Source organism: Mytilus galloprovincialis, chromosome 10 (assembly GCF_965363235.1).
Source record: "Mytilus galloprovincialis chromosome 10, xbMytGall1.hap1.1, whole genome shotgun sequence".
Classification (NCBI taxonomy): Eukaryota; Metazoa; Mollusca; class Bivalvia; order Mytilida; family Mytilidae; genus Mytilus; species Mytilus galloprovincialis.
The window spans coordinates 40,720,964-40,787,577 of record NC_134847.1 but is presented as its reverse complement, the minus strand read 5'-3'; the positions used below and the strand labels follow the sequence as shown (position 1 = coordinate 40,787,577).

At 31.6% G+C, this 66,614-nt stretch overlaps 2 protein-coding genes across 8 annotated transcripts; one reads left to right on the top strand and one right to left on the bottom strand.

Annotated features, from left to right (window-relative positions):
* Positions 1-7,130: 7,130 nt before the first annotated feature.
* Positions 7,131-27,893, top strand: LOC143047567 (solute carrier family 35 member F2-like). 5 transcript variants are annotated; one of them, XM_076220656.1, is made up of 10 exons: positions 7,131-7,483; positions 9,959-9,999; positions 17,307-17,477; positions 18,360-18,466; positions 19,837-20,030; positions 20,974-21,139; positions 22,414-22,570; positions 23,501-23,556; positions 24,020-24,174; positions 26,249-27,893. In XM_076220656.1, the coding sequence occupies exons 2-10, from the start codon at positions 9,986-9,988 to the stop codon at positions 26,372-26,374; spliced, it is 1,146 nt and encodes a 381-aa protein (XP_076076771.1). In that variant the 5' UTR covers positions 7,131-7,483; positions 9,959-9,985; the 3' UTR covers positions 26,375-27,893. The 5 variants fall into 5 exon arrangements, with proteins under 5 accessions (XP_076076771.1, XP_076076770.1, XP_076076772.1 ...); XM_076220655.1 differs by having other exon boundaries at positions 9,930-9,999; XM_076220657.1 differs by lacking the exon at positions 9,959-9,999 and having other exon boundaries at positions 7,133-7,483.
* A 14,058-nt stretch (positions 27,894-41,951) lies between these two features.
* Positions 41,952-63,729, bottom strand: LOC143047571 (uncharacterized). 3 transcript variants are annotated; one of them, XM_076220665.1, is made up of 15 exons: positions 63,623-63,729; positions 60,690-60,779; positions 59,597-59,722; positions 57,416-57,586; positions 55,209-55,318; positions 52,521-52,808; positions 51,688-51,843; positions 51,245-51,412; positions 50,415-50,478; positions 49,764-49,896; positions 49,258-49,390; positions 46,490-46,558; positions 44,327-45,401; positions 43,112-43,228; positions 41,952-42,182 (listed from the first exon to the last, which is right to left on the bottom strand). In XM_076220665.1, the coding sequence occupies exons 1-15, from the start codon at positions 63,644-63,646 to the stop codon at positions 42,072-42,074; spliced, it is 2,835 nt and encodes a 944-aa protein (XP_076076780.1). In that variant the 5' UTR covers positions 63,647-63,729; the 3' UTR covers positions 41,952-42,071. The 3 variants fall into 3 exon arrangements, with proteins under 3 accessions (XP_076076780.1, XP_076076779.1, XP_076076781.1); XM_076220664.1 differs by having other exon boundaries at positions 63,429-63,706; XM_076220666.1 differs by lacking the exons at positions 59,597-59,722; positions 60,690-60,779; positions 63,623-63,729 and adding an exon at positions 58,449-58,555 and having other exon boundaries at positions 41,953-42,182.
* Between the last annotated feature and the right edge of the window lie 2,885 nt (positions 63,730-66,614).

Genomic DNA, 66,614 nt, shown 5'->3' with positions numbered 1-66,614 from the left:
CAATGCACAACACCGGTTCAACTACTTTTGCAAGGCGAAAAAGAAAGTCGAATCGTGAAGCCAATAAACAATATTTTTTTAATCTGAGCATGCAAATTGAAGATTACGTTATATATTTTACATTAAATATATTTGCGGAATAAAAACTTTGGGTATGAGAGTCCCAGACAATATATCAATTGACTGTTTTCCCACTAATTCCACGTGTTTTAAGTAGTAGTTTACTCGTAGTAGCCCACAATGCATTGTAGTTCATTGTGTCGATTGGTTAGTTTTTCAAGGCCATATTGGCCTTGTGTTTTGGAAATTACTATGCAAATATATTCTGACGTCAGAAAATCTAGAGTTCTCGACCTGGTCAAGATCTGTCTGCCCTGAAATTTTAAGACGAATAAGACAAGACGCTTTTGGGTTGCTGCCCCTGAATTGGTATTTTAAAGGAAATTTTGCAGTTTTTGGTTATTATCTTGAATATTATTATAAATAGAGATAAACTTAAACAGCAATATTGTTTAGCAAAGTAAGATCTTCAAATAAGTCAAACATGACCAAAATGTTCAATTGACCCCATAAGCTTAAAGGGGTACTAGCTACGAGATATATAAAAAATCTAAAGTTTGATTTTTTTCTGTTCAATCAATAATGAAAGTGAAATAGTGAAATAACAATTCGCTCTTTGCAGCCAAAAAGGTTCAATTTTGCCCAATTACGCTAAGAAAACATTGATGATTAGTAATTCACTTGCAAGTGAATGAGTCGACCTCTTTAAATCTGTATTCATGTGAACTTCAATTTAACCCCTAGCTAGAGATTGACAACGCATGCATTGAACGTGTACTGGTTATTTAAAGAGAAAGAATGTCAACAATGAAAGTGAAATTACGGTAAATCATTTGATTACTAATTCGAAAAATACAATTACCCATCAGACTAACTTACTACTAGTTAGTGTAAAGTTAGCCGTCGATAATAGCCGGTGCTAATATTCATTGGGTTCAGCAACTTTTGTATAGCAGGTAGCTATAGATAGTTAAAGAAAAATTAGGATTCTTTGAGTTTTGTGTTCGTAAAAAGGCGAAGACTTAGAGTTTGTTAAAGATATAACGAGATTACTAAACTTTCTAAGATTTCACAAAATTATTTTATGATATTGTACCTTCTTTTATGATTAAAAAGTAGTTTAAATCGAGGAAAAGAATGTGTTTATCTCTTTGTCTTAAACAACAAGCAATCAGGGCAATTATAGCCGATTATACGGTATGGGTATTTCTCATTGTTGAAGGCATTACAGTTGCCTATCACTACTTACATCCACTTCATTTGAGCTTCAATGGGCAATCATAACACATCTCCTTATTTTTGTATACAACAGATATAGGAAGATGTGGTGTGAGTGCCAATGAGACAACTCCCCATCCAAATAACAATTTATAAAAGTAAACCATTATAGGTTAATGTACGGCCTTCAACACAGAGCCTCGGCTCACACCGAACATAAAGCTATAAAGGGCCCCATAATTACTAGTGTAAAACCATTCAAACAGGAAAACATCTTTGAGAAAGTTCGATTTTCCATTATGAAATATATTTAAAAACGTCTGTAGAATACCAACTTGGTAGTTCATTTTGAGAATTTAAAAGGTACAGAAGATGCACAAAACCTTTATCATCCTTCATATTTCATCTAAAGTACACAAGACCTTTTTTAATTCTTGTTTGGCAGAGTTAACAACATCTATAGGTGTAATTGATTTTTGACATATTTCTGTATTTGGGACTTTCAAACTAGTAATTTTGTTCTGAAGGTAGTGAAGCAGCAACTGTAGTTTTAATAATATCTGAGAACGAGGTAGTAGACATTTTGAAGATTTTGGATGTATCAAAAGCATCGGGACCAGATCGTATAAGCCCACGACTTCTAAAGGAAGCATATGGAATTATGAAATACCCTTTGTGCAGGTTATTTAACCTATCTTTATCAGTTGGCAAATTTACTTCCGACTGGAAATGTGCTAATGTTACCCCTGTATTTAAGAAGGACACTCCAAGTGACTATAGAAACTATAGACCGATCTCATTGATAAGCGTTATCGGAAAAGTCATGGAAAGATGTGTTTTTAAGCATATTCGTAATTATTTAATAGCTAACCAGATAATCACACCCAACCAATCAGGAGTCACACAAAGAGACTCAGCCATTAATCAATTGCTGAATATTACAAATGAGTTTGGGAAGGCATTATATGAAGGGAAAGAAATTAGAGTAATTTTTTGTGATATAAGTAAGGCATTTGACAGAGTTTGACATAAGGGGTTGTTACGGAAATTAGAAGCTATTGGCATTAAAGGTTCTGTTTTGGCATGGGTAAAAAATTATCTATCTGACAGAAAGCAAAGGGTTGTAATTAATAGTGTATCATCCGAGTGGGGCAATATAAGGGCTGGAGTACCCCAGGGGTCGATCCTGGGTCCTCTTTTATTTTTGATATTTATTAACGATATCATATCTGATATACAGTCTACTATTAAATTGTTTGCTGATGATACAAGTTTATATTTGATAGTAGATGACCCCCGAGAATCAGCAAACAATCTGAATAGTGATCTGGCAAAAAACCATAGATGGTCTTCAGATTGGCTAGTGACCTTTAACCCTCAGAAAACCGAGACCATGACAATTTCACGGAAACTTCACAAGTCTGATCACCCAAAACTTAACATGGACAACGTAACTGTAACTGAGGTATCAACACATAAACACCTTGGATTACATCTTTCAAACGATGGCACTTGGCATAAACATATTGATGTAATAACCGAAAAGGCATACAAACGACTGAATGTTCTACGGAAATTTAAATTTATCCTTGACAGACGAACACTCGAGACAATATACCTAACATATATAAGACCATTATTAGAATATGCTGATGTCATCTGGGACAACCACACACATCTATTGATTGATAAGATGGAAAAAGTACAAACAGAGGCTGCCAGGATCGTAACTGGGGGTACTAGGTTGGTGTCCCTAGAGAGATTATATCTCGAAACGGGTTGGGAAAAGCTTAAAGATCGAAGGGAGGCCCACAGATTAATTTATTTTTACAAGATGAAAAATAATATTACCCCGGAATATTTATCAACCTTAATTAGTTCCAGAATCCCATGCAACCATACATAATCATAATACGAGAAACTCGTCCCTAATCCCCCCTGTTCGAACAAGAACAGCTCTGTATTCAAGTTATTTTTTACCGGCAACTGTACTGTACGTTCATGGAATTCCCTCCCTGAGAATGCTAAGACCAGTACTTCGGTGGGGGCATTCAGGAATTGTGTCCAGTCTCGGGCGATTAAACCTCCAAATTATTTTTACATTGGTAAGCGATTAGGTCAAATTTATCACTCAAGACTTCGTATGCAATCCAGTTCTCTAAATCATCATCTTTTTGTTAAAAATATAGTGGCTTCGCCACTTTGTTTATGTGGTGCTATAGAAACGACAGCGCACTACTTGTCAGTTGCACTGCCCCCGTTTTCACATTTTGCGTGAACAGCATTTTCATAATATCAATATAATACATTTGTTGTCGGAAGAAATCTTGCTACACGGTTCAATGGATTTCAGCTACGAACAAAACATCGAAATATTCTTGGCAGTTCAAACATTTATACTCAGTAGCAAACGATTTGTCATATGATAACACACATTTTGTTCAACAAGTATAATACTTATATCTTAAATAATTGTGTCCGTTCAGAAACATACACTTTATTATTGAATTTCCGATGTATATTTTTTTTCTTCTTTCTTGTGTGTCACAACCTTATAAGTTTTTTTCTCTTCTTTCCATCTAGTGTAACATTGTTATATTTTTTTTTAACATTTAACATACTTGAGTATTACAATATGAAATGTTCTTTTTAGGAAACGGATTAATATAAGCGAACAGCTTGTTTCTGGATCCTATTAATTATTTCACATGTATTATTATGTAAATGCCTATTTGTGTACATTACTGAATTTAATTAATAAAATATGTTTACACTAACTGTAGTTTCATTTTGTTTTTCGTCTTTGCAAACTTTCGATTTTTTTTTAATAGTGACATTGGATTTTTTTAACGGACTTGTACATTTACCAACCTTATTTAAACCATTAATGATGTTATCCATTTTATGTGTGACAAGACGGTAGCATTGGGCAATTCATCTAAAATTTCACTGTTTCACGCCGTGAAATAATTTCACAAGGACAATGCATCAGTGGCGTAGCCAGGGTTAAAATGATGTGGATGCCTTTGCCGAGCGGAGCGAGGCGAAATTTTTTTTTGACTATTTTATGCAGAAAATTATATTTTTTTTCAGACATTAATTGTTCCATAGAATCCGACACTGGTTAGATTTTTGTTTAATTTCAAAATACCCACCAATTCATATAATTATATTTCAAACAAAATTTTAATGTTTTCTCGAAATTCTCCAAATTGAATGTAATTCATAATTTATTTATTTGATGTAAAAGTTTCCCACCAATCTTATATTTGACATCTCATAAACGGCCTCATCACAGCGGCACTTCTGTATAAAGGAACTGAAGTGATCCCCTTTCCGAGCATTTCTCAAAAAACGGCCCCATCACAGCGGCACTTCGGAATATAGGAACTGAAGTGATCCCATTAACGCGTCGCAGGGTACATCATCGAAATACCTGGTGTCCGTCCATCCGGTCTTGTTTGCACTCTCATGTGTACAATTCTTGCCAGATTTTTATATCATCAGCAATGACAATTTCGAAAATAAGTCCTAAGCTTTGACCTTTTGAAATATAAATTATAACGTAAATCCCATTGCATTCAGTTCTCTAAAGCTTTTATTTCTCCATTAAAAATAAAAAGGAAAAGGAAAAACATTATTTTTTATTAGTTATTGCCCTTGTTCCTTGGTTACATAAAATATGTGCAATGCAGGGGACATATGAATTTTGTTCTTTTATTGAAAATAAAATTAATATGTGGACCTAGATAGAAACTGGAATTTACTGATAAGCCTAGGAATGATCAGGTTTTTTTTTCACGTCGTCTTTCATGTCACCGGAAACGATATCAGGATATGGTGGTTTAGTTGTCAGTTATGTTGTTAGTCAGTTGTAGAAGCAATTGCGCGCTCCGCTAGGCTCAATTTCAGATGAAACATGTCCGAGGATCTGTGCATCGTCCTCTGCACTTGCTGTAGCCGACGACGCAATCTTTTTACGAAAAAAAATCGAGAACACTTTTCTGCGATTTATCCATCTTGTTTTATTACATGTACTAAAATTACGGAGTGGCTATTTGTCCGGCTAGCCGGACGAATAGTGCCAGGGCTATTTGTCCGGCCATTACAATGCGCATGTCATATGATGTGCGTTCGGAAGTGCGTGTAATATTATCTTCAGCAACACCAGGGGGTCGCGTGTAATTCGATCACTGATTACCAATTTCAAGATCATGGCTGGAAATGGCGATATCAATATTTGTGATAAATTTTGCAGTTTTTGATATTTGCAAATGGAACAGGATAGTATATGTTCTTCATAAAATGACATAATCTTGTAAAAGGGACTAAAAAAAATTAAATCACAAACTGAAAGAAAATGGGAAATAAAGATAATTGATCGGAGAACTATAGTTTTACAAAGTTATTCGACTCCGTCGCTATAGCTGTGTAAATGGTGGAAAATATGTTCAAAGCAACTTCGAGAAGAGTAGTTGAGAAAGGCTTTTACAATTGCATGTCTAACTGAATAAAATTTAGCTTACTTATATTCCGAAAATGCCGGAATCTTGAAAGTAGCCCTCGAAGTGATATATAGGGGGGGATTGAGGTTACAACTGACTTGAAGTGCATGGGGATATTGGATATAGGATTATAAAAAGTGGGGAAATGAAATACACGGGACAATAAAGATGGGATCAGAAGAAAAAAAAAGAAAAGAGGAATTTGGGAAAAGGAGCACACCGTGTCACCCCGACCCCCTCACGTAAATAAAATAAAATCCCACCCAGAATTTCTGAATAAGATTTTAACAGTGTCGTTTACTTTTTGGGGGATTGGGGTGGGGGCATTATAGAAAAAATATCCCACCTCTCACTCAAAATATGGATAACTAGATATGTCAAGGGATCTATAATTCTCTTTGATAGCTACCGAGACAAAATAATTTTGTAACTTTTTCAGCTAGACAAAATCCTTTACGTGAACTTAAAATGCACGAGTCAAACACGTCCCAAGTTTGTTTTACAAACGATTTCTTCTCTCTTCTTATGTAATTTTTTTTTCTTATATTATTTTATTATTCGTTATCCACATTGGACTATATACAGTATGAATAAAACAACAATTAACAATTTCAATTACCAGTATCAAGATTAGGCCAATACAATATAAAGATTACAAACATTTGCTACCCCCTGGTGCTGCTGAAGATAATATTACACGCACACACAAATAGTGACATGCGCATTGCATTGGCCGGACAAATAGTCCTGGTACTATTCGTCCGGCTAGCCGGACAAATAGCAACTGCCACTAAATTATCCTTAATAAAAGACCACGCATACTTCATCGGAAATAATTGGATGTTATCCTCATATCCTAACCCTTGTTACATACGGATACCTCCGAGTTTAACTGCTGCGAACATATCTTTATTTATAATTTTTTTCCTGTCAAAATGATGTGGATGCTTGAGCATCTGAGCATACATGCAAGCTACGCCACTGTGCATAACAATGGAAAAAACCTGTTCAACTACTTTTTAAACATGACGAAAAAGAAAGTCGAATCGTGAAGCCCGTAAACAATTTTTTTTTTAATCTGAGCATACAAATTGAAGATTATGTTATATATTTTACAATAAACATATTCGCAGAACAAAAACATTTATCTTGAGAGTCCCAGACACTGTATTATAGTTGACAGTTTTCTCACTAATTTCACGTGTTTTCAAGAAAAGTAAACTCGTAGTAGCCCACAGTGCATTGTAGTTCATTGAGTCGATTGGCCAGTTTTTCAAGGCCGTATTGGTCTTGTGTTTGGGAAATTAATATGCATATGACGTCAGTAAATCTGGAGTTCTCGACCTGTCAAACTTCCGAGCAAAACAGACATCAATTATCGTTCACGGGATTGATTTCCGTTCTTTTTCACTATGTATAGTGATAATTCCTTGAACAAAGTTTAATTTGAATAATTAAGAATTTGAAAATCTAATTCCCCATCCAGACCCTCTTGCAGCAGCACAGGCACGTGCATGTTTCTGAAACTGGTGTGAGTCGTATTCTGGATTTATATTCACGGAATGTTGCCCGTCACCGAAGTGTTTTTAAAAAAATTAAAGAAAGGGAAAGAGAAAGTAGGAAAACTAGGTCATAGCCACATCAAGTCAGAGAAAATGATCAGTTGGAAAAGAACGTGGTATTTTTAATCACTGATAGAGGTACTGTATTTAAGATTGATTAAACTCTCTCATTACTATGTATCCTGCGCATAAAATCCATCATTGTACACAAATATTTTGTGTAAGGATATTTTCAGAGGGCCTGGAATTGGGAATAAAATGTAAACAATTGAGAATTGACAAAAAAAAAAAAAAAAAAAGAAAATGAGCAAAACAATGACAATGAAAGAAAAGACTGCTTGAAAATAAACACGAAAACTTCTTCTTCTTCTTGGTATAAGCCTCCTTTAATTAGGAGCACCTCCAAATATATATGGAGTTTTCCATTAACTTTAAAAAATTTTAAATGTTAAAAGGAAATTTCCAACATATGTACAGCACATATAAATATTAAACAATAAACGATAGAAATGTCATGCAAGGCATATTTACATGGACCTTTTTATTACAAATTAATCTGCCATACAAGTATAATCACTTAAGTATGCATATGTGACTTAGTTTTATTTATATTTAAAATTATGTTTCATTTGAATTTGATTTTTAATATGCATAAAATGTTCATTAAAAGGAGGTTTCATTTAATAAGATATATGCATTAAAATAATAGGTTAAGATGTAAGAGGTTAATAAAATCTAAAAAGGCAGATTTTCTCAGTGGAATGTAATAATGTGTACTTCATGATCAATGTATAAAAAATCTTTAAAAAGCTATAAAAACTTGTTTTGTCACCATCAATAAATTTAAAAAGGTTATATAAATGATAATTAGCACCATATAATAAATGTATAAGCCATTTAAGGATAGGAGTGATCATTAAATATTTAAGCTTCTTACAAACTATTAAATGACAGACTTAGCTGTGTTGGAAACTGGGTAAATTTTTAAATAATGAATACATACCTGCCAACTGTCACTATTTGCGGGGGATTTCCCCCATGGAGGCTCCCAAATGGAAATTTTGAAAGAGCAATTTTGTCCACAATTTAAATTAAACAATAACCTCTACAATGGCTATAGGCTTGTAAAAGTATGAAGAATCCAAAAAACAACATTAAAGTGTATTTGAAGGCCCCCATGCAGGTTTTGTAGAACTATAAGAGCAATCTTGCACCTAAAACTCCCATGGACATTTTGAAAAGTTGGCAGGTATGTCAGAATAAACATGTTCTTTTATGAATACAGAAATAAAGACACAATCCAGATTTAAACAAAGAAAATGAGAAGTTTTTGTTTAATAACAATAACTGACTTTATACTTGTTTAATATCAGCAGAGAAGTATAATATACATATATGTAGGACTCAAATCTATGGTGGGCTCCAAATCTATAGCAAATGTGACGTTAAAAACGCCAAACAACTCAAATCTATGGCAGATCTTTAAATTGCGTCACAATAGAATATATAGAGCAATATTACATTTTCGCTGCCACAATTGACTGTGCAGCTCATAGATTTGAATGTGATTGCAGATGGAGGTTTTTCACTCGACAACAATTTGCGGATGGTTTAAAGGAAGATGTGACATACATATTATTAAGAAGTGGGGTGTAATGTGCTGTACCGGCCAAAACCTGCAATGAACAAGCTAGGGCATGGCTTTTTTCAGTACCGCATATTCAAGTGTCTATCGCTGTCAAAGTTTATTAAGGATGTACTTAGGTGATCTAAGGTAAAATTCAATAAATCAAGAATTCAAAATTGATACTTTAAGCTGGTAGAGTATTAGTTAAGGATCAAATTAAGCTAAAAATATTGATAGGTCATGGAGCTCCTTTTCGAGATATTTGATTTATAAAATATGGCGGGAAAAGGCTGACTCGGACTTTGACTTTATATTTGCATTGGTATTATTTAGGTCTCAAATCAAAAGAAAAAAAATCAAGAATCTGCTTAAATTTTGTCAAATGACCTTTTATACGCTATTAAGTCTAAATAGGTATTATGGGGCAAAATATTTTACCTTGTATCGTATGGAAAAACACCAAGGAGTCCGATCATTTGACACTTATTCCAAAACCTCACCTAAGTACATCCTTAAAGTGAAAGAAAAAAATCAACTGATACCTTTTTCATTTAAATTGTCACCAAATAAAAAGATGTATTTTTAGCGATGAAATAATGCGCTATGCACAATACCGAGCTGATGTGGGATGTCATGACGTCACATTTGCCATAGATAAGGAATCTGCCATAGATTTGGAACCTACCATAGATTTGAGTCCTACATATATGTCTCTTTTATCAACCAGAAATAGCTTCCTACAATACATTTGCCATAGATTTGGAACCTACCATAGATTTGAGTCCTACATATATATATGTCTCTGTTATCAACCAGAAATAGCTATCTGCAATCTTGTAGGAAGGATGGTAATATATTACTGTTTGAATTCTTTCATGTTTTACACAAGGATTTGTATAGTAAAGTTGGTGATGATCTTCAAAGGGTATAATATATAAACCTATGTATATTTTACAGTGATGAAAATATAAACTTTGGATTTCCAGATATTTAAGTACTGTCATTGCACATACATGTGTATATTCAGGTAAATATGACAACATTTGGTCCTAAGACATCAGACTGAAATATTGATCTGATCAAGTCGTTTTTAAATGTTTAATAGTCTTTTCCTTATGTGCGGCAGTGCCTGTCCCTAGCCAAATTCTGTGAAAGATATATTGGTGGTACTTTCATAACCAATAATGGTAAAAGTTCTTGCCAAATGACGTTAATGGTAATTTTTGGTGCATGACTATAAAAAAATCAACTGATTTTGTCTAATCACATTAATTTTTTTCCTACCTCTTCAATGATGAATCTCAATATTTTAAGAATATTTTGACAAAACAGTAAAATTTTAACCAATTTGATGCCAATGGAAGCAGGAAATATACTGTTTGATGCCCGACGGTCAAGGGCATTACTACCCTCTTAACATGCCATGCTATGGTCAACTAATATATATCGTGTTTTTCATTATTCAATTTACAAATACATTAATACTCAACATCTGTACATGTAGTTTAGATGATAAATGCTAATTGATCTATTTTACCAAATGACATAACCTAATCTATCTAAAAAAGTATAAGTAATCACTTTTGTATATAGCACTTCTCTAATCCTTAATTCTATATTGTCATTTAATCCTCGGGGGATTACATAATAATTTACTTTACACAGATTGTTAAGATTTATATTAATTATTTATCAAATTAATTTAAATATTTCTAAAGCTTATATTAATGCTAAATATCTTTACTTAATACTGAAATAAAAGAATTATAAGAATTACACATTTTTACATTCTGGCATTGGAAATATACTAGTCATAGGCATTAAGTGATATCTTTGAGCTTTTGTCTTTCTCACTTCTGTCGTCTGTCTTTCCATCTTTCCCTCAAACCCAATAACTTTTGAAAAGAGGAGACTTTCATGTCCTCAGACATATATTTATTGTATTTTTTATAGCCTCTAAAAGTTTTGATTTGTGTCAATTTGTAATTTTAGCTCACAGGGGCCATGTGAGCTTATGTCATCACTTGGTGTCCGTCGTCTGTTGTCATAAACTATTTCAAAAATCTTCTCCTCTGAAACTTCATAGCCAAATAACTTCAAACTTTAACTAAATGTTCTTTAAGGTATCTAGTTTATAGATTATATCCGAAGTTTTAATCCATCGACAAATAAGGCCGTCATTGCTAAAAATAGAACATAGGGGTAAAATGCAGCTTTTGGTTTATATCTCAAAAACTAAAGCTATTAGAGCAAATCTTACAGGTGTAGAATTGTTTAAATGGTCAAGATCTATCAGCCCTGAAATTTTCAGATGAATGGTACAACCCATTGTACGGTTGCTGCCACTAAATTGGAAATTTTAAGGAAATTTTGCAGTTTTTTGTTAATATCTTGAATTTTATTATAGATAGATATGAACTGTAAACAGCAGTAATGTTCAGTAAAGATCTACAAAAAAGTTAATATGACCAAAATTGTCATTTGACCCCTTAAGGTGGCACGGTAGTATTTCCTGGCCCATAGGGATAATGATAGCCTTTTTAGAATTTTCACCACTTTCTAACACTGCAAAAAAATCTACATTCACACTTAACTGAAGTACTTTCATTTTACTATTCAGAAATGAATTTGAATATGTATCATGACCGTTTACTTTTTTTGCTATTTTTAGAAACCTAAGGCCACTAGTAATTTTAGGTCTTTTATGGTGCAGTGAATACAAAATTTAAAAAAATTCTCAAAAATTCATTTTCATCTGTATGTAAAATTATTTCATATTTTTCTACACCTGATTCATCCCTCAGTTTGGGAAAGTATGTTCAGTTGATACTGTATTTTTTGTCCAATCACACTGTTTAGATACATTTACCTAAGTAGGGTACACAAAAGAGCAACCTAAATTTTGGAATGCAAATACTACCGTGCCACCTTAACCAAGACATAACAAACTTGAAACCAGTCATGACACCTATGATGCATAGACTTCTTACTTTGGAACATATTACAATAAAGAATACTAGTCTGCACTCATTTCTTATTAAAAAAAAATGAAACATTACATCCCTACCCCATCTGGCAGATTTTCACTTTTTTTCATCTTACCATTTTTACTTAAGAAGTGAACAAAACCCAAATATATGATGTTTCAAATCAACACAGAAGTCAAACATGGTGATTTAGGAGGAATTATTGGATTGCCAACTCTGTTTATGGTTAATCTGAGTAAAAGAAACAGTTTAATCACCAAATCATGAAAACTGATATTAAAGTCCATTCCACATTTTACAGCATGCCTTACATTACTTTAAACATTTTCAGATTATGAGGGCAATACAACAAGAGTATTTAGATTGCAGTTAACTATTATTCCGTAACCTGTTTGACAATACATGTACTAGAATACATCTCTAAGTTGACTGTTTGTCTATTTCTCATGTATGCATTAAGTTAAATTATGTCCCCTTACATAATCAATTTGCATTTATTGTGCTTTTCACTGTCAGAAAATCTTAACAACTAATGGTATTTGCATGGAAAATGAATAAACCATTTAATCTTGCTGATATAGCATCATAAATACATTCTTTGTCAAAAATAATGTCTATTCAATGTACAGAAACCCCTATTTCTATCTCTATTTCATACCAATATGAGAGCTAAATGAATAAGTAAGGACCCCTTAACCACTTATTGGTTCCCCAAAAGCTCCTACTGGTGTCATGTAACATCAGAACTACTAATTAAACCTTAAGAAAGCTAGTATAGCTGTACTTATGTTGAAAAAAATAAGAAATTATGCAATTTATTTATTTCGGTGAAAATAATAGGATGAACATGCAACTGTAGAATGTCGCGTCTCAAATTTCAGTGGTTGCACATGTGTCAGACACTGCGAAAAGTTAAAGCGAGCATTTATAATTAAAAATGTATTGCAAGTTACATAAAAATAATGAAGTTCTACTTTCTATGAAAATTTTTACATTATTACCTACAGATCAGGCAAAATTTGCTGAATCAGCAATTTTTACTCTCAGGGGTGGAATTTAAGGCTTGTTTTATCATAGTTGCACTTAATCAACTTTTTATTGATAAACTTACAAATTGCATAGGTAAAAAAAGTTCCTTCATTGATTTAGTGTAAAAATATATATCCCCCTTAAGGTGGCACGGTAGTATTTCCTGGCCCATAGGGATAATGATAGCCTTTTTAGAATTTTCACCACTTTCTAACACTGCAAAAAAATCTACATTCACACTTAACTGAAGTACTTTCATTTTACTATTCAGAAATGAATTTGAATATGTATCATGACCGTTTACTTTTTTTGCTATTTTTAGAAACCTAAGGCCACTAGTAATTTTAGGTCTTTTATGGTGCAGTGAATACAAAATTTAAAAAAATTCTCAAAAATTCATTTTCATCTGTATGTAAAATTATTTCATATTTTTCTACACCTGATTCATCCCTCAGTTTGGGAAAGTATGTTCAGTTGATACTGTATTTTTTGTCCAATCACACTGTTTAGATACATTTACCTAAGTAGGGTACACAAAAGAGCAACCTAAATTTTGGAATGCAAATACTACCGTGCCACCTTAAAGACCAAACAGCCTATTCATTTCTACCAGTGATTTTTCCTTAAAATTTTGTGTGAAGGTATTTCATGATTTGAGGAACAAAATATGATGAAAAAAATTGGGGGTTACCGACTTACTTTTGTCGCTATAGCAACCTCAGTTTCATGTTTTCACGAATATTAACATAATATTTGCTTGTTATATAAACTCTCAAAAAAATACTTTATATCAAACCTACAAGCATAATTCTTGTTTCATGTTAAACAGTAGATTTGTATTTATAAAATACAGGTTCAAGAGTTTAAGACTCATATTGTTTTGATCTTTAAAAATATGATTTATTTCATTCCCGCCAAAAATAAAACGTAAAAATGAAAAACGTTTTTAGTATTAAAAAATATCTACCAGTGATTTCTTCATAATAATTTCAAGAAGGAAAGTGCCATGTGCACTCTTCAAAATAAAGCAAAAAAAATTGTATGTCACCGACCTTTCAAAAAAGTTATGAGTAATTTTCATGTATTTTTCTCGTTCGTTTTGAAGAAAAGAGTTGTCTTTCATCAGAACATTGCATCTGACGTCATAGTAGAAAACTTTGCTTGCTGGCGCACTATTTGAAAAAAAATCGCAAATTGGATGTTTGAAACCCACATTTAAATTTCCAAGAATAACAACTATATTCACTACTTTATTATCCGGTAATACAAGAGATTAAATGCATGTGTCAGTATTAGATCTTATGATGTTGTTGCCGCACAATATTAACCTTCAGAAACATGCATCATCCGTCGGAATGGAATATTGTTTGAAATAACCTTTCACGCCGCTTTTGTTAGGAAAGTCTGTTTTTGTCCTCTGCTCCTCATTAACAATAATTATTGAAAATAAAAAAAAAAGAAATGAAAAATTGCACTTGCTAACTACAGAGTATTTGACTATATCAGACCAGATGTGTGTGGGTTTTTTTTCGCGTCAATTTCAGAAGTTTGCCGTAACGAACTCATTTGCTACTGTTGACAGACGGACATACAAAAGCATGGACGGACATCTTTATACCATTATATATTTTCCTGACTAAGATGAACGTAAAGAAATTATTCCATCTATTTTGTGAATTCATTATTTCTGAATATTTATCTTTCGTCCCCTTATTAGATATAAGGAAATTGAAATTATAGGTGTAATATATGAATTAAACGGTTTTTGATTCTAAAACGTTTATACATCTATCATAAAATACAATCCCTGTTATTACTACCTCACATGTTTTGAATAAACGAGACAGTAAATATAAAATACAAAAAGTTTTTAATTCAAAAATTAATTTAGAAATAATTTTTCTGTTGAAAACTACAAAGTAAGATTTCTCCAACAGGATAAAAAATTATCAATCTAAATTGCTAATTTTGGAAATTAAAACAAAGACAAGGTTGTTACCGGCATTGAAAATCGAAATGTTTGCTAAATGAAAGGGAGAGATTTTATGTTGGATATTATTTTTGGAGCAATTGTTTTTGTCATAAGTTAAATTTACAACAATTAAGTTTTAAACACCGAACATTTTGATTTTAATTCATATTCGCTGAGTATTAATTTGATTAATATGTTTTGCTTTACATCTAATTTTCTAATGCATGTAGGGTAAAACTTTGGTTGACTTCCTTGCTTTGTTTGTATAAATGTTTATTCAAGCTTTGTAATTAAGATTGACATCTTCATATATAGGTATGTAAACCTGTATATATGATATTTAAATTCAATTGGACATTATCAAAATATAATTATACAAAATATACATACAAAGCAAGCAAGCTAACCAAAGTGTTGATCTTCATAAATTAGGAAATTAGCTGTAAGTTTCAGTCAGATCAGCCGACATGTTTATCATTTCTTCTTAAGACAATTTGAAATGAAACAAATGACAAACGGCAATGACCCTATGTCATAATTTTATTTTTATTATGAGATTTTGTCAAACAAGCAGTATAAATAAATTTTAACTTCATTGCAAGATCGGACATTATTTTACGAGAATCATCCAGATATCAGTTACATGCATACGTTGCAAGTATGTCAAAACTTCTAAGAATAATTTTTTATCGGCCTGACCTTCTGAATACTCAATTTTTGAAAGTTTTGAAAAAAAGACATTAAAAAAAGAAGGATCAAATCATACGGAACATGTGTACTAAGTTTTTAAGTTGACAGGACTTCAACTTCATCAAAAACTACCTTGACCAAAAACTTTAACCTGAAGCTGGACGGACGGACGAACTAACGGACAAACAAACGCACAGACCAGAAAACATAAATTGGACATAAAAATAACTCTCACCATTCTAATAACCCCGGTAACCTGTACACAATCGGCTCAAATGAAAGACAAAATCTACCCAAGTGAAAGAATGAAAACAAATGAAATGCAGATCGGCGCAAATATAAGACAAAATCTATACGCATGTGAAAGAATAAATAAATGAGATGCAAAAAGTCGTGATCAAAATTCATATTTTATTATTTTTATTAGAACGAAGGTTAAATATAGTGTAGTATCTTTTGTGACCATTTGTATTAAATTTCCACAAGATATCAGCGCAACGTTTAATTCCTCTTTTCTTGGGAGACGTATTTTTAAGCGTTTCCATGTTGGAATTCGTGAAAAACGCGAAATAGGACGTTATAATTTGACGTTTTTTCATTGCTAGAAACAACGTCATGAATAGAGCTTTTATGTCACTACCAAGTTGCGTTAGTTGATGCGCATAAACAATAGGCTGTTTGGTCTTTAAGGAGTTATTGTCCTTTAAAGACAATTTTACGCAATTTGCTCATAAAGTTTGTTAACATTTAAAAATCTTCTCTTTTGAAATAGAGGTGAGCGATTCAGGCTCTTGAGAGCCTCTTGTCATTGAACACTTAAAAACACTGATTAACAAAAATTTCCCCAAGAAAACAAAATTATTGGAGGCTTGCAAATAGTCAGTTTTTTGAAAATAACAGACAAATTGGAATTTCCTTTTTCATAATATTGCACTTCATTTGATTGTAAAGGCAACTTTACACTTTAATAGAACAATTATTGAAGACAATTCAAGAATTAAGAAAAAGAACTATTACTTTCCTACTTTTATCCTGTAGTATGCAAAAACAAGCATAGATGACTAAGGGAGATAACTCTGTCACAAAATTTAGTTTCAAGACTATCTAAAAATATGTTTTAGTGTGGCTTGTACAAGTCTATTCTATTAGTTACTGTATTATTTTTTTTTATATAGATTGGCAGTGATTGATGTAGGGGTACTCACTTAGGCCTTTTATAATTAAAACATTTGAATATATTTGATATATGAATGTACATACAGGCATGACCGGGACACACAAAATATTATTTAACTAACTTTCCTTTGAACATGTTCAATAAAAGCAAAGTATAATATTGGAGGAGGTAACTTAATTTAAAAAAAAATCATGTGTTATGATGTGTAAAGTATTGAATAAGCCTGTCTAAAGAACACATTTTTGAACAAAATCCTCCATTGTCCTTATGGCCTAAAAATATTTCTGAATATTAAATGTGCTTTTCTGTCATATTTCTGAAAATTACATAAAAAAAATAATGCTTTCCTGTAATATTTCTGAAAATTTCATAAAAGAAAAAATATGCTTTCCTGTCATATATTTTTGAAGATTACATAAAAAATTATGCTTTCCTGTCATATTTCTGAAAATTACATGTGCTTTCCTGTCTTATTTCAGAATGTCCAGTGATGTTCAGGAAACAGATACAGAACCTCTCCTTCCTCATCATGAGCTCACAATCAGTGCTTCAGAAATATCAATAAATGATCCCGACTCCAAGAAGCAAAATCTGTGTTCACAAGTTTATACCTTTGTCTGCATAAAGTTAAAAAGCATTCTGTCAACAAAGTATGTATTGTTAGTGAATTCAATGTAAAAATAAGAAGAAGTGGTACAATTGCCATTGAGACAATTTGACACTAAAAACCAATAAAGTAGGAGTTAGAAACTATAGGCATGATAGGTAATGGTGCAGCCTTCAACAATGAACAAAACCTCTAACACATAGCAATTTAAGGAAAGGTAGATATGCATGAGTTATCTCCCTGTATATGTTATACAGATAATTTGTCCTGATTATCTTTCATGTCTATAGAATTTCTATAACAAATGGCAAGAACATATTTATTGCATACAGGCCACTTTCCATCCATAGATTCAATAGAGACTAGCTAGGATCAACATCCAACACCAAGTTCTCCAATAATGATGGATTTACTGTAAATTCAGAAATTATTGCATGCATTTATTATTGCAATTTTGTCATTTTTGACTTCAACATGTTCAATGCGACTTTAATTTTTACGATTTTGAAAAAAATCATGTTTAATTCCTATAAAATATTTTAAATGCGAGTTGAAATTATTATGTTTATAACTCTGTCGCATTTTTCGCAAAAATAAAAACCTCGCAATAATTTCTGAATTTACAGTAAGTGAATTATGTAAGGCTGCGAAGGTTGTTCCCAAATGTATCATCATTCATGTATAGCCTACCAGATACATCAGTATCATTTATTTCACAAAATTGTTAATATTTTCCTAAAAAAACAGTTCTCTTTGTCTTATATATCACAGAAATCAACAGTTTTTTTTTTTTAAACTACCATGTTGAATAATAAAATAGAGCCGACATGATTTAAAACTATATCAAAGTATCTACATTTGTGTTTCTTAACAACCATATTTGTAAAAATTATACAGAACTAATTTGTAATATTTAATTTTTCAGATATTTTTGGAAATGTTTATTACTTGGACAGTTTATTTCCTTATTATTATGTGGAACAGCTGTGACTAGTGGACTATTGTCTCGTAAAGGGGTCCACACTCCTACAGGTTAGTCAGGATGTTTTTATCTTCCATTTATGGGCATTATGTTTTCTGGTCTGTGCGTCAGTCTGTTCCGTCGTCCGTTTGTCTGTCTGTCTCGCTTCAGGTTAAAGTTTTTGGTCGAGGTAGTTTTTGATGAAGTTAAAGTCCAATCAACTTGAAACTTAGTACACATGTTCCCTAAGATATGATCTTTCTAATTTTAATGCCAAATTAGAGATTTTACCCCATTTTACGGTCCACTGAACATAGAAAATGATAGTGTGGATTGGGCATCCGTGTACTGGGGACACATTCTTGTTCTTCTATAAAGGAGTATTTAAGGAGGTAGACCTAGGTTAAGGGAAATGACTCTTAAAATCATCAGTACGTTTGTGTCAACCATTTTCAAAAATATATTCTAAGCTTCTAGCTAAATAAGTTACATAGATTATTTCCAATCTATTTCAGGTAAATGCTTAAAATACATTGATGAAACTTTACTTTTACAAACGCATAACTGATGTAAAGAGTTATCTCCCTGAACCAAGGTCTACCACCCTTAAATGCTGTATAATTTAAACGAGCCTCATTAATGGTAATTGAATCTAAAGAATTAGTGTAAACCACATGAATTCTACAGAGTCATCTAATCTTGGTCAAGGTATTTAATTTCATGTCAATTAATTGTCCTATTAAATAGATACAACAACTATTGAACTCTGTGTAGTAAATTTACTGGGACTTATAAATTTCTTCTACAAAATATCTATCCCTCATTGCTTAATACCTGAAGCAAAAATTATCTTTTAAGTATATGAAAATGCATTAAAGCAATTCACAAGAATAAAAAACTAAACAGAGAACAATAGCTATGTTATTTATTCAATGGGACAATTGAACAGACAAAAGTTTAAAGGAGATGGCTCTGTGGAAGAGTTTCATTTGGTTTGCAATTAATGGTCATGACAGTAAAATATTTTTTGCTTCTGAAAAGTAAAAAAAATCACAAATGAAATGGTGTTTAATAGAGTGAAAAACAAATTATGGGAAAACTTATAAACTTGTGTGCTCATTGAAAGAAATGAGCATTTGAAAAATAAATTATAATTAGATTTTTCTAAATTTAGAATTGGCAAAATATAAAATGAATGGAAAGTACTGTTCTAAAAATGAAATAAACTGTATAAGAAATATTAAAAAATCAAAATCATTTACTAATTCAGTATAAATGCAATTAACCCTCTTAAAATATCCTTTCAAACAAAATAAAATCACAATAGATATGACAAGTGAAAAAATATACTTATAATGTCTTGATTTTCTTCCTTTGGATCAGAAAATTATAAAAAAATCAGAGTGACCTTAATTAAAACTGTTTATATATCTATTTTCAGCCCAGTCATTTCTGAATTATGTTTTATTATGCCTGATATTTACTGTAAGTCTTGCCTGTCGCCGTGGAGATAGATCTTTAGGATACATTTTGAAGACCTCTGGATGGAAGTATTTCATCATTTCATTGGCTGATGTTGAAGCAAATTATCTAGTCGTTAAAGCATACTCTTATACAACTGTCACTAGTGTTCAGGTAATGTAATATACTGTAAATTAAGAAATTATTGCGATGTTATTATAATTGTGAAAAATGCTATAGGGAAATAATCGCAATAATTTTTTCTCAATATCACAAAAAATAAAATTGCATTTTAGTCTAAAATGACAGAATTGCATTGCAATATTAAATGCATGCAATAATTAATGAATTTACAGTATTCATATGTCATTTTATGTTATGTAGGATTTTAAATTTCCTCTGCAGCATAACCAATAAGTATACCTCTAGTATGAATTATTGTTTAGGGGCCAAGTAAAGTACATCTCTCTTTTGCAATTTTATTTTTTATTTGGGTGTAAAAGCATTGAACGAAACACAATTTATCTGAAGCACAGATATCTTAATTTTAAAAATGTACAATCAACACCCTGTAAGATTATGAAAAGAAGCGTTAAATTCTTATAATTACATTACTTTTGAGATATACAAAAAAAATGCATTGACGATAACATTCTATACACCATATCAATTAACATTTCCAGAAATTATCAATGAAATATATGCTCAGATATTCAAGTTACAAAATAATGCTATATTTGTCAAGAAAATTACATCACTTTTGTAAGGTGCAGGAATTGTGTCATTGTTAAGGGAGCTTCTCAGTTTCAAATAATTAACTTTTCAAAACACTACTTTATATTGATAGGGGATAAATAAAGGAATCAAAATAGCAAAAAAAAATATATAGGTCAATGTGCTTGTTTGCGAGATATTAGCCATTCAAATTTTGGGGGGAAAATATTCTCTCTTGAGTTTTTAATTGGCGCAATACTGGGGAAGGGCTCGGTAGAACCCCGCCCTTTCCCAGTTTCTCAGCCTCATACTAAAAAGTTTATATTTTTCTGACATTGACCTAATATTGTTAATTTAAAAAGATAAGAGATAAACTCTGTACTCTTTCTTATATATTTTTCAGTTGTTGGACTGTTTTAGTATTGTTACTGTACTGTTGTTGTCGTATTTTGTGTTACGTGTGAGATACCACTTTGTGAATGGCGTAGGTGTAGTGACGTGTTTCCTAGGACTGATAGCGCTTGTTTTGACAGATTCATTAACAGGGAATAACAAAGATAATGATGGAGGTATAATACTGGTAAAATGTATAGCTGATGAATAAAATAAATAAAAGAATTATTTAATAATAATTTTGCCTGGATCTTATTCATGAGAGAAATAGTCATCAATCTGATTACAATAAGAAAATCAGTGTTTCCATGCATAACAAAGATCTTACATAGCTGCCTTTTACATTCTATTCTGGGCAGAAGACAATCAAATCTTGATATTATTCAAACAGAAACTAGAGCAGAATTAAGTCAAATATAGATTGTAAGCAAGGTGTAGACAAAAGACCTGCATTTGAATATTGTTTTATAATTATGAACCGCCATGCAAGGTATGGCCATTTTTTTTTTTTTTTTTCAAGAAAAAAAAAGAGGTTTTTTTTATATACTGTAGATTCATTTATTTTTGTGGGTACCAATTTTCGTCGATATGTAAGTTCATTCTTTTGATAACGTCTGCATACATTCTTATGAAAAATTTGTAATTAATTGAATATTTAAATTTGTGGTTCTTCTGTACCTACTAAATTAACTTTATTGGTATCCAAAGAATAACAATGAATTCACAGTATATTTAAACACGATTTTGTCATTAAGTTTGTTTTAGATTACTGCAAAAAATTGTTGTCCTACCTTGGATAATATACATTTTATTGACTGTTTAAAAAACTCATCAAAGATAAAAAAAAAAAAAAAAAAAAAAAAGCTTATATTTTATACCACCTTTCTCTTTGAAATACTCATCAGTGACACTCAAATCAAAAAATGAAAAAAGGCCAAATAAATTGGTACATAATTGATATCAGAGCATTGCGGATCAAAGATTTGGTTATGCCAAATACAGCTCAGGTTAATCAATTCTTATAGTTGACATTTCTTGTTATTTGAACCTCCTTGCATGTTATTATATAAAAACTTGCTTATAAAATAGATGTAGTGAATATTTGTAAATTTGTAAATAAAGGGAGATAAAATGAATCGTTTTTTCTTAAAGGGAGATAATTCTTTAACTTCCAAACAAGAATTACACAAAGGGAGATAATTTTTAAATTACATTTTGTATTACATTTCTCAATTATCCTAACTAGAAATAAAAAAAAGTAACTTTGTCTCGAATAAAGTGCAGAAATAAAGCTAAAAAATGGTCACATGATATTTTGTGCCAATATTTGATATTTTAGTTTTTAAAAAATAATGAAAAGTAACGTAAAATAAGAAAACATGGAATTTGAACAAAAGCCAAATTATTTGATTTAAAATTTTAATATTACAATTTTAATTTGTAATTTCAGCTTCCAACAAAGTTCTTGGTGATATTTTTTGTGCGGGTGGTGCTTTTTTATATGGTGTGTCAAATGTGGCAGAAGAATTTGTTGTGAAGAACTTTGATAGAACAGAGTTTCTGGCTATGCTTGGATTGTTTGGAAGTCTTATAAATGGAGTCCAGTTGTAAGTTCACATCACAAAATAAAATTAGGGTAGTAATGGGGGTACCTTCATGTCGAATAAATGTAAAAATTCTTGCCAAATGACTTAAACAGTAATTTTTGGTGCACGACGATAAAATAAAATTGGGAAAGGAAATGGGGAATGTGTCAAAGCGACAACAACCCGACCATAGAGCAAACAACAGCCGAAGGCCACCAATGGGTCTTCAATGTACACTTTCTTTTAAATGATAAAAAATCGACTGATTATGACGCATCACGTTAAATTTTTCCTAAAAATGTTGCTAACAGTAATTATTTGTGACATCTGACTTATCACAAAAAGGATATTTTGATGAATCATGGTAAAATTTCAACCAGTTAACTGAAATTAACTGTTTGACGTCTGATGATAAAGGGCATTACTACCCTTTTAAATACATATCACTGAATTTGAGTAAACAAAAAATATTCAGGAAAAATAAAATTAGAATAGAAGAATTTTTAATCATCTCATGCAAGAACTGAAGATTAATTTTATTTTCAATATTCAAAAATTCTAACTGTTTCTGTGTCCTACACTGTTTTCTCTTAAAACAAGAGTAAAATTCATAGGATTTTGCTATATGCTTGTGGAAATTTTCAAAAATGGTAAGTCAAAAGGAACTGACAATGCCATGGCAAAAAAGAAAAGAAAAAAAGACAAGATGAAAAAACATTTCTTGTACATGTAAATCTACTGACCATACAAAACAAACCAAAAACCTTTCAGCAGTTATTCAAAATGTATATCTTCACATACAGCATGAGGCCATAAAAAAGAATAGGTTTGTTTGCCCAAACACTACCTACCCAGAAAAAAGCTACCTGTATAACACAACATAATTTGATTATTAGACGAATTATTCTAATATCTCATGTGCCAAATTATGACTTTCATTTGATATTGTAGTGCAGTATTTGAAAGGCATGAAGTTGAAAATGTGAATTTTTATTCAGCAGAAATTGGTAATTATTTATATTTTATTTATCGATATTTAAAAATCAATCTCAAAACCAGGATATATTGTTCCTTCAGAACTTTGTTCAAGAATAGATATTTACAAGCCATTCAACAAGAATGAATAGGTTGAGCTCTCAATCATCTGATTTCTAAAAATAACGCAAACAAAAAATTTGAAAGATCTACCATCTTTAAAAGAGTGTGAAAGATATCAGAGGGACATTCAAATTCATAGATCCAAAATAAATTGACATCATGGCTAAAAAAGAAAAAGACAAACAGACAAATCATAGTACACAAAACACAGCATAGAAAACTAAAATCTAAGCAACACAAACCCACCAAAAACTGAGGGTGATCTCATGTGCTCGGGAAGTGTAAGCAAATCCTGCTCTACAATTGTGTTTCCAGTTTATAATTAATTATGTTTTGCCAGATTTTACTGTAAATTCTTTTTGTATCTTTCAGTTATATGTTTTGTTGGTTTTACTATATGTCAGTTTGCTTTGTATACATGTATGACTATCGTTATACAACAGACCAGTGCCACAACCGTCAACATTTCACTCCTAACAGCTGATTTTTATACATTGCTCTTAGGACTGTTCCTTTTTAAATATCAGGTAAGGACGTACGGTCAGTGGTTCAGGGAGACATAATATAAACATGTTTACAGTAGTTGTCTTTTGTTTTTGTAGTTCATACATGTTTCTTGTTTTTCGTTTTAAGCTCACCTGACCTGAAAGGTAAAGTTAGCTTTTCTCATCACTTGGCGTCCGGCGTCTGGCGTCCGTAAACTTTTACAAAAATCTTCTCCTCTGAAACTAATGGGCCAAATTTAACCAAACTCGGCCACAATCATCATTGGGGTATCTAGTTAAAAAAAATGTGTCCGGTGACCTGGCCAACTAACCAACATGGCCGCCATGGCTAAAATAGAACATAGGGGTAAAATGTAGATTTTGGCTTATATCTCTTAAACCAAAGCATTTAGAGCAAATCTGACATGGGGTAAAATTGTTAATCAGGTCAAGATATATCTGCCCTGAAATTTTCAGATTAATCGGACAACCCGTTGTTGGGTTGCTGCCCAACAATTGGTAATTTTAAGGAAATTTTGCCGTTTTCGGTTATTATCTTGCATATTATTATAGATACAGATAAACTGTAAACAGCAATAATGTTCAGCAAAGTAATTTCTACAAATAAGTCAAAATTGTCAGTTGACTCCTTAGGGAGTCATTGTCCTTTATAGTCAATTTTTAACAATTTTTAATCTTTTACAAAAATCTTCTCCTCTGAAACTACTGGAAGTTTGAAAAATGTGTTCGATAACCCCCCTGTCAACCAAGATGGCTGCCATGGCTTAAATTTGAACATAGGGTAAAATGCAGTTTTCTCTAAAACTAAAGCATTTAGAGCAAATATGGCAGGGAGTGAAATTGTTAATCAGATTTTAAGATATTTCTGCCCACAAATTGTCAGACAAATCCAACAACCTGTTGTTGGGTTTCTGCCTCTGAATTGGTAATTTTAAACAAATTTTGCAGTTCTTGGTTATTATCTTGAATATTATAACAGATAGAGATAAACTGTAAACAACAATAATGTTCAGCAAAGTAAGATCTACAAATAAGTCAACATTACCAAAATTGTCAGTCGACCCTGTAAGGAGTTATTGCCTTTTATAGTCAATTTTTAACCATTTATTTACAATTTTGTAATCTTTTAAAAAAAATCTTTTCCTCTGAAACTACTGCGCCAAATTTAATCAAACTTAGCCACAATCATCATTGGGGTATCTAGTTTTGAAAATGTTTCTGGTGACCTAGCCAATCAAGCAAGATGGCTGCCATGGCTAAAAATAGAACATAGGGGTAAAATGTAGATTTTGGCGTGTATCTCTGAAACCAAAGCATTTAGAGCAAATCTGACAGGAGGTAAAAATGAAAATCAGATGAAGATCTATCTGCCCACAATTTTTAGGACAAATTCTACAACCCTTTGTTGGGTTTCTGTCCCTGAATTGGTAAATTTTAAAGAAATTTTTAGTTATTATCTTAGATATCATTATAGTATCTGATAATATCTAATATCTAATACTATTAATTATGTTTTGACCTTATTTCACATGATTTACAAAGCACCAGTAATAGGTGAGCAACACAGGCTCTTAAAAGCCTCTAGTTATATAAATTAGATCGTTGGTTTTCCTGTTTGAATGGTTTTACATTACTAATTTTTGGGGCCCTTTATAGCTTGCTGTTCAGTGTGCGCCAAGGCTCTGTGTTGAAGGCCATACCTTTATTATAAATTGTTATTCGGATGGAGAGTTGTCTCATTGGCACTCACACCACATCTTCCTTTATCTAATTAAGCTAATAAATTGAAATGTACAGTTAAATCATCTTGCAACAGCCATTAGATAATACATTTACATGTAAAATATGTTTCATTGCTTTTTGTAATCCTGTTGCTCTGAAAATTTATTGTTTTTTAAAGGTTTATTTATTCTCAACATTTTATAACCTTGAACTTGAAAAGATTTATTGATAACGCAATTTGATATAAGCACAGATACAATGTATCACATCATATCAAGTTTATTTGTAAGTTTATTTTCTCTTTTTGTTACTTTTGAAAAAGCTTTGATATTTATTTATAATCAGCGTTTATTGATTTATTTTTCTGCTTCAGTTCCATGGTTTATATTTTGGATCGTTTGCAGTAATTTTACTTGGAGTAGCTATTTATGCCACAAAGGAACCAGAAAGAAAAAAAAATGAACCAGAGATGACAAACAAGGAACCAGTTACACAATGATATTATTATGCGGATATTATAGTTTCTTTTGTATGTTTACTATTTAATACAAAAATTACAATAATGAGCAGTGTATGTATATCGTTGGTCTCATTGGGGTCTAAGGGTGACACGGGATTGATGATTTTTTGTAAGCATGACACGTGAAAGTCAAATTAAAACGGGAAATCAGGTCTAGCGGGACCCGGGAAATGACAAAAAAATGAGAATTGCTTACGTACATAGTGTAAGCGGGATAAGGGAATCTAAAAAAACAGTAAGCGGGATCCGGGATCGGAACCCCCAATGAGACCCCCTATATCACTTTGTGAAAGAAGATCCGGGGTATTTACTGCCATAAGGCCTAAAGAGTTATGCATTATCGAAAATGTTGTACAAAAAGGGTAAATTGTTTTTAATTTTGCTGTCTCATTATTCCATAGTATTTTAGGTATATAATGTTTATGCTTTAACACTTAATATTCTTTGGAAAACTTAAAAGCAATTTGTTGTTTATATTGAATACATGAAAGTGAGAATATTTTTAATATATTTGCAGGCAATTTTTCTGAAGTAAAGTATAAGATTCTTTATTATTTATTATTAATCTATGTTTTGAAAATTGCTTGTAATATTCCTTTCACAATAATATGATATGACCAATGACCTGCTGTTTTATTTGTAGAGCATAAATAAAGCTGTACATCAATAGATAATTAGAAGCAATATCTTGCCAAAAAACATTAAATTAATATTTCTGGAAATATGCATTTATGAAAGAATTCATTGTACAATGAATTTTCTAGTTCTAGGGTACTGAGATTTGGTACAGACAATTTAAAATGTATTGAGAGAGGGAGATTAATTGTATGTTTTTTTGTTATTACAACTATGTTATACATAGACTATTATTTATTACTGTATACATTCCTATATAAAATATTTTCTTAAGTTAGCTTGTCAACATTGGACAATTTTTTTTAGCTTATTGCATTATATATATTTGTTTTCTTTTTTAAATGTTTAATCTTGAAAATTGTTTTTTAATTATATATTTATAAAGTGTATTTATGTGAACATGAATATTTCTACTTTAATCTGCTTTTGCTTGCTACTGCTTTTAAATTTTTATTCTATTGGATTATAGATTTATGTTTGTAAATTATGTTGGGAAATTTTGGATTCAATTTTGCTAAAATCATACTTGCGCGACTGTAAATTATATAATTTATCTTACAGAAAAAATGCAATTCATATTGAAATCATATACTCTAATAACCAAACTAAAAGACATCTGTAATTGCAAAGAGTAAAATCAAAAAAGTTTTTATTCAGAACATATTTTTATACAACTGCAAAAAAAATAATTTTGGTATCATGTTGTCGTCGTTTTTGTTGTCCAAGACATTTGGTTTTCGCACAATAACTTTATTATAAGTAACACAAGGTTTTTGACCACAATGGAAGGCTCAGATTGATTTTGGGACTTTTGGTCTCAACAGTTTAGGAATAAGGGGCCAAAAGGGTCCAAAATTAAACTTTTTTTTTTGTTTGATTTCATTAAGATTAAATAATTGTGTTCTTTCATATGCTGAATCTAACGGTGTATTTAGATTCTTAATTTTTGGTCCTGTTATCAAAATTGGTCTACATTAAGGTGCAAAGGGTCCAAAATTAAACTTAGTTTGATTTTAACAAAAAAAAATTTCTTGGGGTTCTTTGATATGCTGAATCTAAACATGTCAATGTGGACCAATTAAATAAAGGGGCCCAAATAAATTTTGAAATGTAGGCCCGGGTATAGAATTGGTCCACATTGAGGTCTAAAGGGTCCAAAATTGAACTTTATTTGATTTCATCAAAAATTGAATTTTTGGGGTTCTTTGATATGCTGAATCTAACCATGTATTTAGATTTTGGATATTGGACCATAAAAGGCAAATGTCCAATTTAAAATTTTTAAGTTCTTAGACCACATTCTTTCTGTGTTAGAAACCTATGCTGTGTCAACTATTTAATTAAATTTAATCACGATCCAAATTCAGAGCTATATCCGGCTTGAATGTTGTGTACATACTTGCCCCAACTGTTCAGGGTTCGACCTCTGTGGTCTTATCAAGCATTTTATCTAATTTATATACTACGGTTTCTAAAAAATGTATTTTTAACATGCATTGGACAGTTTTCTACTGATGTTATTTAAACATGCATTGAACAGTTTCTACAGATGTATTTTTAACATGCATTGTATAGATTCTACCAATGTATTTTCAACACTCATTTGACAGTTGTCTACCGATGTATTTTTAACATGCATTGGATAGTTTTTTACCAATGTATTTTTAACATGCATTGGACAGTTTTCTACTGATGTTATTTAAACATGCATTGAACAGTTTCTACAGATGTATTTTTAACATGCATTGTATAGATTCTACCAATGTATTTTCAACACTCATTTGACAGTTGTCTACCGATGTATTTTTAACATGCATTGGATAGTTTTTTACCAATGTATTTTTAACATGCATTGGACAGTTTCCTCCGATGTATTTTTAACATGCATTGCATAGTTTTTCTGCTGATGTGTTTTTAACATGCATTGGGCAGTTTTCTACTGATGTATTTTTAACATATGCTTTGGACAGTTTTTTACCAATGTATTTTAATATGCTTTGGACAGTTTTTTACCAATGTATTTTAATATGCAATGGACATTTCATTGGACATTTTTCTACCGATGTATTTTTAATGTGCATTAGATAGTTTTCTACCTATGTATTTTTAACATGCATTAAACAGTTGTCTTTTTATGTATTTTTAACATACGTGTTCCACCAATTTAAAAAAAAAGAACATGTTCAAGGGAAATGATTTAAACCATGCCTTGTGTTGTATCTCAAGTATGCTAGCTCTCAACATGACAGAAAAATTACAATTCAGTGAGATCACACCTTTTTGCTAATACTCATTTTCTGTAGCAGTTTGATATCAATCAGATTTGACTATGCAAGGGATAAAAAACTTAGCTTCCAATATTCAACTGTAGATTCATTTTGTTATGTGGTGTTGTGCCAAAGCTATTTAACTTAATTTACTTTCGTGATAGAAGTTATTACGTTGTTTAATGCAAATAGTTTGTGCAGTTCATTTTTGTATTTCATAATTTCCGCACTATTTTTGTAATAACTTTACCGGGAGTTCGTAGCACATTTTATGTTGCCATTTGCGACACAGATGTTATACGGAGTAATTTTCATAGGAGCCGCATAACAAATCATTTATATATGTTAAAGTTGTATGGAATTACCTTTTACACATTCATTTATAATGATAATCTTTCATAATTGTAGTCTTTTGCAACACAGCGTTCATGTTTACATTGTAACCGTTAACCAGAAGTAGGGAATATCTGTTTTTGTGTATTCACTTTGTAAACTAGGTCAACTATAGTCAGTTTCAAATTTGGATTGCCAACGATCAGCTGCTTTTATAATAAACGGAATATATTTTACACCAGTTTTTTATTAATTGCTTTGAAATTGGTAAACTTAAAAAATGGTCGGCGCTACATGTGGATTGAGGAAAACTTGCATTTTCATGGATTTTTGATTTTATGGTTTTGCCATAGTCTGCATACAAGGGTATAGGAAATTTGTTATTCATTGAACATGTAATTTCGTGGTTCACCCATAACAACAAAATCCTTAAAAATTGATATCCAATGAATAATATTGAATCCACAGTAAAGAAAATTCAGAAATTATTGTGATTTTGTCCTTTTAGACTTAAATGCAATATTGAGTAAAATCCTGTTAAGTTCATATAAAAAATATCAAATGCGTGTTTAAATTGTTGTGATTATAACCCTGTCACATTTTTCGCAATAAAAACATCGCAATAATTTCTGAATTTGCAGGATATTGTATAAGTAAACAATGTTCAGTCTTTACTACATTTGAATAATAAAGTTGAAATATAAATACAAATAAAACTGTTCTGCGAGAGGAGTTCAATCTCTTAAAGTATATACCAAATTTTTTGCAATGTTGATGCTGAAAAAAAATAATTTTGATACATGCAGTTTTTCTTAAGATTGCAATAATTTATTCAAATGAAATCACAAAAATAAAATCAAGAATTTCTGGATTGACAGTAGAAAAAGTAGCTGATTTATAAAACTTGCATGGATATAGCTCTTGTACCTTTGATAATTTTATTATGTGTGAATGATTTTGATATAGTTACAAGTATCCTAGTCTAAAAATTCAAAATTTAATGTATTTTGTTTATAATTTTTTTTAATTGTAACAATAGTTAATGAAAATAAGCCCTTCACATAAATTGCCGACATATGATAATAGTTGGTCAATATTAGAACAAATATTTGTAGTGAAATGTAAATTTAGAAATTATTGAGTGCATTGATTATTGGAATCATTGATTATTGTGAGGTCCGATAAATGTGATTGCAAAATTTTTGGAAGTAAAATCGCCACTGAAATTAATAATATGATATAAAAATAAGAAGATGTGGTATGATTGCCAATGAGACACCTCTCCACAAGAGACCAAATTAAGATGGTACATAACACTGCAGGGAGATAACTCTGCAAAATCAGCTGAATGTTTTAATCGCATTCTATTGTTAAGAAAATATGAAGCTTCTCAATGGTCAAAATCAGTGTTTGTCAAACTGCTATATATCCAACTAATTTTTCTGACAATGTGTCTGGTTCACGTCTTGAAATTTTTATGTTTTTGTCAAAGGGTCAAAGTATTAGATATTTTGTCAAAATTTTATGAAAATTAAACAAGCCAAATTAATTTTGGTCAAGGTGTTTGGTACTACCTTACATGACACAGAAATTGTTATTGTGAAACCTAATAGTCACATTTTCACAATAATTTCTGAAGTTTGTGTAAGAAGATTACAAAGGTAGAATGTGCAATACTATGTAATCATTGTGGTATTTTTTAAAAATAAAATGATAAGAAAACATGTTTATTGACATTGCTAGTTGTTAATGTTTGCTTGTCACAATTTTGTAATTATCTGGTTACCAGAATTTTTTTTTTTTTTTACATAATGTTGAAATATAGTGAATAAAACATTCCTTGATCTAACAATTTTATTTTTTATGCCAAATTCAGGATTCATATCTTGGGATACAATTATAGAATAACAACATTGTTATATTGAATCTGCGAGGTCTACATGTCGGTCAGGGAGGGTTCATCTGACAGCAAGTTTTGTGGTCAAGTCTATATATATCTCAGTATGCAAAATGTCAACTTTTACTAGGTGTACAATCCTACGGACAATGTTTCATCTGATCTGGTCCTCATTTCATGGTTCATTGGTCAATGTTAAGTTTTTATGTTTTAAGTTTTTTAGATAGTTAACAGAAAATCAGCTGTGTATGGTGTGATTGTAAGGTGTACTTATAAAAAAGAAGATGTGGTATGATTGCCAACGAGACAACTGTCCATAAGAGACCAAAATGACACAGAAATTAACAACTATAGATCAACGTACGACCTTCAACAATACTTGTCCATCTTTTTTTTCTCTGGTTAATTGGACAATGTTAAGTTTTTGTTGTTTAATCTATTTCTCAGATACTATAAGCAATAGAACTGTAAAGTGTACTTGTCTGGGAGGAGGATATCTGACCATGATCTCGTTAGTAAATCAATTTGTTGTGGTTCTGTTTATCAGATATTATAAGCATTTGGTCAACTATATGGAATGAATGTAAGGTGGCAGGGTTTATCTGACCTTTACCGGTTTCATTGTTCATTAGTAACTAAAATAAATTTACTGTTTTGTCAGGTTATAAATTTATGCTATCAACAACAGAACAACTATGTTTGGTATATGGAATGATTGTAAGGTGTACATATAAAAAAGAAGATGTGGTATGATTGCCAATAAGACAACTGTCCACAAGAGACCAAAATGACACAGACATTAACAACTATAGGTCCCCTTACGCCTTCAACAATGAGCAAAGCCCATACCGCATAGTCAGCTATAAAAGGCCCCGATAAGACAATGTAAAACAATTCAAACAAGAAAACTAACAGCCTTATTTATATAAAAAAAAATGAACGAAAAACAAATATGTAACACATAAACAAACAACAACCACTGAATTACAGGCTCTTGACTTGGGACAGGCACATACTTAAATAATGTGGCGGGGTTAAACATGTAATAGCAGGATCCCAACCCTCCCCTAACTTGGGACAGTGTTATAACAGTACAACATAAGAACGAACTATAAAAATCAGTTGAAAAAGGCTGAACTCATCAGATGGACAAAAATACAAGTGCACGTGGCAGGGTACTTGTACATCCCGACAAAAAAAAGACGGTAGGAACAGATCTGAGAGTACTCGCAGTTATCTGTCTGCTAGTTCAAAGCCACTAACAACTAATAAAACAAATCGTGCATCTAAGACTAAACTATCAATCCGTACACATCCAACATCCAATGGATTTAGTGTAAAGACGTCATAAACAGACAGAGAAAAACATGACCTTGTGTAATGCCAAGTTACAGGTATCTACAGATTGTAGGTCAATGGATGTGTATATGTATATAACATACTAGTAATATTTAGTTTGCTTTTAATTTACTGATAACAAAATCAATATTTATACCAATAAAAACAATATTCAATGATCTTATTACAGTGTTGAAACATGTCTATATTGCAGGGTTATTTAACCTTTGAGCTTAAAATCGTGGTTAAACAGTCAATGTTTTTCTCATGTTTCTGTCTGTTTCTTGATACTTTAGAAATACTCACCCATTCTAGTCCAATAGAAAATCTTTTTTTTCACTTCTATTTTACATAGTAAATGGCTTTCCTTGCACTATGAAATGCTTATCCATGAATGACTTCATTGTAGATTAATTATGAAAGTTAACCTCCCCCTCTGTCTTCAAATATTCATAAAACATAACAAAGTTGTATCTAACCTATACTGTACATAAGCAATAAGTCAACTTTATCTTGTGTGTGGAACGATTACATCAGAACCATGTTGTCGGCAGATTCCATCCATCCTTGAACAATGTTTAGATCATGTAAATTGATGAAATTAGTGTTCTTTCAATGATATAAACAGGAGGCTCACTGTCTGGACAGCACCTTTACCTTATTTCCGTGAATAATATCAACCTATATGATACTAGTGAAAACCTTCCTATTAGACTTTCATCATTTCAAATCTCACAAGTCAAAGAGAAACATTATCGCTATTTTACCAAATTTTCCTTTGATCTTGGTGACTGATAATGTCCTTTCTCAGCGGAGTCAAGTGATGAGAAGTTTTGGCTGGAAACTAAGGGGGCATGTGGCGTTGCTAATGAAATTGACAAAATCGTCATAGGTAAAATAGCGATAAACAGATTATCATTGGTAATCTCAACTCAATGGCTTTTCTCACTTTCGCTGTACAAGCTCAAAGGAGAAAATCATTCTTGTCGAGATGATAATTTTTTTTTCTATAATTATGGCAAAAAAAACAATGATTTAGCCGACAAGACAAAAGAAATCAAAACTCTATATATAAACTGGAAGATTGAGCAAAACATCTGGGAATGATCTTAGGCAGCAACCATTTGATTTTCTGGGGGGGGCTATGTTTTTTTTTGGAAAAAAAAGTTTGTTTCCAGTTTTTGGAGAAAAAAATAATTTGTTTTTGATTCTGAGAAAAAAAAATGGTTTGTTTCACCCTCAGCTGCCACTATATGTAATACTAAAATTGAAAGAAAAAAAATGTTTTCGACTTGTCGCGAAAAAAATAGATTGTTTTTCGCCGCAGGCGAAAAAAAAAATTTGTCCAGAAAAAAAAACCATAGCCCCCCCAGAAAATCAAATGGTTGCTGCCTTAAGTGCACTCTAAAAGATAAGTGGCTTCTTCTTCACTAGTGGCATTCATTAAGTTAGCAAGACATTTCAGCATGAGCACTCTCTTAATCATTTTACTGCCTTCGTTTGCTGCTGTAATTTATAAAATGTAATACAAATGAAGATGGGAACTGCACGACTAACTTGTTGTGAAGTTAATGGTTGACACATATTCAATTGACAAATATGCTGTCTTGTTTCACTACAATCAATGTACCAGCTTTATGGATGATTTCAAATTAATGACAAATCCCTCAACACCAATGATGTTGAGTTATCAAACTTGTTTTGCAGTTGGTCAAGTATTCAGAATTCATGCATTTTTCTTCAATTCACCTTTTTCACTTTGCAATACATGAATGTCTAGTTGATATGACTTCCCTCTGTCAGAAAAATCAAAGCACTGTAAGCGCTGTAGGCAGTTAACCAAAAACCAAGCCAAGCATAATTATAAAAACTGTGGCAATGTTGCTTCAATTTTTTTTTAAGATCTTTAAAGAGAACAAACATCAAACATTCATATAATGTACATTTATGTTCATTTAATGAATTAATATTAATCATTAAGGCAAATAATTCATATTTTGTCAAAGTTTTTAAAAGCAACGCATATATCAAGTATATTTTTTTCATGGTCATGAGTCTGCAGTGGTACAAGTTTGCAATGATTGCAGTTCTTCTAGTTGATAGTTAACGTCGGTATTAGTTGACTGTTAGTAGTTTAAGTTGACTTTAGTACGAGTATGAATGGACTTGCTTCCCTGGAAAGAAAACTGAGTTTGTGTTCAACAGTACAAAAGTTATGAGACACAAATCAGACAAATGTTTACTACTACAGAGATCAAAGGTGAGGTCTGATTAACCTGTCCATAGTTAATGTAAATGTCCCCCACCTTCATCTATGATGTCTGAGTTTGGAATAAAATGACAGGTAATTATAAAAACAGTCTTGGGCTTGAAAGATATGTTTTCTTTAAAATGAGCCATATGAAAATGAAAATCTTTATAGGACCAGAAATCATTCAGATTATTATTAAGGTAAATTCTTTAAACCAATTAATTATTTTCCATAAAATTTCAAATAAAATTTTATAATTATCAAAACAAGAGTGCACACGCTGAAATGTCTCGCCTTCTATATTAATCATTGATATTATGTGGATAGTCCTAAGTATAAAGCTAAGTTTTATTACAACTGTCACATAAACTTAACATTAACCAAGATAACTAAACAAAGACCAATGAACCTTGAAAATGAAGTCAAGGTCAGATGAACCATGCCAGGCAGACAGCTAACAGCTAACAATGCTTCTATACAACATATACAAAAAAATGTATAGTTGACCCATTACTTATAGTTTAAGAAAAATAGACCAAAACACAAAAACTTAACACTGTGCAATGAACCGTGAAAATGAGGTCACTGTCAAATAAAACCTGCGCGACTGACATAAAGATCATAAAATATTTCCATACACCAAATATAGTTGACCTATGGCATAAAGGATTAGATAAAACGACCAAAACTCAAAAACTTACCTTTGACCACTGAACCATGAAAATGAGGTCAAGGTCACATGACATCTGCCCACTAGACACCTTACAATCATTCCATATAACAAATATAGTAGACCTATTGCATATAGTATGAGAAAAACAGACCAAAACACAAAAATTTAACTATAACCACTGAACCATGAAAATGAGGTCAAGGTCAGATGACACCTGCCAGTTGGACATGTACACCTTACAGTCCTTCCATACACCGAATATACTAGCCCTATTGCTTATAGTATCTGAGATATGGACTTGACCACCAAAACTTAACCTTGATCACTGATCCATGAAATGAGGTCAAGGTCAAGCGAAAACTGTCTGACAGACATGAGGACCTTGCAAGGTACGCACATATCAAATAAAGTTATCCTATTACTTATAATAAGAGAGAATTCAACATTACAAAAAATTTGAACTTTTTTTTCAAGTGGTCACTGAACCATGAAAATGAGGTCAAGGACATTGGACATGTGACTGACAGAAACTTCGTAACATGAAGCATCTATATACAAAGTATGAAGCATCCAGGTTTTCCACCTTCTAAAATATAAAGCTTTTAAGAAGTGAGCTAACACCGCCGCCGCCGCCAGATCACTATCCCTAGGTCGAGCTTTCTGCAACAAAAGTTGCAGGCTCGACAAAAATGATTGTAACATAATGCTGTTACGAAGTCTTCCAAACAAAGCTCTCATAATTATTCATTCTCATGGTCGCCTAAAATTGGGCAAGGTCTAGTACACATTGGTTAGGTCTAGCAAAGTGACATGCATATGTGACGCCTATGAGATTGACATTGTATGTCATTCAATCTTTTTGAAATGACAAACAGGAATGAATATGGTTTAGTTTAGGAGTTGGTATTTCAATCTTTTACAAGTTCTCAAAACACACACAAGAGGGGGAGGGGTGACCCTAGGGACTACCCTTATATTTCATTTAATGTTTTATCTTGTCCCATACATGAATATATAGGGTTTGGGTGGGGATCTCAACCATTATCAAGTTTTCAAACAGGAGGTGGTGGGGTGATCCTAGTGACTTTCCCTATATTTCATTTGATTTGTTATATTGTCCAATACATAAAAATATATGGTTGAGGGGTGGGGATCTCATCTGTTTCTAAGTTATCAAACAGGAGTGGGTAGGGTGACCCTAAGGACTCTCCCTATATTTCATTTGATTAGTTCTCAAACATGAATATATATGGTTTAATTTAAAGGTGGGGATCTCGACTGTTTCCAATTTCTCAATCAGGAGGGGTGGGGTGAGGATCTACAGTGGCCATAGGAACCCCCTTATTATTCCTTTGATTTGAAATATTGTCCCATACATGAATATATATGGTTCAAGATTGGGGATCTTAACCGATTTATAATTCTCAAACCGGTAGGGGAAGAAAGGCCCCACGAACTCCATCTATATTTCATATGATTTGTTATATTGTCCCATACATGAATATATATGGTTTAGGGGTGGGGATCTCGACCGTTTCCAAATTCTCAAATAGGAGGGGTGGGGTGATCCCCAGGGACTCCCCCTACATATTTCATTTGATTTGTTATATTGTCCCCTACATGAAGATATATGGTTTAGGGGTGGGGATCTCGAACATTACCAAGTTCTCAAAGAGGTGGGGTGGGGTGACCCCCAGGGACTTCCCCTATATTTCATTTGATTATATATATATTGTCCCATACATGAATAAATATGGTTTAGGGGTGGGGATTTCGACTGTTTCCAAGTTCTTAAACATGAGGGGGTGGGGTGACCCTATGGACTTCCCCTATATTTCATTTGATTAGTTATTTAGTCTCATACATAAATGTATATGGTTGAGGGGTGGGGATCTCATCCGTTTCAAAGTTATCAAACAGGAGGAGGTCGAGTGGCCCAATGGACTCCACCTATATATCATATTATTTGCTTACATTCAGGTATCATATAATATAGTTGCACTATTTGTGCCTGTCCCAAGTCAGAACCTGTAATTCAGTGGTTGTCGTTTGTTTATGTGTTACATATTTGTTTTTTTATATTTTTTTTTATATAAATAGGGCCGTTAGTTTTACTCGTTTGAATTGTTTTACATTGTCTTATCGGGGCCTTTTATAGCTGACTATGCGGCATCGGCTTTGCTCATTGTTAAAGGCTGTACGATGACCTATAGTTGTTTATGTCTGTGTCATTTTGGTCTCTTGTGGACAGTTGTCTCATTGGCAATCATCTCACATCATTTTTTTATATATGAGAAACTTCCAGCTATTTTATTTAAACTGACCTATCAAAATGGAGAAGAAAATATACCCCTTGAAATTGCAGTAATATGTTTAACTTTTAAAGCATCTAACATGCATTACCAACATTTATCACTGATAAAAAAAAATTTATACTGTTACCAGGAACATATATATTGTTAGATAAACTGTTCCCAGCTGTCACATTGTATTGGTCCTATACAATGGATTTTGACATTAAAATTGGTGTACAAAATATTTTCTACTTTTTCTTTTTTTTTAACATATATCTTTTGGTTTTCTATTCTAGTGTTTATATTTATTTACCATGCATAGATGTATTTTGTCACCTGTCTGGATTTTTTTAGCTGATAGCCAAAACCCGGATTACCCTTATCCGGTTCCGGAATCGGATCCGATATTCTAATTGTCTTCTCGCGGCAGCCATTTTTTTTTTCAATGACGTTTTTGACAGATTGTGAGATACGATTTTACTCGGATTAACACATTATTTGTCGGCGATTTTCTGTATAAAGCTTGCGGTTTAACAAATTGAAAATTGCTGTCATGAACAGTAATGATGAAAAAAAGTTTGAGATCGTTTATTAGGAAACTTTGGTAAAAAAAGTTATTTTTTTATTTTCTTTCAAGGTCTGTCGGGCATGTCGGGCGTTGCTAGTAACCAAGTAGAAAGTCCGACTGCAAAAGTGGAAGGTCGCAGACCTCGGACCACCGCTAATTTGAACCCCTGCGTCCAAATTGAAAAGATACGAAAATTTTGTCTTCTAATTCAAAATTGCCGCCAACAGCGTGATCAGTTGAACTTATATTAATAGACTACTGACGTAGTTGACTACGTATTGACGACAACCAATATTCCTACGACTTTTGCAATTTGGGAAATCTTAACTACTTGTCTTTAGAGATATTCGGCGATTAAATATTTCATACATTTGTTCTTTGACTTCTTAGCCAAAAGCTCAGGGGATAATAAACTACATAAGGATTCCTAATGTGCTCTACTTCCTATGTGCAACTTCAAAACTTTTGGGAAAATCGACGATCATTTAAGTTTTTTCTGGTCATATTTTTTGTAATCCAGAATGAAAAGTAAGAAAAAACTGTTCAATAAGTTATAAATAACACAGTAGCCAGCTAGATGATAACAATGGCACATATTTCATTATTTATTGGGTAGCACACAAATCCAGGGTGCTCGCATAAGGCAACTTAACTGCCTAAAAACCAACCTTCAAATGTAGTTTCTGAAAGTATTTCTACATAATTCTGTTTTTCAAGCCAACAGAATACTATAAATAATTAACAAACAGTTCAATTGTATAAGCTTTATTGTACTCAAGTACATAATCATATACAGAAGTTGGCTCAATTAATTTATAATTAACAAGCTAACGGTTCAAAAACAAGCACGTCTCATATTAACAGCATGATGTGAAAATACAAAATCAAATGAAAAAATTCAATTAATGAAAGTGATGATGACAGATAAATAAATCGACATAGGTGAATTATAAATAGATAAACAATATTTTCTAAATATTTTTAAAAGCAACAATCTGATTGAATAACTCATATTTCCTCTTTTTTCCGTACTTAAGAAACTAGAAAAATGGCAGCTAGATCAAATTAAAAGGACTGCCATAATAAATGTCTACCTAAATGTCTTAATCATATCTGTTAGTCTTTGTAATATCTGCCAGAGCCATTCAAACTAGAATGTTTATGCCCCTAGAGTTTCCAATCAATGCTTGGTACAATTTGTTAAAATTACCATTAAGTTCCTTCAATATTTATAATTTTTGAATCTCAACTGATTAGAAGATTAATTGACTGAAGTACTGTCCATTTTCAGAATCAGGTGAATATTACCATATCCAAAATGGATGTGGCATTTGCAACCATAACTTAAAAGGTTATCATTTCTATTTCATTCTTGGTTAATTGAACATCATTTGAGTAAATATGCTATAAATAAAAATTGTTTAATTATCTGCACTCTATTTCATTTTACAATTTCCGATGAATTGAAAGGTAATCCTCTCTATTTCTTTCTTGATTTATTGAACTAAAAGCGAGGCGATGGAAACAAAACAAACATTCAGTCATAAATCATCATTAAATTAAATATGATATAATTGAGTACTTGTAAGTTAAGACAGGGGAGATAACAAATACTGACACAATGTCATTTCATGATTTTAATTTTTTGTTAAACGAGTCGTGCTTTTAATATTCAACAGCACACATATACCATAAATTTGCAATGGGAAAATTCTGAAACCACAAATTAATAAAAACCCAGTAACAAATATTTCAATAAACCATGAAAACATGAACCTAGGAACTATTAAAGATACCTTCTCATTACTGTAAACCAACTTATTTTCGCAGGCGATTCAATTTCGCGACTTTCGCGAGTAGAAAACTATCGCATTTATAAATAGTTGCAAATATGTAAAACTTGGATCTTTCCTTATTAAACTACATCAAATAAATCAATTAATCGCGAAATTAAATAGCCGCGAAGTGGTCTTCACAGTTTAAAATGCGAAATAAAGTATCCTCAAAAATAAGTTGGTTTACAGTATTCATTCTTTTACTTTAAGACTACAAGGAGAAAATTAAAACAATCTTTCACTATCTTGGATAAGGAAAATATCTATTATCACATTGAAATATAGTAAAAATTGTAGTAGTTAAAGTAACTTCATTATTTAACATTCCAGCACTATACTTAATTTAATTGACATTGTTCAACATGGTAGATTCATGATGTGCATCTGTATACAATGTATATGCAAAATCATACTTTTAAAAATCAACATACACACTACCATAACAGATGGCCTGACAACTTATAAAACTGAAATACTAGAAATACTATGCAACATTCAACTTGTACATCAAAAAGTAAATCAATTCTGGTGCCAAGTAATATCAAATAGAGAGGGATTTACTACATAATTCATGGAATTCAATAACACAATTTTTAAAATTGCTACTGTAATTTCAGAAATTATTGAGAGGTTTTTATTAAATGTGACAGGGATATAATCACAATAATTCAAACTCACATCTTTTAAGTTGTTATATGAATTTAAAAGGATTTTTTTCAATATCGTAAAAATTTAAATTGCATTTTACTCTAAAATGACAAAATTGCATAATAAATGCACGCAATAATTTTTGAATTTGCAGAATCTAAATACAACTATCTGCCCTTTTAAATAAACATTATTCTAAGTTGGTTTTGTTGGTACTATATATATATATGTATCAAAATTTTTCCAATGAGATACAATTTCTAAAATTTCAAAATGTGAATAGGTTATGATTCAAGTGTTCTCAATTTTTTATTTGAATCTTGCTACTAATGAGTATAGTGCAGTGGTTTTATTTATAAATGCAACATTTTTTTCACCATTTTGTCTGTATAATCACTCCATAAAATAATGTTAAATGGAAGAAACAAGAAAAAAAAAATCCCAATAAGAGACATGTGTAGTTTAATGTGCATATCTTACAACCAAAATCATTTGGGTGTAAACCAATGTTCTTGCAAGTGTCATATTGTGTTAACTTTATGAAGAAAAAAAATCAAAACAAAACTGCTATAAAAAGTGGAATTCAGCACAATAAAAATAGTCGCCTAAAGCAGGCTAGAACAATACAAGTTTATTACCAAAAAAAAAAAAAAAAACAGTTATGAGTGTTTCTAAGTAAAATAAGAACTGAATTGACCATTTGAAAATCACTGAACACTTAGGTTAAAATGTAATTAGAACAGTTTCAGAAAGAAATATATTATTTTGGAACTGCTTATTGATATAAAAAAAACTATATAGGTTACAAATTTTAAACACAAGTTTGTAATTTATCATTTCCCTACATGTTTATACACAATATTTTGAACCACAATCTACAAAAGTTTATTTTTATAAATTTCATTTTTACAATTCAATAAACATATATACAAAGTACTAAGGGGATCGAGCTGCCTTATTTTTCATTGACATTAATGCCTTTTCTCTCAATTTACGCTCTAGTTCTTCTGGATTATCGTCTTCATCGTCGTCCTCACTGCCAGACTTCTGAAATATATATATATACATACATTAAGATATAAATACTGACAAACGTGTAGAAATAAACTCATCATAGATACCCAGATTAAACTTTAGTACCGCTAATATCTGTTTCTTATACAAAAGACTCATCAGTAACTTCTAATTGAAATTAAGGACAAATTGTAAGTAGTTGAAGAGCATTGAAGACCAATCTTTCATCAAAAATATCTGAAATTGTTTCTGGTGCAATTCCTGCATTGGTCCATATTATACAGTCAGATCAACTCCTGATTCGAGTACAGACTTGTTCAATAGACATGATAGAATATTGCTGAAAAGACCAAAAATCTAAAAAGTATGTTCTGTCATATATAATACATTTTCTTAATCGGATCTTCACTTAAAAACTTAGGATAGTATGATTGATAATCCAGTTGTTTCACTGCTACTCTTAAAAACTATTCAATCCAAGCCTTTTTAAAAATACAAAAGGTTTTGTAAATGATAACAAATCAGGCTTTATATCATTCCTGAGTCATAACTTGAAAACGATTTTTATCAGTTTTTTGTTTCTTTTGAAAAAATGGTGAATAAGTTACATTTTTCCAAAAGATATCTAAAAAAAATTATGAGGCCAGTTAATACTAAATTTGGTTATTTGACTTCCAATCTAATACATGTAGCAAGGCATGAAAAGGGGCCGATCATGACATGATATCTGCTATTAAAGAAGGGCAAGAGATACCAGAGGTACATTCAAACTCATAGATCAAAACAAACTGACAACACCATGGGGAAAAAGTAACAGAAAAACAACAGTACACAACACAGAAAACTAAAGACTAAGCAACACTAACCCCCCCCCCCCCCAAAAAAAAAAAAACTGGGGTGATCTTAGGTGCTCCAGTAGGGTAAGCATATCCTGCTCCACATTTGGCAACAGATATTCTTACCTCATCTCCTTGTCCCTTGTCTTTCTTATGCTTGTGTTTCTTATGTTTCTTATGCTTCTTGTGCTTTTTCTTTTCTTTCTTCTTTTTCTTCTTATGAGCTGCATCTGATTCTGAATCCTACAAAACAAAAATTTTTCAATGATATGTTTTAATATGTTTCTTTCAAAACAATTAACAAGTTATAGTCATTTATATACCATTTCTACATTGCAATTCTTGAATAAATCAATAATAAACATCCCTTTTAAAAAATATTCTGGAAGTAATTTTGAAAGCTCTAAATAATGTCAATACACATATTTTTGCATCGAAAAGATCATGTCAAGATTTCATAAAATAAAATGGTAAATCATCATTTTTTTAAATTTGGTTAGAGTGCAATTTATAGCGATCTGATTAGAAAAAAGCGATTTGGTCTTTCATGACCAATAAAAGATTAATACAGTCGAACATTGATGTGTTGAAACTCAGATTTACTATGTATTGGTTAAAATCCTGTTTATAAATGCAAATTTACCTCCAATGAATCCATAAACAAGGTATATTAATTGCAAGAATTAAAAGGAGTAAGAAAGCTATGAAAAATTTACAATAATTGAATGCAAAGCTGACGACCCTCATCAGTATTCTTTTAGGACTTGTTTTGTTGCAATAAATTATTGTGACTCCTCACCTTTGTAAATATTTATGGATGGTTTTTATTTTTATCTGTTTTTGTGTGTTTATTGACAATATTTCATGCATTCTAAATTTATGACAACAACCCCAACCTAGGATGTCAAAGTTGAAATTCAAATTAGTTGAATATTATTGTCCAGATTCTATGACTTCCTCTTCTTTTTGTTTGACTGTAGAAGTTTGCCAAATTAAGGACATAATAAAATCAAAGCTTTACTCATGTCTAAAAATTTATTGGATACTTTTTAATAAATTCAAGAAATATTTTTTTAAGCTTTTGCACATATGCACTTTTGTGTTGCAAATGCATTATAACCTATTGAAGCAACCACAGATTCAAGAGTTTTTAAAAGCTGGTTGGAAATTTCAGTCATTTTTGCCTGATTCTATTATCAATTCCGAAAAAAAGTTGTTCCACCTTGTAAAGCAGAGATCATTCCCATAAACTCTTAACAGAATTTTTTAAGTGTTTCTATGGGAAAAAAGTTAGTTTGCAGCTGAACTAATATGATTACTTTTTATTATCAATAACCATACCTCTGAATCACTTTGAGAAATATCTTTCTTCACTTTGACCTTTTCTCTCCTTTCTTCATCTGGCTTTGAATTTTCTCTCTCTCGAACTGGACTTCGTTTTACAGACACAACTCGATGATATTCCTCTTCAGCAGGTTGTCTCTTATCAGGACTAGGTGATGATCGTGATCGTTTAGAACCAGTCACATAATCTGGACTGACATCGCCACGACCACGTTTTTGTGGCGTTGGATGACGTATTGAATCTTTGGACACTTTTTTCGATGGAGGAGGTGATCGTGAACCCTCAGATGAACTACTCGGGCTGGCATGTTTATGTTTTCTAGACTGTGCAGGTGAAGATGATGGTTTTCTATTGCGGGGTGATGGTGATCTATGTCTATGAGAGGGGGGAGGAGGTGATCGTCTATCTCTTTGACGTAACTTATTTTCTCTCGAGTCTCTTATATCTGCTAACTTTTCCGGAGAAGATTCTGAATGCTGTCTCTGCCTTGTGTCATTTCCTCGTTTCTGTCGTGAGTCATAAGAGGATTCAGAATCACGTTTAGGTCTACGAGGTGACAGCCGATCCTCTGATTGTCTTTTTCTTTTCGGAGGGGGAGACTGTTCAAAAGATTCACGTCCTCTTCTTGGAGGCTGAGGTTTTCTCTGTGGTGAATCTTTCTTTTGTTGTGGACGACTGTCCTTAGCAGCTGGGGACTCTTCGCCTGATGATTCATTTTCAGAACCAGAGTCAGATTCAGATTCTGATTCAGACTGCTTTTTACTATCAGACATGTTCATTTTTTTGGGAACTTTATTATTTCTTTCAGGTTCTTGTTCTTCTTCAGAATCAGAAGGTGAAGGACGTTTAACTTCATCTCTTTTTCTCCTTGGTCTGAAGTCAGGAGATTCCTCTCTGAAGCGTCTAGCTGGCGGAGGTGGGGAACGTCTCCTTGGTGGAGGAGATTGAGAACCCCTTGAAGGACGTCTGCGTTCAAAATTTCCTGGAGACCTCCTCCTATAGAAATCTGGAGGAGACATTCTTCGCCTGGGGGGTGGTGGAGATTCAGACCCTGATCTCCTTCGCATCCTCCTAAAATAAACAACATTTTTTTTTTATAAAACTCTTAATGTTCCTCTGCATAAAAAATTACAAAAATAAAATATTGTTTTAAACAAATTTATACGAACCAGGTATTTGCAAATATTTCCATTTTTATAACAATATTTGTATGGATATGATATTGATAATATTTTTCAGATTACTACAACAGAGATATATCTGAAATTTCAACAGCTGAATTTAAACTACAAATCATTATTTCAATTATCCCAAGCATCAAAGAAAAGATATTTTCAGCACAAAAATTGTCATTTTTTTATAGGTTCGCAGGAAAGAAGAATGTTTCTGAGGACACTAATCCCTCTATCACAAGCTTCAAAATTTTCCAAATTAAAAAGTTGTATAACTCTAAGAGCAGTAAATGACTCCTAAAAACCAAATTGAACTCTGTGTACTTGTTTGGTGGTTCTTATCATTGTGTATTAGTTTCATAAAATTTGGATGAGACTAACTTTATTACAAGTGCAGTAATTTTCCAAGTGATAAAGGGGAAAACTTCAGAACCGTAATTGAATCACTACCCAAATTCAAAACTCGAATTTGACTTTTGTTTATTAGGATTGTGTATAAGTTACATAAAATTTGCAAGAGTCAAACTTAAGTTAGAATGATACAATGAAAATGGGACCGACAGAAAGATGGTCAAAGGTAACACTACATCCCCCTGTTGCCTTTGACTGGGACATAACAGAATTGATAAAGAATATTTAGAACTGACTACTTGTAAGAACATTTGTTTACAAAATTTTGATATTTCATTTCTGTTGATTCAGTTAAATCCACCTTTCAGGCAGTCAATAGTTAGCCATCATTGTTTACCATCTTAAATGTTGGGTATTAGGTTAGCTGTATATTCAAGAAGCAATTGTTGAATGCTTGCATTATTGGTTTTTTGTCTCTGTGAAAGGAAGGGGAGATAGAGATATACATTTTTGTTGAAGTTTCTACATGAGATAAGATTTAATCTAACAGAAGGATATTCTGCTCTCTGTTGTATAACTCTGATCAACACAAGAAAACAGGACAAAAAGATCTAGAGCCCTTGATGTGAATCATACCTTGGAGGGGATCTCCTGAACCGTGGAGGACTGTAATGACGTGGTGGACTTCTCCTAGGATCAGAATATCTGAAAGATAATAAAAAGAAACCTTAAAGTTCATGAGGAAGAAATTTCAACATAAAAACTTAAACACTAACATTTCAATCCTGAAAAATTCAATCAAAAGCTTATTTTCACAAATGAATTTTAACAATGAGAAATTAAAGTTAGACAAATAAGTTTTCTAAACAAAATCTAACCAGGTGCTCCGCAGGGCGCAGCTTTATACGACCGCAGAGGTCGAACCCTGAACAGTTGGGGCAAGTATGGACAAAACATTCAAGCGTGATACAGCTCTGAATTTGGATTGTGATCAAATTTTTGACATTACATGGGTTTTTTTACACAAAACAAATGTCAAGATTTTACAAATCAATTAAAGATTTCTTCTTATTTAAATCTAAAATTAAATAGTTGACACAGCATAGGTTTCTGACACAGAATGAATGTGGTCTAATGAACTTAAAAGTTTTTTTTTGCCTTTGAGCAATTCACTATGCTGTTGAATATTAATCCTCTCAAAAAAATGTTTGAAGAAATTTTCTTTTTATTTATGAAATCTGAAATGAGAAAAATTTACCCCCCCCCCCCTTTTTTCACATCCCCGTTTCCCTTTTTCCAAAACTGATATCAATTCAAATTTCTAATGGAGTTTGCAACAATAACTACTCTTTTAAATACATCATAAAATATTAAAATGTAAAATAAAGTGCTTGTTATCACTGAATGGTAAAGATTGGTTGGTAGTAAAAGTGAATATACATTGTTTATTGTATAAAACAATAAAAAAAACTTCATCAGCAACATTTTATATTGGCAAATTTCCAATGCAGTTATTTACATAAAGTTATTGGCAAATAAAAATAGAAAATGACATCATAGTCATGTCTGGCAAATTTCCAACATACATTATCTAAAACATTTTAGATAAGATAAGGAAAAAAAGCTTCATCAGCAACATTTTATATTGGCAAATTTCCAATGAAGTTATTTACATAAAGTTATTGGCAAATAAAAATAGAAAATGACATCATAGTCATGTCTGGCAAATTTCCAACATATATTATCAACTACTATTCTATACAAAGAAAGATAACTCCAATTGAAAATTAATTGCTATTGCACAATATTGTGCAATTAGATATTTCTTGCTATTGTGCAATACTGTGCTTGAAAATTTCTTGCTATTGCACAATACTTGATATGGAATCCTGATTTGGACCAACTTGAAAACTGGGCCCATAATCAAAAATCAAAGTACATATTTAGATAAAGCATATCAAATAAGCCCAAGAATTTAATTTTTGTTAAAATCAAACTTAGTTTAATTTGGACCCTTTGGACCTTAATGTAGACCAATTTGAAAACTGGACCAAAAATTAAGAATCTACATACACAGTTAGATTTGGCATATCAAAGAACCCATTTATTCAATTTTTGAAGAAATCAAACAAAGTTTAATTTTGGACCCCCATTTGGACCAACTTGAAAACTAGGCCAATAATTAAAAATCTAAGTACATTTTTAAATTCAGCATATCAAAGAACCCCAAGGATTCAATTTTTGTTAAAATCAAACTAAGTTTAATTTTGGACCCTTTGGACCTTAATGTAGACCAATTTGAAAACGGGACCAAAAATTAAGAATCTACATACATAGTTAGATTCGGCATATCAAAGAACCCCAATTATTCAATTTTTGATGAAATCACACAAAGTTCAATTTTGGACCCTTTGGGCCCCTTATTCCTAAACTGTTAGGACCAAAACTCCCAAAATCAAACCCAACCTTCCTTTTATAGTCATAAACCTTGTGTTTAAATTTCATAGATTTCTATTTACTTATACTAAAGTTATAGTGCGAAAACCAAGAAAATGCTTATTTGGGCCCTTTTTGGCCCCTAATTCCTAAAATGTTGGGATCAAAACTCCCAAAATCAATACCAACCTTCCTTTTGTGGTCATAAACCTTGTGTTAAAATTTCATAGATTTCCATTCACTTTTACTAAAGTTAGAGTGCGAAAACTAAAAGTATTCGGACGCCGGACGACGACGACGACGCCAACGTGATAGCAATATACGACGAAAAATTTTTCAAATTTTGCGGTCGTATAAAAAGCTGTGGATTGCATCACTCTATCCTAATTTTAGATAATATGTGTTCATGTGGTTGTTGATTTAATTTTAGTATTCGAAATGTGGTATCTTTAGATATTGATTGATATAAAATGGATGATCAATATCAATTTTTGTATATATTTATTTAGATGAACTTTTCTGAAATTTTAAACTGGCTGGTCAGTGTTTAGTTGTCAATGTGTTTTTGTGGATTGTGGTTTTCTGGTTCTTTCAGCTGGTCATTGACTTGCGATTTTAAACAGCAATAAATGTTTAGTTTCAGTGAAAATGATGGAGTGTGCGTTATACATCTATGCTTTTAAATTTTTTTTCACTTTAATAGTTGAAAATTAAAACATTTACAAATAAACAGTCTCTGGAGGTGTGTCTAGATTGGTAGAAGTTATAAAATACAGAAATTGCATTTTTGTTAACATTGTAAAGAAACATTAGTTTGCAAAAAAAATGGTGCATATTGCAGATTACCAAAGCAAATAATTATATAAGCACATTAATAATTGATATTTCAATATTGATTTCAGTGTACAATATATGCATAATAAAACGAACAAGTGGTGAATTTGAATATTAAAGATTAAAAATAGTACCTTTGTCTTTGATCAGGGAAGTATCTTCCCCCTCTATCCCCTCTGTTGCCTCTGTCATTATATCTGTTATATCTTGGTGGTTCCCATCTAGGTGGGGGAGATCGCCTATCTCTTCTTGGAGGTGGTTTACGTCCTGTAAAAAAGACAAAATCCATTTTTTTATTGTGAAATTCAAATAACACCGTCTGAAAAGTAATAACTAAAAAATAAACAATAAATATGTCATCAAAAAATATTCGGAACTTCAACATACTATCAAGCTATTTATTTTTACAATGAAAATACAAGTTTTGTTTTTTGTGACAATATCCTAATATGATTTTCGGTCTGATAAAAACATCACAATAATTTCCATATTTTCAGTGTATTACTGAACAAATTAAGTACTTTTATTTTAATATTAACATTTCTACTCAATAAGATACTTTTTATAAAACTTCAGTTTAAATGAGATGTGCTGCCCAACTTGTTTAAGGGGAAAAATGCAATCCATAGGAAAAACTTACCAACTGACCCCCTTGAAGAGGAAGAAGAAGAACCTGACGACGAGTCAGAATCGCCACTTTCCTCGTGCTTACGATAGTTTCTCTTAGCCTGGACACCCGTCTTCTCTGGTGAATCCTGAGTACTATTCTCTGTCTGAAAAGGATACAAAAACAACTCATGTAAGCAAGGCGTCCGGTATATTTTATCATTCTTTAAACATTAAAAATTAAATCAATCTCCAAACATATTTCATTCTTGAATCCTTACTTAGAAGCTCCTAGGGAAAAAATTATAAATTAAAACTTTCACTTGAAATTTGTTTATAAATTTTGACAAAATTGTTAACTATCAAAATCAGAAAATCATGTCATGATAAGACATGAAATGCTAAAGGTAAGACATGACATGCTAAAAAGCATGTTAAAACATATGCTATACTTTTTTCAACTGAATGTGCACAAACTAAACAGGTTTTCAAAAATTGAGAAAGGTCTTTCATACATTTGTACTTCTACTATTTCAAGATGAAAAGTCTTTAAAAAGTTAAAAGATCCTAACCCTTGCACCAAAGTTTACCATATTTATTAAGAAATACTTGCAGGCTCCAATTTTTTTAAGTACATTTTTTATCTAACTTGATATTTAAAATATTGTTTAACAGAAATTCTTACCACAGGTCTTTTATCTGCATTGCTATCATCTGAATCAGAACTATCTGAGCCACTACTCGAAGAGCTATAAAAGAGATAATGTAAAAATTTAATTACTATTTCTAAAAAAATATGTTGGTCGGTCAGTGGTTGGCGCTTGTTTCTGTAGTTCATAAGTGTTTCTCTTTTCTTGTTTCTTTATGTAGATTAGACCATCGGTTTTCCTATTTTAAATGTTTTACACTAGTTATTTTGGGGCCCTCTATAGCTTGCTGTTCTGTGTGAGCCAAGGCTCTGTGTTAAAGGCTGTACTTTGACCTATAATTATTTACTTTTTACATATTGTGACTTGAATGGAGAGTTGTCTCATTGGCACTCATTCCACATCTTCTTACATCTAACTTTTCCATAGAAAATGTGTTTTATCTGCCATTTGCTAAATAATGTTATTAGAAGAAGTATTGAAGATCATGTTTTGGTATTTGAACTATTTATCATCATAAGGGTTTTCGTTCGATTTAGAATTCATTGTGACATCACAATTTCCATTGAAAAAGCATGCATAATACAAATTCATATGACATACTAAAACATATGATCTGACCATATATTTACATGATGAATATTCTTAACCTTGTTTGCTGTGCTGTTACAGTTTTCATAAGTTAAAGCATGCACATAAATGACTCGCTACCAATTTTTTTTTTTATCAAGAGGGTGCCAGAAGAGCACACATGTGGTCACCCTTATCTAGCTTTCTGTGTGATGTTTTTTCCCCTTTTAATTATGATAGATGCATACCACCTCAAATCAAGTTTTTTGCCTGCCTATTATTTAGGGTGTCTAAATACCTCTTAGGTCTACGATTTGGTGGTGACTGTTCTCTCTTAGATCTTTTAGGACTTCTTGATCGTCTATATCTTGGTGACCTTGATCTCCTTCTTGGATCACCTCTCCTTGATGGTATTTTATATCTTTCCCTTGACCTGGATCTCCTTGAATAGGATCTTTTTCTTGACCTATAAAACATAAATGTGAGCTATATCAGTGATAACATTGTTCTGATGGTGATAATTTCATAATTTTTAATTATTTTTTTTAACCAGATCCACCATATTAAAATTATATAGCATTATAAAATGGACCTGAAAACTTCAGTAGTTTGATAGAAGCAATGTATAAAGAAACAATGACTATGAAACAATATCAATTTGAAAGACTATTTCACATCCAAAAAATGTAAAGATTTTACTTAATCTAAGAGAAGAAAGATTCCATGAAAAATTTTGCTTACCCTGACCTTGACCGTCGTCTCCTACGATAATCTGATCTAGATCTACTTCTCCTTTGTCGATCATGGCTTGGTGACCTAGATCTTGACCTTTTCCTTTTGTCATCTGTTTTCTTTTCATCTTCCTCATCTTTTTCATTTTTCTTTTCATCACTCTCTCTACAATCATACATAACACTTTTAACTGTAACAACAAACATTTAGCATGTAATATGGGTATAGGAAGAGACGAATTTGTATATTGAAAAAAAAAATGTTTGAATAATCATTCTTAAACCATATTTCAGATAAAACAGTTAATAACTTATTCAAATTAATCTTTTTTCCCCAATCATAAATGTCATATATTTTTTGTAATGTCAAAATCAAATTTATTTTAGATAGGGAATTCCTTCTGAAATATAAATCAGCACAACATAAGTTATCATAAAAATTGCACAACTTATCAACATTTACAAAAAGTACCATTGCACTAATGAATTGCTGCAGTTATCATAAGCGAACCTTTGCATAATATGCGATGGTTTTAATATCAAAGCAATCAAATCGTATAATTTCAAAACAATCAAAATACTTATAAACAAGTTGTTGTCCTCAACTAGAAAATACTTGTTTTGGGCCCCCTTTTTGGCCCCAAATTCCTAAACGGTTGGGACCATAACCCCCAAAAACAATCCAGACCTTCATTTTGTGATATTTAAACTGTTGGTAAAACTTCATTGAGATTCATACACTAAAGCTAAAGTTAATGTCTGGAAACAAAATGGCTTCGGACGAATATGACATGATACCAATATACGACCCCAAAATTTGTTTGCGGCTGTATAAAAACCTACTCTTTCTCATCTTTATCATCTTCCTTTTTTTCTGGTGACTGTGAACCAGACTTTTCTTCTTTTTTTTCTGTATCCCCAGCTTCCACATCGGTGCCATTTTCTTTTTCTTTCACATCTGATTCTTCTTTATTGGTGTCTTTAGGTTTTTCATCTTCCTCGTCAATCTGCTCATCATCAGACTTGGCTTTATCCTTGGCTAAATCTTTGTCTTTAGACCTACTTCTTTTTCTCTCTTTTGATCTACTCCTTCTGTCTCGTCTTCTTTCTCTTGATCTACTTCTTGACCTTCTGTTTGAACATAAACATAAATTAAAAGGTATTGTGGTCTTATCAAAACCACCAAAAAGAAATTTTTCAACTTTATTTCAACACTTATCATCGAAAACAAGCATAAACTAAAATACCATTTGGAGTAAAATCATATTATAAGTATTTTTGCTGAGCAAAATACCTCATGATGTTAACACTCGCCTTGGATAAAGGAAGACTAACCCACTTCCCAACAAACATTGAAAACATTCTTTAATAAATTTGAATAGAACACACATGACCCCTGTCTCCCCCTACTCCCACTTTAATAGTTAAAAACTTTTTCAACAACTTCTTAGATACAGATTTTCAGCAGATAGGAAGCATAAAGGAAAGCCTCATTACAGCTTTGGAGTGCATGAGACTGTCGCTCACCAAATTTATTCTTTTGATACAACTTAAATCAGACATCTATGCTATATGTCAGGAAAGTACATATAATCAGTGAAACCTGTTTTAAGAGACCACACAAGGGAGTGCAAAAAAGTGGTCTCATAAGATAGGTGGTCTTTTAATACAGGTTCAATGTATGGGAAATGCGCTACAGAAGATCTAAAATTATTGGTTTTTGCTTATTACTGGTGGTCTCTTAAGCTGGTTTGACTGTATAATCTTCGAAGGATAGGTGGATATTCAAAGTCAAGGGGCATATATATCAACTAGAGGCTCTAAAGAGCCTGTGTCGCTCACCTTGGTATATGTGAATATTAAACAAAGGACGCAGATAGATTCATGACAAAATTGTGTTTTGGTGATGGTGATGTGTTTGTACATCTTACTTTACTGAACATTCTTGCTGCTTATAATTATCTCTATCTAAAATGAACTTGGCCAAGTATTTTCAGTGGAAAATGCTAGTAAAAATTTACTAATTTTATGAAAATTTTTAAAAATTGACTATAAAGGACAATAACTCAATTGACCATTTCAGTCATGTTGACTTATTTGTAAATTTTACTTTTCTGAACATTATTGCTGTTTACAGGTTATCTCTATCTATAATAGTATTCAAGATAATAACCAAAAAACAGCAAAATTTCCTTAAAATTACCAATTCAGGGACAGCAACCTAACAACCAGTTGTCCAATTTATCTGAAAATTTTAGAGAAGATAGATCTGGACTTGATAAACAATTTCTCCTACTGTCAGGTTTGCTCTAAATGCTTTGGTTTTTAAGTTATAAGCCCAAAACTGCATTTTACCCCTATGTTCTATTTTTAGCTATGGAGGCCATCTTGGTTGGTTGGCCAGATCACTGGACACAATTTCTAAACTAGATATCCCAATGATGATTGTGGCCAAGTTTGATTTTATTTGGCCCAGTAGTTTCAGAGGAGAAGATTTTTGTAAAAGATAGCTAAGATTTACGAAAAATGGTTAAAAATTGACTATAAAGGGTAATAACTCCTAAAGGAGTCAACTGACCATTTTGGACCTGTTGACTTATTTGTAAATCTTACTTTGCTGAACATTTTTTCTATTTGCAGTTTATCTCTATCTATAATAATATTCAAGAAAATAACCAATTCCAATACCAATTCAGGGGCAGCAACCTAACAACAGGTTGTCTGATTCATCTGAAAATTTCAGGGCAGTTAGATCTTGACCTAATAAACAATTTTACCCATGTCAGATTTGCTCTTATTACTTTGGTTTTGGAGTTATAAGCCAAAAACTGCATTTTACCCCTATGTTCTATTTTCAGCCATGGCGGCCATGTTTTTTGATGAAATGGGAATTAAAACACAAACTTTATTCTAGATACCCTAGGAATCAATCAGATGAAGTTTGGTTTGAATTGGTTCAGTAGTTTCAGAGGAGAAGATCTTTGAAATAGTTTACGACGACGACGGACGCCAAGTGATGGCAAAAGCTCACATTTCCTTTTAGGAAAGGTGAGCTAAAAATATTAAAAGGTATTATGATCTTACAACCAATAAGAAATTTTCAACACTAATTTATTGAAAACAAGCATAAACAAACAAAATACCATTTGGTGTAAGTTCTACACCATATTATAAGTATTTTGCTGAGCAAAGGTCCTCATTATGAGGAATGATGTACAAATAAGCCGTAGATAAAGGGAGGCTAACCCGTCAACAAACATTGAACACATTCTTTAACAGATTTGAATGGAACACACATGACCCCTGTCTTCCCCTATTCCCTATTTAATGATTAAAACTTTTTCAACAACTTCTTAGATACAGATTTTCAGCTGTCAATCTCCGTTAAGGATGGCAACCGTTGAGAAACAGCTATGAAATAATCAGTCTTAAATCAAAGAAAGTTATCTCCTTTATTTACTAGCATTCACCCGGTTCAACCAACCCTTAAGCAAAAGTGATTTAAAACTGTGACATTATGCTTTTTCTTACCTTGGGGAGCCTCTATCTCTCCTTTCTTGTTCCTTCCTTTCTCTACTTAATTGTTCTCTGATCTGTTCTTCATGCTTTTTCAGATTAGCCTGGATTCTTTCTTGCTCTATCTGTGGTTAAAAATGAAATTTTTAAAATTAATGTATTGAAAGACAATCATTGCACTTTTTTCAATGTATAAAATAGTTAAGTTATCACTGAATATAAATTACAATACACACAGACATTGCCTCTTTACAAAATCTACAATACTTTGTATTTCTCCTAACTTTCTTTAATATGATATTAACAGCACCAATTGTAAATCAAAGAGCTGAAGAGCTCTGAGGTAAAAGACGGCCATTGTTTCAATTTTTAGGGGGGTATCTTTTGATAGTCTACAAACAAAGAATGAGCAAAAGAACAACTAGAACATATAGAAAGGCTAACAATAATGAAACTAATTGTTGTTTATTGTTATTTCATTTCCTTAGTCAAGAATTCATCATAGCGACAATTTGGACCAATTAGATCTGCACCTTCTAAATCAAAACATTTGATTAAAGTTGGGAGTTAATTATCTAAAATTCAATTGAATTTAACAACTACTACAATATATTTTAGAATTTTAATTATGTACAACTGAACGGCAGGCTAAGACCATTCTCAATTTTTTGTGACAGTATTCTCAAGAAAGTGAGGACTGAAAAATCTATTTAGTTTTAATTTTCCATTGATAAAGTTCCCAGTTACAACTCTCATCACAGGGATACATGTACTTATAAAATCAAATATGATTGATATAAGCTGTGTGAAGTTTGTTTCCAGATCCCATATTTTGATATATATCTGTAAAATTCATGAATAAATAGCTTTAAACTACAAAAAGCAATATTTTAAAAAAAAATGAAAAAAAAATTACCACTACAATAATTATGTTGGTACGCAAAATTATTTTTTAATTGATGACTGCTTATCATATATATACTTTATGTGACATTTTTAGTGTTCAGATACATTAACTTTCATTTTAGTGGGTAATTACTCATCAATTGAGGTCCTCCTTAATTGGAGAAAGATTCTAAAAACATAACTTTACAGAAAGAATGAAAACTGCAGTTGCTCTCCCCAATCTCAATAGGTATAAACTACAAAAGCAACATTTAATTTTTTTTTTATATAGAAGACTACTTATCATATACTAAATGTCACATTTTAAGTGTTCAGAAACATTTACTTTGATTTTAGTGTATAATTACTCATCAATGGAGGTGCTCCTGAATTGGAAGAAGATTCTAAAAACAGAACTTTACAGAAACGATGAAAACTTGTCATTTCTCTCCCCAATCTCATGTATCCCCATTGACATTGTTTACCGCGAAAGTTGACCTACAAATTATCTGATTATAGCCTCAGATTAAAGCATTGCATGTTGGTGTGTGAATGATCTACACTACAGCAAACATCTTTAGGTTTACATTTAACAAATTTAACAAATACGGATTTTAAATTAGTATACAAATACTGTGACTGGTTTTTATAATGACTAAAGGATATCCCTGTGTGGCATTCCAACAATGACGTCACTAGGTTAGATATATTTAGAATATTTCGTAATATTGATTTTTCCGGACTGTAAAAGAAACGTATATAGTGTAAGGGAAAGCTCAATATACAATAATTTCACGAGAAACAGAAGGGAAATGTGTAAAAATTGTATTTAAAGTCAATCTGTTCTCCTTGTCATCAATTTCAGTATGACATTTTGAGGGGGTTTCCAAACTATCAAAACAAAATGATTGACGTGAGGGAATGATACTCTGGCCAACCCCATTAGGGAATTGACGGCTTGAAGCCGTCTTTCCCCAAAAACTTTATAGATGCAATCTATAAAGTATTTTTACATTCAGGTTTTAAACTAGACAATTTAAATATACAGTAGAGTCCACACACTCTGGATTCATTTATTTTCGTGGATACCAATTTTCGTGGTTTGAGGAAAACTTGCATATTCGTGGATATTTAATTTCATGGTTTTGGTCTACATTCATTCCTTTAGAAAATGTGTAATTTGTTGAACATTTAAATAAATGCTTCCTCATACCCTCAAAATCCACAAAAATTGGTATCCAATGAATATTATGAATCCAAAATAACCCTGAACAAACACATATATGGCGTGCATGAAAAGCAAAATTAATAATGATCTTTCATAACTGAAAACTCACCTGTCTTTTCTTTATTTCTTCTTTCTTTTGTTCAATGAACTGTTCAGGTATACCACTCACATGAGCCTGTGCGCTGGCCAACAGCTCCCATAGCTCACCCAAGAATATACGGGCATTTCTAGGGTTCAGGAAACCAGTCAAGTTGATCTGTATTTCTTTCGGATCTGGATGCTGCAGCGAGACAAATTGGGAAGAAAACCAATGAAGCATGCTTTTTCGTATTTAATGCCATGAAATCTTAACAAAGAAAACTAAAATGAAGACCTTGTAGAGTGATTTGTTAAATAAGATTATAAAGACCTCAAACTTTTACATGCAATCGTAAATTGTAAATTGGTTCAATGAATACAATACAGCGTAATATGAGTCATCAAATTGTTGTTAATTTGCCATAGACACGAATAACAATACACACAACATTAACCATGAATACATTTTGTTTAAATGGCATAAATGTTTTAAAGGTATACATCTTTCGTGCATATATCATTCCGACTACCTCAAATCCATTTTACTCATTTTTCTTTCATTTCCAACACAAGAAAATCCTTTAATCATTCAAGTATCAGAAATAACAATATGAATAGTTTGACAATATAACACAAGAAGCATGGAAAGAAAAATTGTTAATTTTTGTCTACTTTATAAACAACCTCATTCATTGTTATCCTCAATTTCTTTAGCACAATCAACGAGATTTCCCGCGTAGAACACTTATTACATTACAATACAAACATAATTTGGAATGATAGGTATACTTAACTTGAACTATTCAATACAAACCGATTTGCCATCGGCGTGCAGTCTTTGCCTCCTTAAGATTTATGTGTCGTAGCCCTTTAATTCTTGGACTTGAAGGGAGGTAATTATATGATCATCGCTGATTGTTAAGAGAGGAAACATCAAAATATAAGTTAAACTTTCCATGAAAAAGACAATCAACAAAAACAATACTTTTTTTAACCAGAATATCTTTTTACAGAAATAAGTGTACTTTTTCTTGTATTAATAAAATATATTAGAAATTACTTACAATTTGCATTTTTTCTATTGTCCAAGAAACTAAGAACTTGTTTGGAATATTAAAGAGATTTCCATAAATGATATTTGCATTGTGATTCAGTTTTCTTTGTTGGTGACTGACACTGAATAAAAATTTACAAACTTAACTTAGATTACTGATTAAACGCTTTCTTGTACTTTAATCAAATGTTTCTACAAACTTTCTATATGCAGTTATTCAAGTAGCAGATAGGAAGCATAAAGAAAAGGCTCATAACAGCTTTTGAGTATTAGGACTGTTGCTCACCACTTATTTTTCTATCGTACTATGCTCCTTGTGAGCCCATTTAATAGAGAGAAAAAACATCTGCTTCTTATTCTTTTGAAATAATTTCAATACTGTGGATTCATTTATTTTGGTGGGTACCAATTTTCATGGATTACGGAAAACTTGCATGTTCGTGGATATTTAATTTCGTGGTTTTTCCAAAGTCTGCATATAAGCCAATAGCAAATTTGTTATTCTTTGAACATTTAATTTCATGGTTAACCGGTATCAATGAAAGCAATGAAAATTGGTATCCAATGAATAATAATGAATCCACAGCAGGTAATTTATGCTGTATGTCAAGGAAGTTCATATGACATCTTTAAGACGTGTGGATATTAAATGTTGAGGAAAAAAAGATAAATATGAAAAAATTTAATGAACTATGAAATAAATTCTCTACGTATTATCACTTAATGGTCTATGTTTTTTCTGTGGAAAGTAATCGTATAATTCAGTCCCTCAAAAACAAGATCTGTTCACAGAAGTCAAAAGGTCAAATTTTCATAAAATGAGGGTAACTGGTTAAAGGTTAAGTCTAATCAACAATGGATGCCAAATGAAAGCAGAAAATTAAGCCAGGTGAGCTTAAAAATATGTTACAAAGATTTACATACATAACATGAAAACTTATTGTATTCCTCGACTATGAAAAAATTTCAAAAATACATATTGCATACAGTAAAAGAAATAAGAAAAAATACAGACAAAACAAAGACCCTGTGGCTTTATTACCTAATTAGAACATTTACCTTACCTACCAATTATTAATTCTAACATAGACAAATGAAATCAAAACAAATTGTTTAAGTAGTAAAGGCCATTTCGATATTATCAGTATGCAAAATTACCCTAGATTCTTCCAGCTGATTATAAACAAATTCAACTACAACATCATCCTCAATGCCTAATAATTCTGTAACTCTTTTTGCAATCCATGGTTTTATGCTGTCTACATTTATTTTTGACATATCAACCTGAAAATAAATATGTATATTTAAGTTACATTTTCCAGTACAGTAAACATGTAACATCTCATCTGCTTACAAAACAGTCCTTATTTTTGAGAGAATACACTCAATTTATTACTAGATTTATTTCACTTGACTGGGTGGAGTTTAAGAAGTTTGCTTGGTTAAGACCATTCCATCTATAGACAGGAGTTTTGGGATAAACTCATCAATGAAGTGTCCAGTTATTCTTCCCATAGCATACACTCAGTTCTTTTGTATATGCGTTTGGTGACACTGATAGGTGATTAGAATTCAATAATTATCATAACAGCAATCATCCTTATCACATACAGCTTCAAATAGACTGTCCTTATGCAAATTAAGACATAAGCTCCGCCCGATCAGTTGAAATCAACATTGATAATATTATTGAATATTTTTAGGATAATCATATCAAGTTCTGTAGATTTAATAAGGTATAATCTATTTATGCTAACAACAATTTTATATGGTCTACGAACTTGGAATACATATCTTCTATAGCTTTGAATGAGACCACATAGAAAACAAATATCGAAGAAAATTCAGTGTATCCATAGGATCAATCAACGAAAGGTGTACCATCAAAAATTACATGAAACTGCAATATATGGCTGTTTCAGTGTCATTGATTAGGCCAAATAAAAAAGTATGTCAATAATGTGTGGTTCCAGTTACATCTGAAAAAAAGTTAGGGTAGGTAGGTAGGGATTTTTTTTATTTTATGTTTTGTTTACATTGAGTCTATGGGAGCAACATTCTGACTTTAACAGTGCTTAATGAAAAATGACAATAAAATCTTTAGGGTAGGCTATTTTTAAGCCGAAAAAGTAGGGATGGTAGGGTTACTGGAACCACACATATATTTTTATTTGGCCTTAAAACAAGTACAATTTCAAAATTCGCTCACTACCATACCTTCATCAGGAACTCAAGTAAAAGAAATATGTACCTTAGATTCTAGAGCATCAGCAAATCTCATCTGTTTCATTAACTTCTTCTTCTTGTCAGAGAATCTGTTATCCTGGTCGGCACTTGTGCCCTGAAATAAAAAAACAAAACCCTTCCATTAATACTTCTTTATTCCATGGTTAATTAAACATTGATGAGACCAAGTGGAACAAATGTGATTGTTTTTTTCAGACTTTGACAAATGTTGTACAACTGAAATCTTCTGTAGATTTTTAAAAACAATTTGTTTTAACATCTTAAGTTCATAAATTGAAGTAGTGGACCAAACCATTTCAAACTTATATGAACACATTTTTTGGGGTAAACAAATTTTTAATTCATCTGTATAATTTATATTAACGTTCGCCTATCCTGTGATTATTTGCATCATCTATTTTTGATACTCTTGAATCATTATCATTAATTTAATATACAGTAAAAACTGTATAAACCGGCCGGCTACGGGACTATGAAAAAGGACTGGTTTGGACAGTGAGCCGGTATATTTAGGTTTCCGTTTTGACCGGAAGTAAATGACTTGTGATGTCCCATATATTGCATGTAAAAGTTCTGTCAGATTGTAAACTACATAAAAATGTATAGACTGATAACGCAATAATGTAATAACTTTGTATGATCGTTGTTTTGAATATTCATATTCATTGGCTGTAAAAAAAATTTGAAACTGTTTGTTCCTAAAATTAAACAAACACAATATTTCAACCAAGGATCCGGATTTTTTTTTTACCTTATTTCGGTCATTTTCATATAACTTAAAAGTTGGCATCCCTTTTCAAAAAAAGATTGTCAAAATCTCATAGCTGAATGAGACTCATGATGAGTATGCTAATACTCATAGCATCAACAAACTCATTTCACTGTTGCATCGCATTTACTTCATGATTTATCCTTCCTTTTTCGTAAAATCAATCAAGAGCAGGTTAAGAGAAGGCAGCGGTTTAAAAATAAAACGATTTTAATGACTCAAAATGATAATTTTCTCAGTCATCGCTTACCTTTCTTTCAATTCTAAAGTCGAAATTCAAACCGGATGTAATGTAACAATACTTAAACAAACAATTCTGTACTCATTTCTGGGATTAGTTTTGTTTATCAAATTCACAGGATATCATTGGCTTTTTAATATCAAATTCACAGGATATCATTGGCTTTTTAATATCAAATTCACAGGATATCATTGGCTTTTTAATATCAAATTCACAGGATATCATTGGCTTTTTAATATCAAATACCTTTAATAGTGTAAGAATATTAATGAAAATAGTTGTACTTGCTTTATTTAGCATGAAATCATTTTAAATTTACAATTTTGTGTCTAATCTGCGGAAGAGAATTTCAAGCAAGCGTATTACATAGTACACAAAGCGTGTGTGTTAGTAGTGAAAAAATACTTTTTTTCTACGTAAATTAAATCAAATTTTAATCAATTTCAAATAATAATTGACAATTGATTTAGCTGAAAAGTAATTAAATAATGAAGACAGTTGGTATAGAATTTTAATTTCTTGTTATAATATTAGTTTAGAGCTTGTGATTAATAGCCGGGTGTGAATTAAAAACACAGGTAAAGAGATTATCGATCATTAGCCAATAGCTCCCTGAGGCATTAATATAGTTATTAGGATTGAAAATTGCTCCCGGGGCTGTAAAAATCATACATGTATATACAGGCCAACAGAATCTAACTAAAAATTTTCAAAAATTGAGCTCTGGGCAGTTCATCGTGAAGACTGTGCTGTCTAAAAACTTTCCTAAATACTTTTGTTTTTCTGTACTCATAGTAGATTTTGGGGTGTAATAACAACCATATGTAACCGGAGAGCATGAATTTCATTACAAAATTGCTCGTCTCCACCGGGACTCGAACCCGGAACCTCCGTGTTACAAGGCAGCGCGTAAACCGACTGAGCTAAAGAAGTACTTCCTTAGCTGAACCGCTTAGGGCTGACTAAGTATCTACCAAATGTTCTAAGGGAAGCAATCCCGTCACTTTCCCCACCTCAAGAATCATCATACCATTATGACTCTCACACAAACATACCCTAGCTAGAATTCCTCTCTAACTACCGTGGGTTTTTTAGTTGGGCGCCAATGTAACCGAAGAGCATGAATTTCATTACAAAATTGCTTGTATCCACCGAGACCTCTGTGTTACAAGGCAGCGCGTACACTAACTGAGCTAAAGAAGTACTTCCTTAGCTCAACCGCTTACGGCTGACTAAGTATCTACCAAATGTTATAAGGGAAGCAATCCCGTCACACATATTTTTATTCCTACAGATGAACCCTAAGGTTTGATGCATTGTCAAGAAACTTTTTTTCACTTTGAACCAGCAGCTTTTACACTTAAAAAGAATTGATTAGAAAACATATCCGCCTTTCAGAATCCGTTAAAATGCCTTTGCAATAATTTGTCCCTAGATCTTGCTTAGGGATTCCAAATGATCGCAATTCAGAAAATCACTCGATGCAGAATTTTAAAAGAATTGATTTACCTTGCAAATAAAGCAGGACTATGGGAATACTTACTAGCCTTTCCAATACAATCAAGAAATGTATGCAAAGTTTAAGATTAGATCTGTTTCTGTGATTTATTTTCAGTTTACCATGTTTACTTTCGTTTTAGAAATCAGTGATAAGGACTTGGCATTTTCAGGTAAATATGCAAACAGTGCTATTAATTTTTGATAAATAATATCTGGGTGGTTTTTATTCTGACCTTGTATGACGAAGAAGTAAATGGCAGTGACATTTTTTTCTATATTTTGTGTCGCTAGTTGGTCGATCGGCAGCTACCGTCTGGTTGTTTGTAGCAAGCTCAATGTGTAAGATTAACCCCCTTGACTTTAGATGTGTGCATATACGCTGATGATTGAATGAAGCTTAAAACAGTTCTTGGTGCTAAGTCGAGACCTTGAAAAAGCCGGCGTCTGTCATGTTTAAACTTTGGTGCACGTTTCAGTGTTCAACAAGATGGACGCAACTTTATCCCAGAGTGCATTGTTTACGGAAGTACTTTAAAGCGTCCAAAAAAATACATATAAAATGCGTACTACAATTTCCGAGTATGGTCCATTAAGGAGGCTCGAGGGTATAAAAATTTCAGAAAAAAAATAAACATTTGTTTTTCATTACAAATTTTATTTATTACCTTTTGTAGTTGTTACTCAATCATATGGTGCAAAAAACATTTAAAACAATACATTCGTGTTGGCCCCAGATGACTTTTAAAATGTAAACATCATTGAAAAAGTTCCAAATTATCTCCCTTTGGTGGAAAAATGCCATTTTTTGGCTTTAACATTGAAATATCTCTTTTAACTCATCGGTGACCTATACTTTTTAATATAATTTTGATATATGCTGTACTTAAACTAAATTATTTTAAAATTTGAGCGATTTCTGTAATAAATTTCTTTTTTTATTTCGATATTACCTTTATTTCTCCGATTAGTTTAACAGGAAAAAAACACTTTTATGCTTCTTTCGAAGGCAGATTGTGAGCGCAAATGAACAGTGACCCCATTTTTTTATTTTATTTTTCTAATAACTATAAGATAAAGTTCATTTATAGAAAAATATAGAGAAATCCTATATAAGTGATTTAGACCCGCGAACCCCCTTAATATAAAACAAGGGTCCTCATTAATGAAATATATCGTTAACTCAGTTAAAACTAAATAAAGCAATGGTAAATTAGGGTAGATTGGTAAAATTGTAATGACAACCTTCAATCTGGAATTATGAGGACTTGATTTCTTCTACAGGAATTTTATCTAAAAAATCACATTTCACAATCTTTTTTTTACAGTGGAATACAGTTTTGTATTCAATAACATATTAAAAACTAACATATTTTGGAAATATACCTTTATTATTCTTTTTTCATCTTATGAACATTCATAATATTGTTCAATAATTACATCTAATGATGTAATAATTATGAATTTTGATTTGTTAATCTCTAGCTAGAAACAGACCTATCTGGTACGTGTCAAACAGCCTTTTTGGCTACCATTAGCGTCAAATTGGTAAAAATCTCACTGTGATTTGTCACAATATCCTTATAATCATTCGTCACAGGTCTCAAATAACAATCTTTTACCATCATTTTTTTTTTAAATAAAGGTGATTCGGGGTGTCTATTTTTTTTGACAACTTGACATCAGAATCACAGTTTGAACCTTCTCTCAATAAATATGAACACATATTATATTCTTTTGAGATTTAAATCCTATATATGTATGGTTTTCCAGCTTTATAATCACCTAGAAGCAAGTTCAACTGACTGAAGAACAGCCTTAAAAATATAATACTGGTACCCTTACTCTGCAAAATTCGCCATTTCAGACCTATTGCATTGGGGGTGAAATGTACACTAAAATATTTCAATTGGTTTAGGAATAAAATAACATAGAGTCATTGGCCAAAATCCATTGTTCTTACACCAAAATTTCAAGAATAATCGTTTTACCCATAGGTCTTAAGTTTCAGAAATGGCAAATTGGAAATGATTATATTATTGAGGTAAATGTAAGTGACCTATTGCTTCATTTATATTAATTAAGAAACTGACATTAGCATGACACCTTACTACATAAATTGTATCAATTAGCCTTGAAATTATCTGTGACTATAATTATTATAACAGGGTGCTAAAATATCCCAAAAAATAGAAAATTAAATGAGCAAACAATGTATTGTTTCATTTGTATTGTGTTTTGTCACTTTGTGTTGAATGTATTGTGTTTTGTTTTTTAGGTGGAGCGACTACAGTTCATCTATGGTCAGTTACATCAATTCAAGGAATTTGGCTCAATAACAACATAAACAAATCATGCATTTTTTTTATTAACAATAGTGTATAAAAATATATAATCACATGAACAATTAAAAGAGATCATTATTATCACAGTAATATTAACTTTATAAAAGATCTACTGCTTTTAGTTTTTCATTTTTTATTTCTCATCCTTTTTTCATTGAGTCAGTTTTAATTTCAAAAACATAAATGGTCTTTCCTAAGGTGGTACCTAACACTACAGGAAGATAACTCTGTAAAATCAGCTTAACGTTTTAACTACGTTGTTTTGTTAAGGGAATATTAAACTTCTCAATGATGAAAATTGTTTGGCAAACTGCTATATAACTAGAGTAATTTTTCTGATAAAATGGTTGGTTCAAATTTTTTGAAATTTTTATATTTTTGTCAAAGTTGCAAAGTAAATACTTTGTGAAAGTTTTATGAAAATTAAACAAGCCAAATTAATTTTAGTGAATGTGTTGGGTACCACCTTAAACGTTTTTTTTTTTTTTTTTTATATGAAGCAGGTTTGTTTCAATTTAGGAGGTTAGAGTACATTTTAACATCAAGTGATTTTTTTTCTTAATATTCACCTGAGCAATATTGATTTCTATTTCTTCAACAAAAACTGGAATTCATGAAAAAATGCATATATGTAAATTCAAAATTTTAATCCCAATAACCAAAATAATAACTTAAATACTTTACAGTACAGAACAACTTTGTTTTTCAGTAGAATGGGAAATTCTGTTTCAATTTCATTTAACTCTTACCTACTACCATTATATTGACTTTCTGCTAATCATCTCCACACAAAAACTCAAAAATTCATGCTGTTTTGTAAAAAGCAATTTCTTTTTTAAGTAATTGTGTTTGTCATCTGAGATACTGTTTGAATGTTCAATGAAAACAAAGTTGCACTGTGTTAAATTTATCAAAAACCTTGGCCCATTGTGCACTTCAAACATTAACAAAAACAGATTATTTGGTGCATTCAAAGAGTTTATACTTATATTCATTTAATTTACATGTTTGAACTTTTGTGCAAAATTGTAAGTGATAAATTTGTATATTACACAACTCTTGATCTCTATATATCAT

Coding starts and splice junctions, on each gene's coding strand:
- LOC143047567 (XM_076220656.1), top strand. Junction 20,031..20,973: donor CAACTGTCACTAGTGTTCAG/GTAATGTAATAT, acceptor TATATTTTTCAG/TTGTTGGACTGTTTTAGTAT. Junction 22,571..23,500: donor CTTATAAATGGAGTCCAGTT/GTAAGTTCACAT, acceptor TTGATATTGTAG/TGCAGTATTTGAAAGGCATG.
- LOC143047571 (XM_076220664.1), bottom strand. CDS start 63,461: ATGTCACTGCCATTTACTTCTTCGTCATACAAG. Junction 51,844..52,520: donor GATGATAAAGATGAGAAAGA/GTAGGTTTTTAT, acceptor GTATGATTGTAG/AGAGAGTGATGAAAAGAAAA. Junction 51,413..51,687: donor AGACGACGGTCAAGGTCAGG/GTAAGCAAAATT, acceptor TATGTTTTATAG/GTCAAGAAAAAGATCCTATT.